The sequence below is a fragment of the Neoarius graeffei genome, chromosome 17 (assembly GCF_027579695.1).
Source record: "Neoarius graeffei isolate fNeoGra1 chromosome 17, fNeoGra1.pri, whole genome shotgun sequence".
NCBI classification, from domain to species: domain Eukaryota; kingdom Metazoa; phylum Chordata; class Actinopteri; order Siluriformes; family Ariidae; genus Neoarius; species Neoarius graeffei.
In genome coordinates this window covers 67,613,678-67,685,766 of record NC_083585.1, presented here as the reverse complement: position 1 = coordinate 67,685,766, position 72,089 = coordinate 67,613,678, and the positions used below count along the sequence as shown (strand labels likewise).

Sequence of the window (72,089 nt, the reverse complement as noted above, 5' to 3'; positions counted from 1 at the left end):
CAACCGAAAATACCTCAGGAGAAAAATACACACAGTACACACACGCGCCGCTTCCAACACACGTTAATTCACAATTCTGACAAACACAAACCACAATATAAAACTCAAAGGTTTTAACTATAAAATAAGGATTTTTTTTTTGGAAAGAAAAAAAAGTTCACCTCAAATAAATAACTGAAAAAACCCGCTTCGTTAGGAAAAAAAACAAAACATTTGTTTAACTCCTTCTTCCTATTCTTACAGGCATATTTAAAGCATTTTCACCTATATTACTGCACAACAAATATTTAACATATTAAATGCTGTATTCACTAAAACATTAACATTACCCAATACAGTATGCATTTCTCTCATTCCGCAACATCATTACTTCATTGCTGGTCAATGAATCTTAACATTTTAATCTTAAATTCTATTTATTCAACTAGGAACTTATTCATTTATATTCTCATGAACAAATTTCAACAGGGTTACATAAGGAATGGGGGGTGAAGCTGAGAAAATAAGAGGAGGGAATGAAAGGAAAAACTCAGGAGATACTTTTCTTGGTGCAAATTTGATCAGATACGACGGTTTAACACACAAACCAAATCCACGTGATGTGAGTGGTAAGATGGCGTCCAGATGGCTTCACTTGTCTCTACAGAGGGGAATGGGTTCGGAGCCCTCCAGATTTTATAGAGAGCCGAGGCCTCGTTCGTCATCGGTCACGTGGTTTCGTATGCCACACCCCCTTCTACTCCATACGCGCTTTGGAGCCTCACGACAGACAGGTGTCTCACACACTTCTTATAAATCCTGTGATTAACATCTAACCTGTGGATATTTTATTCTTTTAGATTCCTGTTATCTGACTCTGGATCCAAACACAGCACATCCTGAACTCATTCTGTCTGAGAAGAACAGAGCGGTGACACGCAGTGGGACACAACAGAGATACTCTGATCATCCAGAGAGATTTGACTGCTGGCCTCAAGTGTTGTGTAAGGAGAGTGTGTGTGGACGCTGTTACTGGGAGGTGGAGTGGAGGGGTGCTGTGTTCATATCAGTCTCATATAAAGAGATCAGCAGGAAAGGACGGGGTTATGAGAGTGTGTTTGGATTGAACAGTCAGTCCTGGGGTCTGGTGTGTTTTTCTTCCTCTGTCTGTTTCCAAAACAACCGCACTCGGACTTATAAAGTTCTATTATCCCCCAGAATAGGAGTGTATGTGGATCACAGTGCAGGAACTCTGTCCTTCTACAGCGTCTCTGACACGATGAGGCTCCTCTACAGATCCCACACCACATTCACTCAGCCTCTATACACTGGGGTCGGGCTTGCTCCTGACTCATCTGTGAGGTTTTGTGATCCGATGAAAAATGAAATGTTGGGAAAACTTGTGTTTAGTACAACTATAACTGTGGTGTCAAATTGAATTCATCCCTGAAATACAAAGACACTTTTGTGTGCAGAAACTGTGGCACTAATGAATTATTTTCAAAGTGCATCTGTTTTATAGATTAATCATGAATAAGTTTGTTACGTTCCCCGCGGCAACTAGGGGATGGATGGGGGGGAGCAACAAAGATAAACCAGAAAAACCCGGGAGGAAAAAGAGAACAAGGAAGCGGACTCAAGGCAAAAATGGAAACCGTTTTTATTCACAAAGTAGCAGAAAAACAGCTAAAAGCACTGGTCTCCAAACAAAGAAAAAACAAACAAGATTTTCCAGGTTTTCTCACCAAAACTACAATAAACAAACCACAACCAAACAGTTCCGGGATTACGCACGCGCCTTTTCCCTTAAAGGAGCAGCGCACACTCGCTAGACGTAGCTCACATCTCTCTCTCTCTCTCTCCCCCCCCCCCCAACTGTCACCGCCACAGCCCACCGGCTCACACACCTCTCGAAAGGCGTCTCCCTCTCACTTTTAAATATGGCCCCTTAATGAGGTGAGTGGAAACAGCTGCGTATAAGAGGAAGGGGCGTCCACCTGAGAGAGAAAAGAAAACACACACACGACCCCTGGCACCAGGGTCGGAACAAAGTTCCATAAATAAATGTCTTAATGCAGAATGTAAGATATTTCTAGAAAAAAATGTTATCAGACTATTTTAAATGTATGCACTATTATGAGATTTATTACACTGATATGAAAGTTTAGAACATAGGTGGCCAACCCGCGGCTCGCGAGCCGCATGCGGCTCTTTGCCTGGTGTCATGCGGCTCTCACCTTCACGTCCAAGTTGGTGTTCGTTTGTGGTTTTATGTGCGTTTTCGCTTCACTGCAGTTAATTACGGTTATTTTATTAAAGGTGCTTCGCTTGGTTTCATTACGGTATTTTCACATCATGACAAATGCGCAGGTGCGTGAGATGATGTGCTAAATTTCAGATCTCAAAATGGCAGGAAAAAATGCACTTCAAAAAGAAAATATGAAGATGAAAACAGGACGTTTTAACAGAGTGGGAGGATTTATATTTTTTCGTTGAACGTTATGGCAAGCTATTCTGCCTTCTATGTCAGTCGTCATTGTCGCATTTCAAGGCTTCAAATCTTCAGCGTCACTTCAGCTCACTACATGCTAAAATCGACCAGGACTTTCCGAAAGCAGGGATGTGATTTTTCCACGAATTCGCGGAATTCCGCTTTTTTCACCTCAAAACTTGAAGAAAAATTTTTTTCCGATTTTTCCCTCATCCACATTCGTATCCTATTCGTTCTGACTTTGTTTGAAAGATGGCAGCCTCGGATTTGCATCTTTACGCCTCGATCACGGAGGCTGCCATCTTTCAACTCTTTGTTTGAAGCGAGCTTACGTACAGCTATCTAACAAGCGCGTTCATTGGTTGTTACAGAGCGATGAGCCAATCACGTACCTCGTTTCATCTCAATGACGTAATTGCGTAAATGACGTAATTACGTCAATAAGATGAAACGAGGTACGTGATTGGCTCATCGCTCTGTAACAACCAATGAACGCACTTGTTAGATAGCTGTACGTAAGCTCGCTTCAAACAAAGAGTTGAAAGATGGCAGCCTCCGTGATCGAGGCGTAAAGATGCAAATCGAGTTAAAGAAATCGACAGAATAGTGAAAAAAAAGTTCCGCTGGGAATGGTTGGAGAAAAACCGCGGCTCGCCTCGGGGCGAATTACGTCACAAGGCGCGGGGCTAGCGGGCCCTGCTCGCGCTGGTTCTTTGGGGTGTGTGAGAGAGAGAGAGAGAGAGAGAGTGTGAGTGAGAGAGAGTGTGTGTGTGTGTGAGAGTGAGCGAGAGTGTGTGTGTCAGAGTTGCATGTTGACCATTAAATTGGCTTGAATTTGTTAATCATGACAAGTTTTTTCTTGTGTGTTTGCTTGCCATTTTAGTACAATTTTTAAGTCAGAAAACCCCAGAACCCAGGAGCTTCGGGGGGCTTCCCCCCTTGTCCCCCCACCAGGCCGCTGCCCTGGACCAGCTGGGGGCCTGCGGCCCCCAGACCCCCGGTTAAAATTTTCAGATAATTTCACCAGCCCCAAATCACATCCCTGCGAAAGGGAGTGAACTTCATAAACACAAGTTAATCACGTTAAAAAGTCATGTAGTGTATATACATTATGTATTTGTTCATTTGTTTTCCAGTTATCAATTTGTATGTGTGCGTGTGTGTTCTTCTTTCAAAAATTTGAGCATTGTATTATATTTTATCTATATTTGCACTTGCACTGATCACTGTTCCCAGTGCCTATGGAGCTTGTACTGTTTGAGGAAATTAAATTAGCACTTTGTAATTTCCATTTTCCGACTGACTATTTATTTGAATACTTATTTATTTGAATGCAGGTCTTGTGCAGGTCATGCAATTGAGAATTCAAGCTGAATCAAAATGGCTTTTGCATTTTCGATGTTAAACAGGTAACTCCAAAATGCACTAGAATACAGGAAATTGCATCTAAGAAATCCAAAATTTTTCAGGGGAGGCCCCCCGGAGCCCCCCCAATGGGGGGAATCCCCACATGTAAACAATGTCTGCCTTTGTGCCCCACCTACAATTTTCTTCACCAGTCGCCACTGTTGAAAATGACTGGCCTGTGGTCTTGGTACTGCAGTAAACGCATCATTATCATGTTGGTGTGGGGCATTGGTTAAGTTGGAGTGTGACATCAATGTGGCTGTGTGTGTGTGTGTCCGCGCGTGCAGAAGGAGGGTAATATTTGTGTGCCCATGTTCATGTGCCGATGTGGCTCTTTGCCGTAACACAGTAAGAATTGTGGCTCTTGGGCTCCGACTGGTTGGCCACCCCTGGTTTAGAATGTCTCAAATTCTGTTTTTTCTTCGGCAAAATCTGTTTCTTCAGAAATAAAACTTCCTCAAACTACTGCGTGTAAGAACATTTTTTTAAATGTTGCATCCTGAACCATTTTCTGTTCAAAAAAATGCACTCAATGTATTCAGACCCCTTCAAAAAATAATATATCTCATCTCATTATCTCTAGCCGCTTTATCCCTCTACAGGGTCGCAGGCAAGCTGGAGCCTATCCCAGCTGACTACGGGTGAAAGGCGGGGTACACCCTGGACAAGTCGCCAGGTCGTCACAGGGCTGACACATAGACACAGACAACCATTCACACTCACATTCACACCTACGCTCAATTTAGAGTCACCAGTTAACCTAACCTGCATGTCTTTGGACTGTGGGGGAAACCGGAGCACCCGGAGGAAACCCACGCGGACACGGGGAGAACATGCAAACTCCACACAGAAAGGCCCTCACCGGCCCTGGGGCTCAAACCCAGGACCTTCTTGCTGTGAGGCGACAGCGCTAACCACTACACCACCGTGCCGCCCAAAATAATATATAAAATATGAAATAAATACAGACTCATTTTGCAGGTTATGGAATCTATCCATATGAAGATTATTTACAAATCATTGTTTTCAGTTTTAATTTCAACATACGATATCAGCTTTTTCTGATTTGGGGCTGTTTTTCCTCTCAGATGCCTGATTTAATGTCAGTGATGGTTTTTTTTTTTCCATGTTTTAAACTCATTTGTCATAGTTCCTTGTACTTTAAAACTAATAGATGATGCAATCAATTAAAACAATAAAATAGTGTTAAGTTTAATTTCCAGGGAATTAAAATTTGAACATTTCTGTGTTGCTACTTTCCTATTCCATTAAAGGCCAAATGACGACTATTAATCAAACTCAGGTTTATAAAAGATGCTTCATAAACTCAAGATCCAAACACTGTGTCGAAACAAAACTGTATTAATCAAAGATCAGTTTAAATCCCAGAGGGAGCGCTCGTGTCTCTCTCCATCACTACACACTGGGAACTGCACACACTTCAGGCCTCACACACCACACACTGGTTTCCTGTGAGGCCTTCACTAATGTGCAGCTCCACACGTGCGCTAGCGTACGGGGAAAAACCACAAACACCACCGATCCAGTATCGTCAGGATTCTCTGTTCAGACACAAATATACAGTACAAAACAACAAAAAGCAAAATAAAACTACAGTTTCAGATGGAACAGCTGGAAAAGGGCTGATGATCAGGAGAAGGACGCCTGGGATCCAGTCCTGTTCTAAAGGAATGCCATAATTAGGTGTAAATCATGATACGATGATGAGACTTAAGATCGGCCCACGCCTAGTCGAAACCTGAAGAGGTGAATTAAACAACAAGGTGGAAAAGGATGAAGTGATTTCATTATGAACTTTGTTTGGATGACTAGAACATTAATTCTTCTTATAAGTCTTCTATAACTGGACACTATAGAGTCAAAAAGTGCTAAGTGTGTTGGAAAGATCTTCAGGAGCACCAGGGCCATTTCTGACTTTAATTTTAGTATAATGTGTTCAGTGGGTGTTAACAAGAAGTCAGGAAATGAGATAAGAGGAGAAATTATGTTTTAATTTTTAACTTTTTGATCAAAAACACCTCCACTGTAGAGGTATTTATAGATTTTATTTTTAGAATATCGTTCACACACACACACACACACACACACTCTTTTCCCCTTCTGCTTTTTCATTTTAGCCTTGGGCATTTTTTGGATCATTTTATTTTTACTGCTTGACCATTTTGTAGCTTATTAGATTATTATGGTTTCAGAATGGGATCAGAAATTTAAACATAATGTAAGTAAACTATGTGCAAACATTATAACAAATTCAGTATAAAAGATGTTTTTTAATTGTCCAGTCATATGTGACAACAAATAAACTAAATGACAAAAGAAAAGTACACATGGGGGAAAAGTGTAAAGGAATAGCAGTGTTTGGTCAGATCAATCCCACAGTCCAAAGACATGCAGGTTAGGTTAACTGGTGGCTCTAAATTGACTGGAGGTGTGAATGTGAGTGTGAACGGTTGTGTGTCTCTGTGTGTCGCCCTGTGATGATCTGGTGACTTGTCCAGGGTGAACCCCGCCTCTCACCCATAGTCAGCTGGGATAGGATCCAGCTTACCCACGACCCTGCACAGGATAAGCAGCTACAGATAATGGATGGATGGATGGATGGATGGATGGTCAGATCAATTCAATCACTTCAGAATCCTGTTCCTAAGAGAGAGAGAGAGATGCATTCATTGCTCACTGAAAGGAATAGAAAATGTAGAGTAAATGCATGCATTGGTTGGTAGCTTGTAATATTGAGAGCCTGTAAGAAACATTTCAGGCATGTTTGACCATTTGTAAGAAAGCTGGGAGCGTTTTTGTATCACTGCTCTAATGCCACCAGGAGGCCGCCATGTTGCCTGTTGGAAGGGCGATGCGTGACGTCATTTGGGCGCAAGGCTGAGTGTCGCTCTTCAGTACTGAAGGAGCAAAGCGAAAGGTCTGCTAAGGTGAGAATGTCGATTTTTTCACTATACATCTGAAATAGTGTATTAATGAGCTGCAACCCTGACTCTTGGACAAACCTGAACTCTTTACCTGTAAAACGAGGCTGAAACTGCATTATACTACTCGTTAGCACGCTTAGCATGCGCTCGACTCATTCATGAAAAACTTCATCAAGACGTCCCCAGGCTAGCCAACTGTAATTACCGTGGTAGGCAATCCAACTCCCGCAGCAACGCAGAAAGAGGGTAAACAAACACTGCTTTACTATACAGGATTCATCTGAACATTACAGCAGGATGCACTTGTACGAGAAAAGGCAGAAATATTGCCAGAAACCCCCGAGCTGCTGGTATGGGATGGATTTATCTGGTAAAATTCATCCATGTAAAGGATACAGTATAAATAGCACCGAGGACAACACAAAGTATAAAATACACTTATTTCCAATGTGGTCCTCTTGATGACAGCAGGAAACAATAAAATATACCAGACAATAATAAATTGACAAAATTCTATAAACAATGATGAAAGTCATAAACAAAAATATGCTAAGTGTAATTATCACAGAGTACAACTAGATTACAGAAATAGCACCAAAATGATTAAAAATTAGTTACACACTAGGGTATTAGACAGAAAAAGAAATTTACCAGTCAAAAATAATATTTTATATAATCCTGATAAGCGCCGCAGGTGCGAAGACGAGCGCCGCAGGCGTGAAGTCCCTCTAGGGGGGTCTGGGGGCATGCCCCCCCAGAAAATTTTTGAAATTTAGACTTCATTTCCTGCATTCTAGGACATTTTCAGGGTGAAATGGCGTGTAATTTTTGATCAGAAATATTGCATATTTTTACTTTGTATTTTTTTCAGTTTCACTCCTGAATGTATCAGATGTATGTATGGTGTTTGATTTGGTAACAAAAGTGAAAAGAAAATAAACAACAATGAATTGTATATAATCTTTTGATCTAGTTACAGTATTTAATAAAAAAAAAAAAAAACAACAGTATTCTATTTTACCATACCCCAATGAAACCCCCTTGTTAATCAATGTATCACACATACCTTTTCTGTCTTTTTGTGGAAAAACGAATCAGTTTTTGTCACATTCAATTTGGGGCGTTTGTTGGGATTCATCTTGATCCAGAAGAGTGAGTCAGCAAAAAAAAATGCGGTTCTCCCGCCAAGAAAGAGGAAACTACAACGCAGGGTGTTTGGCAATTTTCGACCAATCAGAATTCGCGATTTATTCAGTCCGCATGTTACAAGATTCAGTGCGGGCCAATATGGCGGAAACGATGAAATATTCTGATTTTTCATTTCAAGTTTTCAGTATTTTTCGTATTAAACTGTGTTTCTTACGATTTGTAAATGATGGCGGAACCACACACGGACTGGCCATCGGGAGTAGCGGGAGTTTTCCCAGTGGGCCGGTGGTTCAGTGTGGGCCAGCGGAGAAAAAAAAAAAAAAAAAACAGTTGCGCGCTGGCCTTTAATATGATAAGCAATGTTAACAGTTTCTTTAACAAACTGTTAACATTGCTTATCATATTAAAGGCCAGCGCGCAACTGTAATAAGCAATGTTAACAGTTTGTTAAAGAAACTGTTAACATTGCTTATCATATTAAAGGCCAGCGCGCAACTGTTTTTTTTTTTTTTTTCTCCGCCGGCCCACGCTGAACCACCAGCCCACCGGGAAAACTCCTGCTACTCCCAATGGCCAGTCCGTGTGTGGGCGGAACATAACTGGATTTATCGGATGACATGTGGGAGTATTCATGTGCGAAAATTTTCGGCATTATCGTCCGTTTCAGTATCCGTCTGTGTGTATACTTGCCCGTTGAAATCAGCAATCGCCCGTCAAATTTACGGGTGGACGGGTCTCTGCCTAATACCTTATCACACACACACACACACACACACACACAAAACTGGGTTTGGAATTTATTCCATAAAAACTGTTTCACCTGTTTCTTAAAATTATCACGTGTTTGATGTCACTTACAATACACGGCCGTATTCGACAAAATGGACCACAGCACCAGCGACATTTCTTCACTGATTTCCTCGAGTATTTCGGACAATGACACGAATAATGATGAAGATCATGATAAACAAGCATTACCGTATCAATTAGTTACACACAAGTGAACAATATTTATAGAGTTGTTTTAGTCAGTTATTACTGAGGCTTTTCTGAGAACACTGAATCAAAGCAAGACACCCAACAAACATCGAGCTGCTTAGCTGCATCAGCAATTATTACGTTTACGCCCAAAGGAACTCAAAATAACATCACGCTTAATAAAAACTTAGTGAAGCCATAAAAAGTGTTTTCTTACCCTTTGAATTTCTCTTTTGCGGACTACTGACCATGTTGTCTCGTTTGTAAGCTTCACATCTTACTTGCTATGCAGAGCTTCCGTGTCTTGCACCCAAATGATGTCAGAATTGCCGGAAACGATCAGGGGGATTTTTCTGATTGGTTAAAATATTTTCAATGGTGGTATCCATGAAATCATGGCCGTAGCCAGCTATGAGGCCACCGAGGTCTGGACCGCGGTCATTTTTAAGAGCTGAAAATACATTTGTACACTAAATATTCAACTGGATAAAAAAATAAAGAATAACATTAAAACGTCTCTGTAAAAAGTGCATTGTTAATTATGTTAAACGTTGATTCTGTCTTCTGTGTCTGTTTGTTGCATGTGCTCTGAGACCAAGAACACAAAAACGAATGAGTGTGTGACTCGGGGGAGGAACGCAGTGCAGTAGACATGTTTTTTTTTCATGGTAACCATCAGTGCACTTTCATGAAGCTGTTAACCCGACTCTTTTTTCAAACATGGTGGTGTATACTTATTTTTTTCCCAGAATTTTTTTTTTTTTTTTGTGTAGGTGTAATGGATGCCAGATTGTTAATGTATCTTACTTACTGTTAGGTTTATATAAGTATTATTCTTATTATTCTTATAAGTATTATTATTAAAATGGTGACAAAATTAAGAGTTAACTTAAGGTTCAGTTAAAAATGACCTTCTGTCTCGGCTGGACATTGTTTGGGAACATTTTGTTTATGAAATGTGTATTTTGAACAGAGAAGTGTCTGAAGGACCCACCAAGGTCTGTTTTAGTGTCAGATCGACCCACATACACACTTTAATGTTGGATGTAATGGTAGCCTTATTGCTGAACAAAGAGTTAAGACTCTTATATTATATTTTTATAGTATATATTATAGTATATATTACTTATAGTATATTTTAGAGCTTTTTAAGATCCTTTATTATTTTGGACTATTGCATATACTATGGCAGTGATTTTAAACTGTTCCTGTGTAGCCTGACCTTCATCCAGTGGAGAAGAACACTTCTTTGTTAGACCAAACATAGTCTTTGTTTAAAACATTGTCGTAAAAACATCTCACGTGCTTTGACATACGTAAATGAAATTGCTGAATTGCTGAAATATTATTTTGCTTATGATTGAAGGTTTCATTCACACACACATACATATGGAATTAAGATGTGATTTGCCGACCTAGCACATAGACACAGATATCAAAATGATGTCACTCACTCACACCCTCCCATACACACACACACACACACCCCTCTCTGAGGTCACATACAAACACACACACATTTGACAGACACAATAACCGTTTGGAGAGATTATGATTTGTTATAAAAGGTGTTTGTAATCTTTCATCTTTGACGAAGTGACTGTGCGAATAAACTGGCATGTGAACTCTCTGGTTCCCCTGTCTGTTTCTATCGTTCTATTATTCGTCCCGGATCCGAGGGTGGCCCACGAAGGAATCAGGGTCTCTTTCTGGGTGAACCCCAACAATTTGGTGTCAGAAGTGGGATACTGCCAACCAGGTGAGTAAATTATTTTAAATTTAATGTATAATTTGATTGGTTAGACTTCCGCCTGGTTGGTAGTAATTTCAAAAAAGAAAAGAGACCCATTATAATTCAGGTTGGTAAACCTCGTGTAGAGGCACGGGACGTTTTGGGGAACCTCGTAGACTTTTTAGATTTTAGACTTTTTAGACCCTTGTTTACGGGACGAGACGGGGCTGAGCCACGGGATTGGACTGGTAAACCTCGTAATTTGTTTACGGGACGGTGAGCCTCGTGAAGACACTCCACGGGAGAGCTGTCACGAGAAGAGCGCGCTTTTAATCTTTGGTTCCTTCGTGCAGCCACCATGGGGGGGAAAATTTTATTATATTAATTGTATTATATAAATTGTATTATATTAATTGTATTCTTGTATTAAGGTACCCGGACCCCGAGAAAAAACCCACGGGATTGGATGTGGTTTAGCATTCTACACAGATTCTAGACAATTTGGCCGGCTCAGTTTTGATTTATCCTCATCCAGGTATTTGCAATCTCTGGGAGCTGTGTAATATATCTTTAATTGTTTTAGCATTTATATAAGGCATTACTGGATATGCACAAAATAATGAAACAACAAATCAGTACTCTGGACATGAACAGTCAGAACTGTGTTCCTGGTGTGCATAAATGTCAAACCTTTGGTCAGTCAAACCTGTAACTTCCAAAGTCCTTATTTCCTTTATAAAATCCTTATAAGATGCAAATTAAAATGATTTACCTAAAATTTGAATGATAATTAACAATGATATATCCCAGGTACTTTTTATTCAATAAACTTTAAGAATGAATACAAAGCTTCAGTGTTTGACAAAAAACTACAAAGTGTAAATGTTATGTGCTCTTTTATCATTGTGGGAATTGATTATAGCTCTAAATAAATATTGAAGGTTTTTTTTTGAATCAGTATAACTTTATTTGTACGCCCGTATACTATGTTTATTGAATCAAATCCGTATAAAATACGGACATTCTGTATATTGTGCATTTTAATCTCAACGAAAGCTTCACTGAATCTTTAGAACAAACTCGCATGCGTGTGAATCAAGTTACTTGATTCACTCTTGATTCTTCAGAAACTACGGGAACCTTATTTGTATTCCTGTTTTCAAATTTTAAACAATAATCACACTTTCATGCTGCATGAAATTAAAGTATGAACTTTCCTCAACCCATTACGTGTGCATGAACTCAACAAATGCCGTTGATGCGTCTGTATCGATTCGCTCGATCGAGTCATTTATGTTTCGTCCCGAAAAAGATCCGAATCGTTTGTGAATCGCATCACTGTTAGAAATCCAAGAGAAGAGATCCTCTTCCCTTAACATCATCAGAGGAAAAATCTGCTTCTTAATCAATTAGTTTCAGCGTTTGGTGAGTAGATCATCTGCATTTTATTTTATATTCATTGTGTGTTGATAGTCTGAAACTTGTAACTGGAAGGTTATCAGGAAAGTCACGAGTGGTCCGCGAGCACTCTACAAGACTATTAATGTGTTTTAATAATTAATAGTGCAGCTATTAATGCAGTTTCATGTCTAGATCTTATAAATAATGGATACGAAGTTTTCAAAATTATTAATAACATGAGAACTCCAGTTCCCATGATGCTTGTGAACTGGGCATGCGCACTGGATAAAAGAAAAAAGCAGCTCTTTAGGGCAAAACTCTCGTCTCATCAGATTTGGGCAGTAATTCTATGCATTCAGACCTTAAATAATGAAATAACTGTACAAGCAAATACAACACAAAAACCATTTTAAAACATTCACTTAAATTAAACAGACATGGTAAGAACAGAAGAAATATATTTAAGGCTTAGAGTTTGATTAATTCAGCCAGAAGAAGGAGTGCATGGTCGGTCTTAACCCAATGGCTGCATGTCATGTATTTTGTATCCGCAGGTGCCTCAATCGCGCCAGACTAAATGCTTGATTTATTCGATTGGTGCCTTTTATAATAAATTTCAGCCCATTGCTGGTTTGTATGCGATGTGAGTGAGTGACGTGACTTTTTTTTGAACTTCTGGACACATGCTGTAGCTGTTGCCACGGCAGTAAGTAGGCTAGTAAAAATATCGAATTCCGAATGCAGCTCGGCTCAAATGAACATGAATCGAACATGAACAAAGGGGTTTGTGTATCATAATTTCCAATATTTTGGCTTCACGCCTGATAGTCCATGTTAAACCTATGCAAGGTTTATGTTGAGTTCCAGCAGCAGGGTAGTGCTGTCTACGACGATGCATTCGGAAGGAGAAGGCGAATTTGTTCCTCTTTAGCCATTTCGGCATATTTATTGGAGACAAAATAATCCGCGGCTTTTCGCCATAACAGTTGGGCTGTACTGACAAACACGAATGAAAATTGCACACATAAAAATGTCTGGAAAAAAGTGTCTTCTTGTGCCCTCTTGTGTTGTTAAAAGAACGTAACATTTATACAAATCATTCAGACCAAACATGGGCGACCAAACAAAGGCTACCGATTCTGACATGATATCAAATCGATGACGTCACGAATCGCGTACCCCCACTTTAAAAATCTCCACTACACCACTGACAACATGTAAGGCTGAGCAGCTGGCTAGACTCCAAACTAACATTCATTATGATAGCTGTGTTGTTATCCGCCGCCCACAAATTAGGCTCCATATCGGGAACTTTACAGCATGATAGCGGGCTCACAGAAAGCGGGACTGATATTCGTAACTCTTGACTTGCCTCCTGAAATGTTTTTTCTTGCGATCTTAAAGCCGAACTTGCTTAGGTCTTGCTGTCCGCTCCGCTTGGCCATGATGCTGCAGTCCGCTGCTGTCACTGACGCCGAATGAAATCAAAAATAACGGAACCCCAACTGAATGTCACCTCCTCAAACGCTTGGCTTGCGCGCGCCCTCTCTCGCGGGAGCTTACTGTATGCTCAGTTTGAGCAGAGCTGCGTGGAATGGCATTTCTAATTCCAATGTTAAATAGAAGTAATGTCCACATTTATTGATAAAATTGCTCAAGGGAAGGGAGGGGGGGATGCCTGTTTTAGAGGGGGGATGATTTTGACCATTTTTTATTCCGGGAGGATGGCATCCCCCCCCCCCCATCCCCCCTCAACTCGAGTACAGATTACTATTATATTGAGATAATAATAATAATTAAGAGATCATCAGCTTAATTGATTTATAACAATTAACAATTAACAGCTTAATATATTAAATGAATAGGATGTATGAATAAATTACTTGATATATACATGCACATGCAATTTTTCTGTTTCATAGACGCAGAGATGGGCGGCACGGTGGTGTAGTGGTTAGCGCTGTCGCCTCACAGCAATAAGGTCCTGGGTTCGAACCCCGGGTCCGGCGAGGGCCTTTCTGTGTGGAGTTTGCATGTTCTCCCCGTGTCCGCGTGGGTTTCCTCCGGGTGCTCCGGTTTCCCCCACAGTCCAAAGACATGCAGGTTAGGTTAACTGGTGACTCTAAATTGACTGTAGGTGTGAATGTGAGTGTGAATGGTTGTCTGTGTCTATGTGTCAGCCCTGTGATGACCTGGCGACTTGTCCAGGGTGTACCCCGCCTTTCGCCCGTAGTCAGCTGGGATAGGCTCCTGTAGAAGGATAAAGCGGCTAGAGATAATGAGATGAGATGAGATGAGACGCAGAGATGATGATGGACTGTCGCTGAGGATCATGAGAAGTCTAATGTAGCGTGGGGAATAGAGAAAATCAATAATCGTAAATTAGAGTTATTATTTCGTTTTGGTTTCCCTGTTTATTATTTGTTCTGTTTTGAGTTGGAAAAAGGAAAACAAACACCAATCCCTCATTTTTTGGTCATACAGAAAAACAGGAAAACGAAATATTGAGTGGTTTTTTTTTGTTTTTCGTTTTCCAGATTGAATGGAATACTTGAATGATCGGATGATACACGGACCAATATAGCCTAGGCGGCTTCATTAAATGATAAACAACCCTACGCATTTACTGTTGTGTTCTAAGCTGCACAATATTGCATGTTCAGATAAGAAATGAAAGGAGACTTTCAGTGTGACCCACCATGCCGTTCCTCGCACTGTCTCCCACTGCCAACCGCCTGCAGGCGCTTCCTGCACGGAGGCTCACTGAATGCATGACGTCACGGATTGATGCCCGCATTTACATAGAAAAACGTTATTTTATAAATCTATAATTTCATATATTATTGTCAAATTGTAGAGAATATTGACGTTGGAGCTAACTTATCTTTTACAAATATTAAAAACAACAACAACAACAACAACAAAACAGTCCCTATGAAAAGGGCACTTTGGACAGCAAACAGAAAAGGGGCAGGGGCTAGAGCACCTGTAGCACCGGTTCATTGCACGTGGGTGCACGTGAATCATGCTTTATTGCTTTTATTATTTTCGTAGCAATGTGGTTCATGTCGAGTGGAAAGTATGTATAATCACAATGAATTATTACATAGTAAATGATGATGTATATCATGCAGGAAAACAGGAATACCGTAACGCGACGACGAGGCCCCTGATTGGACGAGGCTCAGGGCAATTGCCCGACTTTGCCAATGGAAAGACCGCCTATGCCTCTGTAGATCAGACAGTGAGTGTTACCTGGAGGAAGTAAATTGACCTAGGTATCAAGTCTTTTGGCCGAACTTGTTTTTGCCTGGTAAATTCAGATATCAATAGACAATATCTCTTCTCTCCACTAGATGGCAACACTGAACAAGTTAAAGGTGGCAAACTAAGGAAGATTCATTGTGAAGACTTCAAAGCAAAACATTTGGTATCACAAGCAATTAATATTACATTACTCATTTATTTTCTCATATTATTCCAGTATTCTATAATAAGTAGACACATAAATTCTTAATTATAAACATATTCTAATTTCTTCATTCTAAATAATGCAATTAAAGTGGCAGGATATAAATCCAAAACAAGTGTTTATTTAAGTTTTGAAAAAGATGAAGAAAAGCATAACCATCAAACAAACATGTGCAGCTTAATTATGTGGGGGGGGGGGGTTATATGGAATTGCACCATTTTAACAACAAATAATAAATAATTCTAAATAAATTCTGCATTTTTTCCCCCAAGAATTCCTCCAGAAAGCCATGCCTTAAAAGGAAATTTAAAGTATTACAAGCATGTCAATGAACACAAAAGGCTTTAGTTATTTAGCTCTATACACACAAGGTTACACAAGGTTTTGAAGACGCTTGCAGTTTTCAGGTGTTCATCAAACACTTTGTCCAGTTGTGCCACAAAATCGACAAGACCGCGAAAAATACCAGGATTGGTGGAGCCCTCTGTTTCGTCTGTGCCTCGCAAGGCTAACTCGAAAACCCCGCAAAACTTCACACACTGAATGAGCCGATTGAGTATGTGTCGGATCTTGCTCACCTCATCATTGTGACGACGAACTGCTAGCCGATACCCCTCATCCAGCTGTGTGGCAATGTTTACTCTCCCAAAGGCTGAAAATTTCAGACAGCTGTCCATGTGAATCTTTGAATTCTTGTGCTTCTTCACTTTCTCGGAGAGATGATGCATATCTGTAACTCCGTTTATGGTCCACGCTGTACCGTCTGCTGTGCTACTTCCAGGGTGGAAGAGAACGCAAGGGTAGCAAAAAAGAGCATTGACTACATCACAGCCAGCTAGCCAAGTTTTCCGGAGGTACCAGTTCTTGTTAAAACCTCTTGAGTAGGTCTTCTCCCCCTTCGTAGACACTTGCTTGATGTTTAAATTCGGTCTAGGAGGTCCTAGCTGTTTGATTGCCGTTTTTTCCTCATTGGGATGACGACTACCATCTTCTTCATAGAATGTTCACACATTTCCTGCGCAACAGGCGTATGACGAAAGCACGCTGCTTGTGCTAGCACATAAAACCTAATAGAAAATGCATTGGGAGCATGATTTTTCGAAAAAAATGTACATACCATTACTGTCAATGGGAGATTTGGGGGCAAATCTGAACCTGACAGAAATCGCACCAAAAGGGCGTGGCTACACCAGGCGCAACCTTAGCCTGATTGGACGATTACATTACTGTTGCCGTGGTAGTAGGCGTAGATAAAAAAAAATAAAAAATCTCCCTGTTTGGGAGTGCGTCGCCCAAATTGCCCCTATTAACGAGCCACCAGTGTTATATATCCAGGACATATAGGAGACTCGAAATGTAATTTCTCTCTCACCTTACTTGTAAAAAACAGATAAAGATTACACATATACACACACACACATAAAAGAAAAAAAATATATATAGTTATTACTGTAGATAAAATTTTAAGAAAAACAATATATATATATATATATATATATATATATATATATATATATATATAGAGAGAGAGAGAGAGAGAGATAGATACAGTGGTGCTTGAAAGTTTGTGAACCCTTTAGAATTTTCTATATTTCTGCATAAATATGACCAAAAACATCATCAGATTTCCACACAAGTCCTAAAAGTAGATGAAGAGAACCCACTTAAACAAATGAGACAAAAATATTATACTTGGTCATTTACTTATTGAGGAAAATGATCCAATATTACATATCTGTGAGTGGCAAAAGTATGCGAACCTCTAGGATTAGCAGTTAATTTGAAGGTGAAATTAGAGTCAGGTGTTTTTCAATCAGTGGGATGACAATCAGGTGTGAGTGGGCACCCTGTTTTATTTAAAGAACAGGGATCTATCAACATCTGATCTTCACAACACATGTTTGTGGAAGTGTATCATGCCACGAACAAAGGAGATTTCTGAGGAGCTCAGAAAAAACGTTGTTGATGCTCATCAGGCTGGAAAAGGTTACAAAACCATCTCTAAAGAGTTTGGACTCCACCCATCCACAGACAGACACATTGTAAACAAATGGAGGAAATTCAAGACCATTGTTACCCTCCCCAGGAGTGGTCGACCAACAAAGATCACTCCAAGAGCAAGGCGTGTAATAGTCGGCGAGGTTACAAAGGACCCCAGGGTAACTTCTAAGCAACTGAAGGTCTCTCTCACATTGGCTAATGTTAATGTTCATGAGTCCACCATCAGGAGAACACTGAACAACAATGGTGTGCATGGCAGGGTTGCAAGGAGAAAGTCACTGCTCTCCAAAAAGAACATTGCTGCTCGTCTGTAGTTTGCTAAAGATCACGTGGACAAGCCAGAAGGCTATTGAAAATGTTTTGTGGACAGAGGAGACCAAAATAGAACTTTTTGGTTTAAATGAGAAGCGTTATGTTTGGAGAAAGGAAAAATACTGCATTCCAGCATAAGAACCTTATCCCATCTGTGAAACATGGTGGTGGTAGTATCATGGTTTGGGCCTGTTTTGCTGCATTTGGGCCAGGATGGCTTGCCATCATTGATGGAACAATGAATTCTGAATTATAGCAGCGAATTCTAAAGGAAAATGTCAGGACATCTGTCCATCTCAAGAGAAGGTGGGTCATGCAGCAAGACAACGACCCTAAGCACACAAGTCGTTCTACCAAAGAATGGTTAAAGAAGAATAAAGTTAATGTTTTGGAATGGCCAAGTCAAAGTCCTGACCTTAATCCAATCAAAATATTGTGGAAGGACCTGAAGCGAGCAGTTCATGTGAGGAAACCCACCAACATCCCAGAGTTGAAGCTGTTCTGTACAGAGGAATGGGCTAAAATTCCTCCAAGCCGGTGTGCAGGACTGATCAACAGTTACCTCAAACATTTAGTTGCAGTTATTGCTGCACAAGGGGGTCACACCAGATACTGAAAGCAAAGGTTCACATACTTTTGCCACTCACAGATATGTAATATTGGATCATTTTCCTCAATAAATAAATGACCAAGTATAATATTTTTGCCTCATTTGTTTGACTGGGTTCTCTTTATCTACTTTTAGGACTTGTGTGAAAATCTGATGATGTTTTCGATCATATTTATGCAGAAATATAGAAAATTCTAAAGGGTTCACAAACTTTCAAGCACCACTGTAGATATATAGATAATATAGATAAAAATACACTTTAAAATCAATGTACAAAATAGCAGTAGTGCAATACAGTACAATAATGGTGTAACAGTTCCTGATGTGGGTGGAGCACAGAAGCACGGCAGGCGAGAGTTGATGTTGAAACAAACCACTTTATTTAGCTTTTCAGCTTGTTTGCTTGCAGAGCTCAAGTCATCTCCAGAGCTCGAGCCCAGCCCTGAGTCCAGGCCTGATCCAGAGCTCAAGCCTGAGTCATCTCCTGAACTGGAGCTTGAGTCCAGCCCAGAGCTCAAATCATCACCAGAGCTCAAGTCATCTCCAGAGCTTCAGCCCAGCCCTGAGTCATCTCCTGAGTGGGAGCCAGGGTCCATCTCAGAGCTCAAGTTGTCACCAGAGCTCAAGTTGTCTCCAGAGCTCGAGCCCAGAGCTCAAATCATCACCAGAGTTCAAGTCATCTCCAGAGCTTGAGCTCAGCTCTGAGTCATCTCCTGAGCAGGAACCAGGGTCCAGCTCAGAGCTCAAGTCATCTCCAGAGCTCAAGCCCAGTTCTGAGTCCAAGCCAGATCCAGAGCTCAAGCCTGAGTCATCTCCTGAGCTGGAGCCAGGGTCCAGCCCAGAGCTTAAGTTGTCGCCAGAACTCAAGTCATCTCCAGAGCTCGAGCCCAGACCTGAGTCCAAGCCAGATCCAGAGCTCAAGCCTGAGTCATCTCCTGAGTAGGAGCCAGGGTCCAGCCCAAAGCTGAAGTCATCTCCAGAGCTCGAATCCAGCCCAGAGCTTGAGTCAACTTTCAATCCTGGATCCGAGCCAAGTCCAGGACCCAAGTCAAGTCTGGAGTCTGAGCATGATTCAGGCCCAGAGCCCAAGTCAAGTCCCAAGCTCAAACCCACTCCTAGTCCAGAGTCCAAGTCTTGTCCTGAGCTTAAGCACGAACCCCCACCGGAGCCAAGTATGATGGATTTTTGCTCCTGGAGGGAGGTCTTTGGGAGGGGGTTCTGCCAGTCCTGCTCACTGTGGCATGTGCAACTGAAGGCGTGCCTTGGTCTGCGTGTGTATTGAGCAGACTCCAGCACATGCGCCATTAACGATGTGCACCTGAACTCAATTAAGAAACTATCTGTGCACTTATTTAAGAACTGTGCTTATGCACAATCAGTGTGAAGTATTATGATACATCAATACGCATTACCGAGCCTTTCTACCAATGTTCTTTATTTCCTGATTCCTGTGCCTGTTTCTCGTTTCAGTTTTCAATTTGCCTCCGATATCCTGTTTGCCCCTCGCCCGACCCTTTTGTCTGTTCTATAATTTGGATTTAGCCTGCCCTCTTGGACTGTTTGCCTTTGTGTGTGTTTGTGCACTTTGTAAATAAACTGCACTGTTATTATTAAACTGATTACTTCTGCACTTGTCTGCCTGCCTCGCATATCTGACACTTAATAACTTTTCTATTTTTCAAGATATTTACAGGGAAATTGGCAGGCACCTAGATGATTATATACTGAATACAAAATGTGAATAATTAGTGAAAACATTCTAAAATAATTATTCATTTACATGAATTAGTTTGATTTGAAAAAAATAAGTAGGTAAAGCTATGAAAACTCACTTCAAATCCTCCCGTGAATCTTAACATCAAAACTAGCAGAGGGAAAATTTTACTGGATCCTTCATCAGAAACAGTGAGAGCGAGAGAACATCCCTATAAAAGTGATCTGATTGATATTCATGAGTAATCCAGTGGGAAACCAATCAGAAGAGAGAGAGAGAGCTTGACCACATTCCCGTGACTCAAAAAGCACCGGCAGTTTCCCGACATCACGTAAGCAGAGTTTTTACTCTGTTGTACTGACTTCAACTTGCGGTTACTCCCAAAGTACTGAACAGATCTTAACCAGATACATTTCTTTGGAAAGCAGAGATTATAAGCTTTTTAATTATAGTATCCACAATAGAAAATATTCCAGAATTAAACAATGACAGTTTTGGAAACTCAGATGAGCGTCTCCATGGACAATTTTCACAGCACGGCCAGCGAGTGTCTGATATGCTGACTTTTTATATGTGGCTGAGTTAAAGATCTGGGGTTCGGGACACTACAAGATAGACAGGGGTAGATGGATCTAAGTGCAGGAAGTGTGTTTATTAGCAGACAAGATATTTACAAAAACATAACACAAACGAAAGCAGAATCATGAAGCAGAGTATTTAAACAGCATTAAAAACATGGCTAGAAACAAATGTAACACTGATGGTGAAAATACTTCGCAAAGCCTCTGTGAAAACAGCTTCCGTATCTGCGAGTGCTGATTGCGCTCAAATCAGTATCGGGTGTTTCCCATAATGACTGGGTCCCAAGAGTGCACACAACACTCGAGCTGCACCAGAATCAAATGTGCAAAGATGCGACAGTCAAGTGTTCACCTGCTGTGTGATCACAAGTTTTAGCTCGTGTGTATATCACCATGCATCACCACCAAAATGCCTCCTTTTCATTGATAACCCATTGCAAAGCAGTGTGACTGTAGCTTAATGAGGCAGATGTAACGTTGGATGCATCAGAGCAATTGTACCCTCCTATGAGTAAAAATTAGTGTCAACTTGGAAAAAAAATTTGCAGTCAGTAAATGTCACTTCGCGGCCCACTGGTTTGGAAACACTGCCCTAAAGATCCAGAACGGTAAAAGATAGAGAATGACTCTTGGTGAGGAAAAGTTGCAGCCTGCTGCACTGAACAAAACTTAAAAAATCAAACAAAAATAAAAAAGATTGAAAAAATGTTGAAAATTAACAGAAATTTAAGTGATAGAAAAAAATCCCGCTTTTCATGAATCATTCCGGTTCAGTGATCCAGATCAGTACCAAAAGTCATAGGAACTTACTGTAGCCCAGAGGGATTCTTCATATGAAATTTGGTGATGATTGGTTGAAAACTGAGGGAGAAATAGCGTACTAAAAAAACATTAGGATAATAATAATAATAATAATAATAATAATAGGAAGAAGAAGAAGGTAGAAAGATCCTGAGGGAGAGTAACAATTTGCACCAGCACTGCCAGCAAAAATTCATAAATAATAATAATAATAAAACATCATAATGCATCAGGATTGAAGTTAATAATAAAAATTGAATTGTTCAGAAAAGAAACAAATGTTAGACAACTACAACCACCAGACTTGATAAAACATTCAAGAGGAAATAATTATGTAAGTAATGGAGCTGGTTAAATGAATTGTCATGCAAAATTTCTCTCTCTCTCTCTCTCTCGCACACACACACACACAAACACACACACACACACACACACACACACACACACACACACACACACACACACACACACACACACACTGATGTCAAACAGCATCTGATTTATTATAATATCTATATTTTATTTATTACTTTCAGAGTGTAGTGTATATTAACTGGACTCTTGAGCAGAAAATGGTTAAAGATGATTAAAATAAAGATAAAATAAAAATGTTTTTACACGCAGTAGGATGTGTTTCCACCATCAGCAGCACAGAAAGACACAGCAGTTTGATGAAGTTTTATTACTTCTGAAGAAACAGTCTTTACCAAAGCCAAAAACAGAATTTGAGACATTGTACATTTTTCATATCAGTTAAATAAATCTCCTAATCGTGCATATGGGTAAATAAACTATTTGAGAACATTTCTTTATCTCTAGAAAAATCCTACATTCTTTATTCATGAGTGTTACAGTTTCTGCACACAAAATTATCATTGTAGTTCAGGGAGAAATTAAATCTGACACCTCACTTAGAATTTTACAAAATACTTTTACCAGCATTTCATTTCAGATCACAAAACCTCACAGATGAGTCAGAACCAATCGCGACCCCAGCGTGAATGTGGTGTGGACTCTGTGGAGGAGCCGCATCGTGTCAGAGACGCTGTACAAGGACAGAGTTCCTGCACTGTGATCCACATACACTCCTATTCTGGAGGGTGATGGACCTCGGAGATCAGTCACAATGCTGTAGTGCCCAAAAAAGACAGAGGAAGAAGAACACCACCACAGATTCCAGGACTGACTGTTGAATCCAAACACACACTCATCACCTCGTCCTTTCCTGCTGATCTCTTTATATGATACTGATATGAACACATGAACACACTCTTTCAAAGTTAAGAGACATGCTTGAGGAAAAATGCTCAAACAAAAGTCCTCAGGACCTCAGACTGGAGTCAGTTTTCATTTTCCAACATTTGGACAATGACCCAAAACACAACCGATACAACGTGTTGATGAAAGTCTGAATGTTCTTGAGAAGCCCAGCAGGATCCTGGATATGAATCTAAATTAACATCTCTGGTGAGACGTGAAAACAGCAGCACAGCGACGCTCCCAAACCCACAGGACAGATGTGAAAAGGCACTGCAGACAGCAAACGGAGAAGATCCTTGAATCCAGGTGTGCTGATCTTGGAGCATCACACTTACAGAGATATAATGTACTGAGTAAAGTGTCTGAATGCTGTAAATTTATATTTCAGTGATTATAAAAACCACATTCAAATCCATGGCAAAGAACAAAGCAGATTTCATGATTGTTTAAATCAGAAAGAATCTTCTGTTGTGAGGCAAAAAGCCAACAATCTCTCTTTAAAGCCACGCCCACTCTCTCTGTCACACGATAACAGAGGGGCACACGCGCTCGCACACACACACACACACACACACACAGAAGCAGGAAATTCATTTCAGAGAAAATGAAACTCATCAGAAAGTTCACTCTCTCTCCATCTCTCTCTCTCTCTCTCTCACTCGGGTGCATTCTCCTGCTTTGTACCCGGTTATCATGAGAGGCTGCAGATCCACCTCAGACCTGATCAGGACAGTAACTGACAGCCTGACACAAAACTCAAAATCTTTCCCTTAACACTGACAAAAACAAAGACATGATTGTTACCTTTAGGAGGAACTACATGAACCATCATTCTCCAATGAGCACTGATCGTTCTCTCATGAAGAGGATGAAGATCATCAAGTTCCTGGGGCTGTTTCTGACAGACCATCTAACTTCTCACTACTTTTTATAGAGGTCCCATTGAAGGCATACTGACCCACTGTATCACTTCATGGTTTGGGAAGAGCAGAAGGGAAGAACAACAGCTGAAAAGATTATTGGTGCCCCTCTTCCATCTTTACTGAGATTTCCACTAATGCTGCATTCACAGAGCCCTCAACATTACGAATGATCCCTCCCACCCTTTCCGTCTGTTTTCCCTCATGCAGTCTGGAATAAAGGTACAGGAGCAGCATAGGTAAATGTAATATTTGTAATTCTTGTAATGCACAGTGGCTAGACTCTGTTGCATGCTGGTCTAGAATGGAGACGTAAAGTGCAGCGGCTCCTCTCCAAGGGACTCTGTTTTGTGCTATTTAGTGTCTGCATCTCAGGCACAGCCTTACATTTTATGAAAAGAGTAATTTAAGAGTTACAGACAATGCTACTGCATTTGAGGTAACCGATACCCCACGATATATGGCAGTGTTGGAAAATATGCCAAGTCCATATGATGTGACCACATCCAGGGTAACCAATGGCAATACAGAAAAACAGCAAAAGGGGGAAAAGGGAAAGACAACTTCTAAAGCTGGCAGCCTGGAACATTTGAATGACTAATGATAGTGACACCAGCATCTGACCAGGCCGTGCTACTGCAATCATTTGCAAAGAGCTTACAAAGGCTGACATAGACATCTGTGCTTTGAGTGAAGTTAGATGTCCAGGCTCTGGCAACATCAAGTACAGAAGACATACCATCTTTCGGTAAAGGTCACAGAATAATTGTACATTGCCATACATTCACCACCCATTTCCAGACCTTCACTGTGTACAAAAATGGGAGTTTAACATACTTCATACCAGTCGGTGCAAGGTATGTAAAGAAAAAAATGAAGTGTATCATATTCCGTACCAGTCTCTGCTCATTAGGTATTTTCTATGAAATGTGTGCTTTTGTGTTTTGTAAATCACAACAGTGTATAGTACCAAATAATTTCACCTTGTGCTTTTTTCACTTAGATAAATTTTTAAGTTCTTGAGGCACCACTGTGTATTCAAGTGTTCTTCATGCTCAAAATTCTTCATGTGATAGTGATCATACAGTGGAAACACCATCATTCCTACAAAATGCCACCAAACGTGCTTGGGAAGTTGAAAAGGAAGCGTGAAGACTGGTTTGACAATCAAGATGAGGGCATTCAGAGATTTGTTAAAGATAAGAAATTCAGTAGAGACAAGAAAGCGATCAGAGAAGGAATCAGAAAGCTTAACGACAAATGTTTTCTGCAAAAAGCAGACAAAGCAGAAAGGTATTCAAGAGAGACAATTCACAGAGAGTGCTTGACAAGAAATACCTGAAAAATTCTGTTCAGAAAAAAAATTAATTGCCTGCATTTTGTGGGTTTCTTGTGATTTTTAGATTATTAGTCACAGGCTCGATTCAAAACCAAACCAAACCAAATTGCTGGGGACAGAATTAGTTTCCAAAGAATCTCTGCTACAGCTCTGGATTCCATTTTTTTTTTTTTTTGTGTGTGTGTGTGTGTGTGTGTGTGTGTGTGTGTGTGTGTGTGTGTGAGAGAGAGAGTGAGAGAGACAACCTCCAGCTTCTTGTTTATGTTTATGGGTTACCCTTTTATTCTTTTCTTTCTTAAAGGTAACTAGAAGAGGAACAAGATTATTATTCATGATCTGAGAGTCTCAATGCCTTCAAAAGTCTGATATGAACTTTGTTTAGTTTTGTTGATTTCTTCCATCAACTGTAGAAAACATGCACAGCGTATTGTCTCTAAAAACTGAAGTGACGATAGGTCTAGTGCCCCTGCTGGCTGGCTGCAGGACAATTTTTAGCAACAGCCATCCCCATGTGTGTCAGTGTCTAAATAGTCTATTCTCCATGTCACTTTTCTCACCTAAACTGGAAGGGACCAGCTGCAGCACCTGCATCGTACTCTGTCTGTTCATTATATCTCCCTACGTATTTGAACTTTTCTGGATAAATGCATGAATACAAACTGTTAACCATTTCTATTAAAAGCATTTGAAACATCAAGAGGTTTCAGAGGAAAAGGCTGAGTCCTGAGTCCCCTATTGTTCACTCTGCTAACTCATGACTGCGGTGCCAGATTCAACAACAACCACACCACAGTGGTGGGTCTCATCAGTAATGGTGATGAATCAGCATACAGACTCTCAGGTGGAGCAACTGACAACCTGGCGCAAAACTCAATCTTTCCCTTAACACTGACAAAATCAAAGACATGATTGTTAACTTTAGGAGGAACTACATGAACCATCATTCTCCAATGAGCATTGATCGTTCTCTCATGAAGAGGATGAAGATCATCAAGTTCCTGGGGCTGTTCCTGACAGACCATCTAACTTCTAACTACTTTTTATAGAGGTCCCATTGAAGGCATACTGACCAACTGTATCACTTCATGGTTTGGGAAGAGCAGAAGGGAAGAACAACAGCTGAAAAGATTATTGGTGCCCCTCTTCCATGTTTACTGAGATTTCCACTAATGCTGCATTCACAGAGCCCTCAACATTACGAATGATCCCTCCCACCCTTTCCGTCTGTTTTCCCTCATGCAGTCTGGAATAAAGGTACAGGAGCATCATAGGTAAATGTAATATTTGTAATTCTTGTAATGCACAGTGGCTAGACTCTGTTGCATGCTGGTCTAGAATGGAGACGTAAGGTGCAGCGGGTCCTCTCCAAGGGACTCTGTTTTGTGCTATTTAGTGTCTGCATCTCAGGCACAGCCTTACATTTTATGAAAAGAGTAATTTTAGAGTTACAGACAATGCTACTGCATTTGAGGTAACCGATACCCCACGATATATGGCAGTGTTGGAAAATATGCCAAGTCCATATGATGTGACCACATCCAGGGTAACCAATGGCAATACAGAAAAACAGCAAAAGGGGGAAAAGGGAAAGACAACTTCTAAAGCTGGCAGCCTGGAACATTTGAATGACTAATGATAGTGACACCAGCATCTGACCAGGCCGTGCTACTGCAATCATTTGCAAAGAGCTTACAAAGGCTGACATAGACATCTGTGCTTTGAGTGAAGTTAGATGTCCAGGCTCTGGCAACATCAAGTACAGAAGACATACCATCTTTCGGTAATGGTCACAGAATAATTGTACATTGCCATACATTCACCACCCATTTCCAGACCTTCACTGTGTACAAAAATGGGAGTTTAACATACTTCATACCAGTCAGTGCAAGGTATGTAAAGAAAAAAAATGAAGTGTATCATATTCCGTACCAGTCTCTGCTCATTAGGTATTTTCTATGAAATGTGTGCTTTTGTGTTTTGTAAATCACAACAGTGTATAGTACCATATAATTTCACCTCGTGCTTTTTTCACTTAGATAAATTTTTAAGTTCTTGAGGCACCACTGTGTATTCAAGTGTTCTTCATGCTCAAAATTCTTCATGTGATAGTGATCATACAGTGGAAACACCATCATTCCTACAAAATGCCACCAAACGTGCTTGGGAAGTTGAAAAGGAAGTGTGAAGACTGGTTTGACAATCAAGATGAGGGCATTCAGAGATTTGTTAAAGATAAGAAAGTCAGTAGAGACAAGAAAGCGATCAGAGAAGGAATCAGAAAGCTTAACGACAAATGTTTTCTGCAAAAAGCAGACAAAGCAGAAAGGTATTCAAGAGAGACAATTCACAGAGAGTGCTTGACAAGAAATACCTGAAAAATTCTGTTCAGAAAAAAAATTAATTGTCTGCATTTTGTGGGTTTCTTGTGATTTTTAGATTATCAGTCACAGGCTCGATTCAAAACCAAACCAAACCAAATTGCTGGGGACAGAATTAGTTTCCAAAGAATCTCTGCTACAGCTCTGGATTCCATTTTTTTTTTTTTTTGTGTGTGTGTGTGTGTGTGTGTGTGAGAGAGAGAGAGAGACTGAGAGAGACAACCTCCAGCTTCTTGTTTATGGGTTACCCTTTTATTCTTTTCTTTCTTAAAGGTAACTAGAAGAGGAACAAGATTATTATTCATGATCTGAGAGTCTCAATGCCTTCAAAAGTCTGATATGAACTTTGTTTAGTTTTGTTGATTTCTTCCATCAACTGTAGAAAACATGCACAGCATATTGTCTCTAAAAACTGAAGTGACGATAGGTCTAGTGCCCCTGCTGGCTGACTGCAGGACAATTTTTAGCAACAGCCATCCCCATGTGTGTCAGTGTCTAAATAGTCTATTCTCCATGTCACTTTTCTCACCTAAACTGGAAGGGACCAGCTGCAGCACCTGCATCGTACTCTGTCTGTTCATTATATCTCCCTACGTATTTGAACTTTTCTGGATAAATGCATGAATACAAACTGTTAGCCATTTCTATTAAAAGCATTTGAAACATCAAGAGGTTTCAGAGGAAAAGGCTGAGTCCTGAGTCCCCTATTGTTCACTCTGCTAACTCATGACTGCTGTGCCAGATTCAACAACAACCACACCACAGTGGTGGGTCTCATCAGTAATGGTGATGAATCAGCATACAGACTCTCAGGTGGAGCAACTGACAACCTGGTGCAAAACTCAATCTTGCCCTCAACACTGACAAAATCAAAGACATGACTGTTACCTTTAGCAGGAACTACATGAACCATCATTCATCATATAATTTCACATTGTGCTTTTTTCAGATATATTTTCAGTGCATGAGGCAACACTGTGCTCATGTTCAAGTGTTCTTCATGGTCATAATTCTTCATGTGATAGTGATCATACAGTTGAAACACCATCATTCCGAGAAAAATAATACCAAACTTGTTGAAGAAGAAGAATGTCTTGACAATCAGTATGAGATTCAAAGACTTCTTAAAGATAAGAAATTCAATGGAGACAAGAAAGCACTCAGATCAAGAATCAGAAAGCTTAAAAACAAATGTTTTCAGCAAAAAGCAGACAAAGCAGACACTACGCAACACTTACAACTGTGTATGGTCCCAATTGCAAAACGCTCCATCCTGTAAGAACATAAAGTGGCGAGCTTTTCCCATCTTCAGATGATATCAGGGCCAGAGCCAGGACTCCCTGGTGGAAAAGATATTGTATTTTACTGGGACCTTCCTGGAAAAATAAAGGCTAAATAAATAAATATCAGAGAAAGGTGGGTCAAGCACTTTGGTGAACTGCTCACCCAACCCACAGATGTTGATTGGGACATACATGATGAAGTCAACATGCATCCAACTATTTAAGCGTTTGATGAGCTCATCACTATAGAAGAGTTGAATACAGCTATCAAGAACACCAAACTCTGAAAGAGCCCAGCACCAGATGGCATAATGCCCGAGGTTCTCACCTTTGGTGGCAATTCTCTGATATCTTTTCTGTTCACCATCTTTAGCCTGTTCTGGAGAACAGAAAAACTACAATCAGACTTGATCAATGCTATTATCTGCATATTCAGATCAGACACAGTCTCAGCATTTAAGTCTAGGCTGAAAACATCTGTTTAGTCAAGCCTTTTGTTAACGGTGCTTATGAGGTAAAGGTGTAGATCTGGAGGGTCCTCAGACATAGAGTGTTTTGGTAAACTGGGATGTATGGATCAGGGCTTTGAACCGGTTCAAGGAACGAAAACGAAAACCGGGAACTTTTTCTATTTCACATGGAACAGAAACGAAACCAGAAACTTTATTATTTTTTATGTTCCGGAACAGAAACGCTTATTAAAAATAATGGTAACCGGTTAATACCGGTTTTTATTTCGTTCCTCAAAGTTTCTGTAGCCTACAAATAGTCATTCTTCTCCTGCGCAAGTTTCTATGACCCGCTGGGGTTCACTTCCTGTGTGACGTTCGCTGACTGAATGGAGAGAGCGGGAAGGTGGACTACTAGTGAGTAAGTGCATTACTGAGTGTCTGAGCAAAGAAGAGCCTGAACGATGCAACCTCCCTATTGGCTGTTTGTAAAAATGTATCAATTGTTGCCCTTCCCACGGGAATCATCGTGGGCTCGAGAGACGAGACCTGACGAGTTAGTTCATTGGTAGCAGAACAAAATGTCTGGACACAAATCGGGTTTTCAGAAAAGGAATGAAAATAAACGGAAGGTCGAAAATACAAAAAAGGAGGCAGAAAATGCAAAACGAGTTTTAAGGTAGGACAAATGGTTACTTTTCTGAGGCAGCCCGCCGTGGCTGCCTGCAGGCTTATTTATTATAGCCCATTTAGTTAAAATAGTTGATATAAAATGTTTATAGTTATAGTTATGTGATGGTTGTCCTGATTTAGACTGGTTTTTTTTTGGGGGGGGGGTTGCGCGATGTTTGCACCCGGGTCCAGATTAGGGCAGAACCGGCCCTGGCTACATTTCAGCTGTAGTTTATGAATGTATGTACTTGCATAGATGTGTACTTCCAATATGGCGCCTAACAAAATCTCGCGGCGCGGTGACGTCATGCGGTAGCCCTCTATAGGGCCTGACTAGCCTTTGGTAACACACTAAACGAATTATCTTTCATTTTTGGCACTTTTTCTGTTTGTGTAGATGGGAAGACATACTGAGAATCCAAATCGCCAACATTTGAAATAATAATTGTTTTGAATTATTTCTTGTCTTATTTAATGAAGGTTGTAATAGAATTAGCCTACATTTGGCTTAAGCTGGATGAGACAGAGACATAATTTTATAGCCATTTGTTAAACAGCTGAGAGGGAACGTAATTAACCGTTCCGGGAACGAAATTTTTTTGTTCTAACCGGTTCGGGAACGTCTATTTAATGGTGGAACCCAAAACCGGAAACGTTAAAATTCCGTTTCTGTTCGGAACGAACCAATAGGAAAAAAATTCCGGTTCAAAGCCCTGGTATGGATGCTGTCAGTCTCCCACTCGCTTGCTCACTTGAGTTTGTTGATGGTGTAGTGGCTGCTGCTTTATGTTCCGGGGCTCCCTCGTGCCTGTGTTACCTTCTGGCTCTCCCCTTTTAGTTATGCTGTCATAGTTAGTTTTGCTGGAGTCCCTGCTTGTACTCAGTGCAATATGTATACTGTTCCTACTTATTCAGGTGACATTGGGCATACCTAACGACCTGTGTTTTCTCTCCCCCCCCCCATCTGTCCCTCTGACTTACATGTCAATCCTGAGATCGAGATGCTGAACCTCTTCTGCTCCTCGGACCTGCCTGATCCACCCTGGTGCCCTATGTCTGGTTGGAGTCTCATCACATAGCTCCTGTGGAGGATGGCCCCATATGGACAGTTGAAAGTCACACTTGGAAGACACTCTGGACACTTACAGTAATGCTTTTGTGACTGAGGACTACAGTTGGCTTGCTAACTTTAGGACTGCGGTTGTCATGAACAGTTTTGCACTCAAGTTTCCATTAATGAAAAGATATAACATCAACAAAACTGACTTCATGTTAAAACTGTTAATGTTATAGTCATGTTATCTGTTGTTGTCCAGGTGAGGATTGGTTCCCTTTTGAGTCTGGTTCCTCTCAAGGTTTCTTCCTTGTGTCGTCTGAGGGAGTTTTTCATTGCCACTGTCGCCACGGGCTTGCTCATTGGGGATGGATTAGGGATAAAATTAGCTCATGTATTGGATCACTCAGATTCTGTAAAGCTGCTTTGGGACAATGTCTATTGTTAAAACGCTATATAAACAAACAAACTTGGCTTTACTTGACTTGACATATTGTTCAAGAAAGGTGCTTGAAATCACTGTGGTAACTACCATGGCATATCTCTGCTTCGTCTGGTAGGAAAGATCTTTTGATGACATTTTACTGCAGCACTTTCAGCGTCTAGCACAGATAGTTTGCCGTGAATTTCCATCAGGCTACAGAGGCAGCAGAAGTACAATTAAAGGGATGTTTATCTTGTGTCAAATAATGGAAAAATGCAGAAAACAGTGGCAGAATCCTGCTCATCACTTTTATAGACTTCACCAAAGCCTTTGACTGTGTAAATTGAGAGCTTCTTTTCAAGACCTTGGGCAAGCTTGGATGTCCCACTAAATTTTTCTGCATCATCAGGAAACTATATTCTGACGTGCATGTTAGATTGTATATCAACTGAGAACTTTCTAAGCCAGTAGATTACACAAGTGGCTGAACAAGGCTGCAAACGTGCTCCCACACTTTTTTGAACATATGCTGCTGTCATGTTCTACCTCACTTTCAACACCATCAGTTCATTGGACAGCATCAGTTTTAGATATGATGTTGACTTGTTTGACCTTCTGCATCTTAAATCAAAGACCAAGGTGCCCATTACATACATAAGAGAAGCCCAGTATGCTGATGACATTGCCATATTTTGTCATGATGCTAGAGCGCCTTTTATCTGCATTCAGCACTCTGTCAAAGAAGATGGGTCATCAGATAAACATCAAGAAAACAGAAACCATGAGTGTTTGTGAACAAGCTTATTTCTACAGAGATGGGAATAAGTTAGAGTAGATCGCTTCAAATATCTTGGCAGTTATATCACCAAAGGCTGCAAATTATATTACGAGATCTTGTTCTTTCAGCTGCTTCCATTAGGATATTTGATTTAGCATATTTTTTTTTGTTTGTTTGTTTCATTGCTTAAACACACCAGAAGCACTTCCTGATGCAACCCTCCTCAGTCTATCCAGGATCAGAACCAGCACTAAGTATGCTCTGGCTTTTACCTAATCTGCATGTCTTTGAACTGTGGGAGGAAACATACACAGATAGAACATGCAAACTCCACACAGAAAGGTCCCCATCAGCTGTGAGATTCGAACCCAGGACCTTCTTGCTGGGAGGTGACAGTGTTAACCACTGCCCCATCTGTAAATTAGATGAAGAGATAACAGCATGAATTCAAGCTGGTTTGTGTGCTCTGGGAAGGCTTAGAGACAGAGACTTTGATTGTTGAGAATTGACAACAGAAACCAAGCTTAAAGTGTACAATCAGTGTGTCATTCCTCTAATGATGTATGAGAGCAAGAACTGGACCCGAAACCACCATCACATCAAGCTTCTGAGAATCATCCAGTAATGACACCTTAGATCCATTCTTACGATCAAATGGGATCACTATGTCACAAATGAAGTGTTGGATCATGCTAAAGCCACAGACATCCAGATCATCCTTATCAGAAACAGATTGCGCTGGATGGGTGATGTTACTTGCATGCCAGATGAACGTCCAGTTAAAGCACTTCTATACGGTGAGCTGGCAGAAGGCTCCAGGAAAGCTGGCCATCCTTTTCTTCGATTCAAGGACACATTGAAAGATATCCTACAGCATGGACGTGTTCTTTACTCATGGCAAGATATAAGAATGGAAAGACTGATATGGTGAGATTGATAGTGACAGGAGGAGAGATAACAGGAGAAGAGAGCCAAGCATCACCAGAAACTCATTTCATAATTTTGTACTTTTGCCCATGTCGGGCCATAAGGCGTAGTAGTCGTAATATTGAACTCTTACCATTAATGCACTATAGATTTTTAAAATATGTGATGTTTCCATTTTATCAGTCTGATCCATTTTTTTTACCCATTTATTAACCTTTAAATTAATTAAGTGCTTACTGAGATATTATTTATTGAGTTGTTATATCTGACTTTTTTGTAGATATGTTCTTGGTTTGAAGAAAAACAGTATTTAATTTGTATGAAAAGCCACACCCACTCTTTAAAGCCACACCCTCTCTTTCTGTCATATTAAATGAGCACAGAACCAGGAAGTTCATTTCAGAGAGAACAAAACCCAGTCTGTCTCTCTCTCTCACACACACACACACACACACACACACACAGAGTGTGAGTGCAGGAAAATGGAAAAAGCCAAAATTTCTGTAAATCGCTTCAGCTGTCCAGTGTGTCTGGATCTCCTGAAGGATCCTGTAACGATTCCCTGTGGTCGCAGTTTCTGTAAGGTGTGTATTAATGACCGCTGGGATCAGGAGGATGCGAACGGCGTCTACAGCTGCCCCCAGTGTAAAGAGATTTTCTCCTCAAGGCTTGTTCTACGCACGAACGAGCATTTGGCGAACGCAGTGGAGAAACTGAAGAAGATTGAACTCCAAGCTGCTTCTTCTGCTCACTGTTACACTGGACCTGGAGATGTGGAGTGTGATTCCTGCACTGGGAGAAAATACAAAGCCGTCAAGTCCTGTCTGGTGTGTCAGGCCTCTTATTGTGAAGAACATCTTAAACCTCATTATCAGTCTCCTGCCTTTAAGAAGCACCAGTTAGTTGAAGCCTGTGCAGAGCTCCAAAAGAAGATCTGCTCTCAGCACAATAAACTGATCGAGATCTTCTGTCATACTGACCAAAACTTCATCTGTTACTTGTGTGCAATTGAGCAGCACAGAGGCCATGATACTGTTGCAGCTGAAAAAGAAAGAAATGAAAAACAGGTGAAAACTGGACATAATTATTTTCAATTTCTGTTTATACAAATAATATTTCTGATCTAATTTCTGTTCAGTTGATTTGATTGGTTGTTTTACTGTCGCTCGTAGTGAAGTGAATTTTTTCCCCCAGCCAAAGTGTCTTTTTCTAAAGAAGTGTTAAACAGGTTCGAGCAGTCCGATTACTTTAAACACCCAACAACCTTCTTACAGCATTTTCCAGCTAAAGAGCTCACAGGACTGTGTTCAAGCTCTTCATTGTTGTGATTAGTGTTGGCATTTAAATTATTTGGGGTTTTTTTCTATTTGAAAGGAAACCAGAGAACCGGAAGAAAACCCACCCAGCCATGTAGCATGTAAATCTTCCCACAGACACGAATCCGAGTTCAGGACTGAGCCTTGAGCTGTGTTTACTGACAACAGATAGTGTTCAGGCCTGGTCTTTATCACAACCTTTAGTTATTTCAGAACCCCATTTAATGGTGGAGAGGTAATAAAGTAAGAACTTGATCTTTCTGAATGTCCGTGGATTCATGGTGTATTTCAGGACAGAGAATATTGCTGAATGATGTGAATGTTTGTGTAACACAAATAACATTGTTATTGCTGCCATTTTCACACAAAACCAGAACTCATCATTTAATAAGTGCCGAATCAATACGAACATAGAAGCGACTTTATTTTGGGTCTCTTTTTTATTTTAGTTAGTTCTAGAGGCAATGTTTCTGATTTTCATTGGATTACATTTATAATTTTATTATTTTTAGTTTTATTACTATAATTCTGTAGAAGATGATTAAATGTATTCAAATATATTTTTATTTGTTCTCAGAATGAGCTAAAGAAGGAGCAGATGAAATCCCAGCAGAGGATCCAGGAGAAGCAGAAGGAGGTGCAGGAGCTGAAACAGACTGTGGACACTATTAAGGTGAGGAGTGAAAACACACACAAAGGGTTTATCTCACTCTAGACATCCAACACGTGTGTGTGTGTGTGTGTGTGTGTGTGTGTGTGTGTGTGTGTGTGTGTGTGTGTGTGTGTGTGTGTTCTAACAGATGCATTATCAGGCAGCAGTAGGTGACAGTGAGAGGATCTTTACTGAGATGATCAGCTCCATGGAGAAAAAGCGTTCGGAGCTGATGGAGCTGATCAGAGCTCAGGAGAAAGCTGAACTGAGTCGAGCTGAACGACTCCTGAAGCAACTGGAGCAGGAGATTGCTGATCTTCAGAGGAGAGTCACTGAGCTGGAGCAGCTTTCACACACACACGATCACATCCACTTCCTCCAGGTAACACTCACTGTCTGATCTACAGAGGGCGCTGTTCCTCACAAAGTTTCCTCCTAAAAGCTCATTACAGCAACAATAAATGTTCCTGTCTGAGAACCCAAGTGTGTCTTTGGTCTGATTCAGTCTGAGATTCATTCGTTCCTCTCCTACACTTTTCTCCTTCTCTATTCTGTGTTTCCTCTCTGTAGAGTTTCCCGTCTCTCTGTGTTTCTCCTGGATGTGACGACTCACCCAGCTTCACTGTCAATCAACATCTCTCATTTGATGGAGTGAGGAAATCTCTCTCAGATCTGAAAAAACGAGTCGAGGAAATCTGTGAGGAGGAATTCAATGTAATCCGTCCACAAGGTAAACAAACAAACATTTGTTCTGTATCACAGTAAAGAGAGCCATAAAATTCACATCACAGAAATAAGAAGGAAGCAGGAACAAAACTGCATCAAATCACAAAGCATTAGTATTAGCCTCAGAAATGACGTGCAAATTACAAATACATTTCCCAGATAAACAGGACCTTAATCACAAATCCACAAACTAATCTTATTGAACTTTACACATAACAAATATGATGAACATTAGATCAGAACCGAGGCCTTAATTCCTCCATAAAATCCATCAGAAAGTAAAAACACACACATTGTCAGAGCTTCAGCTGGGAAAAGTTTTTTGCTTCTTCTCATGATTCTTACATTCAAATGCTGCACAGCGTGATGACATTTTGGCCGATCTCTAAATCGTGTCTGACTGAGAGCAGTGAGGAATCTAATTTTTTATTTTCATGCTTTAAACTGTTTTCGTGTCATTTTTCAGTCTCCATTTTGTCTCTGTGTCTCCACAGCTGCAGCAGTTCACATGATTTTACCCTCAAAACCAAAGAGCAGAGAAGATTTCCTGCAGTGTAGGTGTAAAACACACACACACACACACACACACACACACACACACACACACACACACACACACACTCTTCAACTCCGAGGAGGACCGCCCGCATGATGGCCTTTCTTTCTTTCGACCTACACATTCTCTGTGTTGTATCAATAATAGTTTATTTATATCACACACAGAAATTGAGTTACACACATAGAAATCTAATCCATACGAAGGACAAAATGCTGCCTAGAAATAACTAGTAATCTAATCTCACGAGGCAGAAAAAATAATGGATTATTGTTATAAAGAAGAAAGCTAGTCGCACAGAAGCATAATGATAAAATACAATATTTCAACAAAAACAAAAAACAATAAAAAAGAGGGAAAAATGAAATGACAGTGTGAGGAAAAGAGAAAGGAATGCTAATCTGAAGTGATAATAGTACTTTTAATAGAATGCTTGAAATTGCTGAAGCTAAGACTCTTGAAAGATTCATCAATACTGTTCCAGAGAGCAGCAGCTTTGAAGCGAATATTAAACTTGCCATCGTTAGTTCTGGCTGAAGGAACACAAAATGAAGATCTCGAAGCCAGTCAAGTTTTATACTTGTGCCTTGATGCTAAAAGTGTCAAAAAGTTATCAAAGGCAGGCAGCAAATAAACTAGAATGAAATTTAAACGTAAAAATACTGTTTGAGTAATCTATAAAATGAGAGAATGTCATCATCTCCAGCTTTTTAAAAATAGGAGGTGTGTTCATTAAAAGAAGCTAAATTAATAATTCTGACAGCTTTCTTCTGGAGTCCAGTTATTGGTCAAAGGGTAGTCTCATAAGTATTACCCCAAACTGTAACACCATGTATTAAAAAAGAATAAATAAGAGAGTAGTACAGCTGAGATAGAATACTTTGAGAAACATAGTGATGAAGCTCAGCAATAATTCCAAAGCCTCTGGAGATTTTCTTGCTCTACTGGTGGATGTGTTTCCTCCTGATGAGGTGAGAGTCGAAAACTACTCCAAGATACCTGATGTGGTTCTTCTGTTTAATCGGCTTATAATTAATTTTCAGGAAATGGTTCTGCTCAATTTCTTTTGGGGTGGATTAAAAAAGAACAAAATTTGTTTTGTCGACATTCAGAGAGAGTTTATTTGCCCAAAGCCATGCGATGATATTGACTAATTCAGAATTTACCCTGGCTTCCAGAGAATCTAAAGATGAATCTGCCAGGAATAAATTTGAGTCACCTGCAAAAAGATGAAAATCAAATATATTGGAGCAGTTCATAAAATCATTTATGTATAAGAGAAATAGAAGGGGGGCCATGAAGCAAACCCTGTGGTACTCCATATGAAATTGGTAAAGAGCTGGATGAAATATTACCTGTTGAAACAAAGTGATGTGTATTTGATAGATATGAGGCAAACCAATCATGGAAAATCCCACGGATGCCTTAAGAATATAACTTTGCTTACAAAATATCATGATCATCATGATCATCAAAGGCTTTACTCAGACAAAGAACGATACCACAAGAAAATTTGCCGTCTTCAATTGCTCTTTAGATTTTATCAGTGATTAGTAAAAGTGCATGTTCTATAGAACGGTTGGCACGGAAACCAAACTGACCAGAATATATTAAATCAAACTTCTCTAGATATGTATTCAGTCTATTTTACATGAGTTTTTCTAATATTTGATAAAAACTGACACACAGGTCTAACACAAGCAAGTTTAAAAGAATCAGGAACAGTACCAGAAGTAAAGGAGAAGTGATGTTGGATCTCCACAGGCTTTGAGATTATTGAGTTTAATATCTTGAACAGTGTTACAGAAATACTAAAGGGGCCACAAGACTTTCCAGACTTTAGCCCGAGAAAAATGTCTTGAATTTCTTGTGTCCATCGAGGACTAAGAAGAAAGTTGTTGCTTGTCGGAGAAGCAAGAAAATCTGAAAATGCTTTGTTGACCTTTGGTATTGCTTGGCTGATACTTTTACCACTGTTTGCAAAATAAACATTGAAGTCATTTGCTAGATCCTTTGTATCTGATGGAACCTTGTTGGATGAAGTAACAGTTTTGGATATGGTTGAGTGGGCCTGAGGTTTCAGTTACAATTTGCTTGAACCCATTCCAAGCATTTTTATATTAGACTTGATGATTATAAAATAATTTTCATAATATTTCTTTTTTACTTATGCTAGGCAAATGGTTTAGCTTATTTCTCTACACTTTGTACTTAGCATACAGGCACTGATTTCTCATCTTGATAGATTTTCTAGATAATCTGATTTTGTAATTGATTGATGTTCTAAGACTGAAGGGAAATCCAAGGTTCAGATTTGAGTTTGATTTCCTTCCTTGACATGGTTTTTCAGAGGAACATGAGCGTTAATAATTTCATTAGAGTTTTCAAGAAAGCTGGAGAATGTCATAAATATCAGGCTCACCATCGGACTGGCTAGAGCAGTCAATTTGTTGAAAATCATAAATGAATGCATCTTCATTGAACCATATGAAATCCATCCATTATCCATAAATGCTTATCCTGTGCAGGGTTGCAGGCAAGCTGGAGCCTATCCCAGCTGACTATGGGTGAGAGGCGGGGTAAACCCTGGACAAGTCACCAGGTCATTGCAGGGCTGACAGAGACAAACAACCATTCACACTCACACCTACGGTCAATTTAGAGCCCCCAATTAGCCTAACCTGCATGTCTTTGGACTGTGAAGGAAACCCACACAGACACAGGGAGAACATGCAAACTCCACACAGAAAGGCCCCCATTAGCCACTGGGCTTGAACGCAGAACCTTCTTGCTGTGAGGTGACAGTGCTAACCACTACACCACTGTGCCGCCTGCCATAGTGTTGCGACCAGGAAATATTTCATACCTTTAAGTGTATAGATTTTTTTAAGTATGTACAATAGTATATTTTAACTTCATTATTCATTTTAATTTATTCACACACTTTATAATTTCGCTTTGATTTATAGTTCACTTAAGTTATCACTCTGCGCACAGCCATGTTGCAGGTCAAGGTTGAACCTGTGAGGTTTGTTTGTTGTTATTGACATGGGCATGTACACGATACTGTGCGAGTCCATGCTGCTCCAAGAAAAAGAAAAACTCTAAAAAAATAATAATAATAAATAAATAAATAAGAAATAAAAAAAAATAAAAACACAGCACCGGGGATGCAGAATTTGCCAAATCGAAGACGGATTCCTGTCCATTTCATGGGTGCAACATAAATTTGGTGTTCCCGCCTGGTTTAAGAGCCCCTTTTTATCATGGAGCAAGGACTCTAATGCTAGTATGCTAACGCTGTAAGACCACAGTGCAGTGCGCCACACAGAAGTGACAGTGAAGGTAAAAAAAAAAAGAAAAAAGGGGGGGTTCTGTCATGGCCAGTACAAGACAAATGTCACCTACTTGGGAGAGTGTACTGGAGGAGATAGAAGAAAAGCTACTAATGCTGTCAGCATGGGAGTTAAATGATGTTTGTGCGGCATTCAGTGTGACTGTGACAGGGAGTGACAGAGACTTACCCCGCAAGCTGAGGAGGATTATCCTTCAGTGGTTAGAGAGTGAGGAGGTTACTTCACTAGAGGATGAAGGAATGTCCTTATTATTGAAGATCTTGGACAAAATTGATGATTTAAAAGCGAGGAATGACAGTAATGATGGACTGGAAGATGAACAAACAGGGCACCAGGACCACCTGCTGGGGGAAGGCGATACTGCACCCAGTAACCCTGATGAAGAAATTGAGCACATTTCTGCCCCAAAGTGCACAGAATCAGTCACTGTCCCTGTAATAAACCCCACATTTGTCCACCCACTCTACCAAAGAGAGTTTAAGATAGTGAGACAAATAGGAGAACCTAATCAGAAGGGCAAATTGGGATATGCCAGCTTGGAAAGACACATCCAAAGGGCGCTGAGGAAAGCATATGATGAGGGGGAAGTTGTGGAAGAGGTCATCCAAGCCATAGTCCCAGGAACAAAGCTGAAAAGTTACCTTGAGAGTAGGGCTGATTTGACACTACAAGGTCTGAGACAGATTTTAAGGACTCATTATATTGAGAAAGATGCTACAGAGCTGCATCACTCCCTCACTCGCACAGTTCAGGAATCTAGGGAAATGCGAATCCAGTTTCTGATGTGAGCCATGGACCTGAGACAGCAAATCATCTTTGCTTCAGAAAGAGTTAAGTTTGGATTAAAGTACAGCTCAGAGCTGATCCAAAATCAGTTCCTCCAAACAGTAATCAGTGTTCTCCATGATGACCCCATTTGAACAGACTTAAAGCCATACTTACAGGACCCAACAATAAAAAAGAATGAAAGCACAGCTTTTTCATCACACATATGTGAAATTTCCTCTCTGCAGTTAACCCATCTGAAGCAGTAAACACATACACATACCCAGAGCAGTGGGCAGCCATGCTAACAGCACCCGGGGAGCAGTTGGGAGTTAGGTGCCTCGCTCAAGGGCACCTCAGCCCAAGGCCATCCCATATTAACCTAACCACATGTCTTTGGAGTGTGGGGGAAACTGGAGCACCCAGAGGAAACCCACACAGATACAGGGAGAACATGCAAACTCCACACAGAAAGGCCCTCAATGGCCGCTGGGTTCGAACCCAGAACCTTCTTGCTGTGAGGCGACCGTGCTAACCACTACACCACTGTGCCATCCGATGAAGTCCTTCTGGAGAAAATGACAGCTGCATATGCCCTGGAAGTGGAGAGGAAGAACAAGTTGCCAACCACATCAAAGACAAGAATGATAAAAGTGGCAGCAGTGAATGAGGGAAATGAGGACACTGAAAAGGAATGTTATACACACAACCAAAAAAGCAAGAATAAAGAGAACGAAACATGCAAACATGACACGCTGATGGAAAAAGTGGACCAAGGTAACAAAGCCATATCATTAGACTAATAGCATAATTGCCTAAGTCATATTTGAATGTTTTCGGAAAACAAGCGTCAAAAATGCCTAAGTCAAAGAGATGACTAAGGCAGATAATGATTTTGGACTCTAAAATGTTTTCTGATAGGCTGAGGACATAGGCAATAAGGCAGGGTGATGCAGCAGTGGTAGGAGAGTAAAGTTAGGCAGATATCACAATTTGGCCAAAAAATGACTTGGGCAATTATGCTATTAGGCTCAGTGTTGTGCCAGTTCACACCTTTTCTGAACTAGTTCAAGTTCAGTTCATACATGCTCAAAGTGAACAGTTCACTTTCAAAGTTCACAATTTTAATTCTGAACTAGTTCAAAGTTCAGTTCATTTTACTTTTTGGTGAAATCTCATCTCATCTCATTATCTCTAGCCGCTTTATCCTTCTACAGGGTCGCAGGCGAGCTGGAGCCTATCCCAGCTGACTACGGGCGAAAGGCGGGGTACACCCTGGACAAGTCGCCAGGTCATCACAGGGCTGACACATAGACACAGACAACCATTCACACTCACATTCACACCTACGGTCAATTTAGAGTCACCAGTTAACCTAACCTGCATGTCTTTGGACTGTGGGGGAAACCGGAGCACCCTTTGGTGAAATATGAAAATAAAAACATTTTTCAGACCACGAGCTAGAAAATCACTATACGTTCTCTGAAACTGTTCACTGTAGACATTTGCTCATGACACTGCAATTGTGGGTTTCTTACCAGGTGATGAAACATGCAACAGTACAGACAAGGTAGACCAGTTCTATACTTAGTGCAATGAAATATACCAGCATTTAATTAAAGAAGTAAATAATATATAGTTTAATATATACATATATATTAATTATTTGATATATATTATATAATATGTGTGAGTATGAAATGAGCAAAACTCTTGAATGAAGGCAAAACTGTTACAAGATGCTCAAAGGCACAAAAAACTTTATTTTTAAGGAAACTGCATATCTTTATGGTTGATAGAGTGATTTTAAGATGTAACTGTAAGATAACTTAATGCAACTTTAGGTAACTAGGTTAACTTTAGGTAACTTTCAAACAGTATTTGGTGACCATTTCTATTCAGTGTTGGGGACGTGGTCTATCTGTTCAAAACAGGAACATGGTTACACTGGTACAAACTGAAAACTGACACACACACACACACACACACACACACACACACACACACACACACACACACACACACACACAGCATGCGTACAGTATCCATGAACTAAAATGACCCCCTATAATGTATACTACCTACTGTACTACTGTATAATAACCACCATGTCCCTAGTTATAGCTTAGAACTGCATTTATATATTAGCTCAAATTTCTCACTCTCGTCATTGGTCTCTCACACACTCCTTCTCTCGCTCCAGCCCATTCTCCTCCTCGCTCTCATCGTTGCCTGCTACGCCTACCCCGCCCTGCTGCAATTCATCATGGGTAACGTAATGCGGAAGCCAGTATGTTATTCAACTATTCTTGACCGGACACTACGTTCCCCGCAATGCATTGCGCACACAATGTCAAAGCCATTTCTGTCTGGTGTGACACATGATTTGAGCGGCACCGGCTGCGAGAATACAGGAGGGGGAGACTTTCTCTCGCTGCGTTTCAAAAGAGAAAACAAATGCCACTCGAGTTATCAAGGGAAAACAAATTCCAACGTTCATTTACAGTGATGTCTGCTGTTCATGACACATAATGTGAACAAATCCACATTCAAGTTCTTTATTAAAACATGTGTTGCGTTCAGTTCAAAATTCATGAAAAAATGAGCGTGTTCAGTGAACACGTTCTTTTGAACTCGTTCATGCACATCACTGATTAGGCTAATGATATACGAAGCTATCCAGAACCTCACTGCTCAGATTGCAAGCCTCAGTCAGACTCCAAGACCTAAGACAATGACAGTTGGTGAGCAACCAAGTCAGAACCATTGTCCCCAGTCAGGGGCAGCGGATACCAAACGATGTCAGCAGTGTCAGGTGTCCAATCCTGAGGGAAGATGTAGTCACTGTTATAAATGTGGCAGCACTGAACATTGGGTGGCAGGCTGTCGGGCTAAAAAGATCTCAGCCACTTTGAGTAGGATTGAAATCCGGGTACATCCTGTAGAAACGACAAACAAAGTGGACCAATTCAACCTGAAAGCACCTCTCACTGGTAAGCAACAACAAACTGCTAAGCTGGTAGAGAAGAGATGTCTGGTTCGAGCCTCCCTTGGTGATGTTGAGACTGCAGTGCTGTGGGACACCGGTTCACAAATGTCAATTGTGGGAGCAGAGTGGAAAAGAAAATGTCTGCCAGATGTTGAGGTGAGACCAGTGAAGGAGCTGCTTGAGGAGGGAGAGCTGGACCTTTCAGCAGCCAATGGAACAGATATTCCTTATGAAGGATGGATGGGAATTTAAGTTACCCTGTCCAAAAATGCAGTGTCTGGGATGAGTGACAAACCAGTGCTGGTCCCAATTCTGGTTGCCCGTGATGACCTTGAATGCCCCATCATCGGATTTAATATGATCCAAGAGCTGACACTGGTAAACAGTGAATCAAGAGACTGCACCCCTCCTGGTTACATGGTACAAAGACTCTGTTTGGCACTAGGGGTAGGGTGCAAAACTGCAAGAGCTGTCTTATCTGTTTTAAAGGAACAAAAGTCTGAAAGCAGTCCCCATATAGCCAAACTGGGCAGACGGTCCATTACCATACCAAAACACAAAGTCATAGAAGTGGAATGTAGCCAGCTGAGTAAGAGGGTGACAAGTGGCTCACATGCTATGTTGGAGCCAAATCAGGAGGCGCCATGGCCCACAGGACTAACTATTAGAGAGCAGTTAATTCACCTTCTGCAAGAAAATGACAGAAAAATTACAGTGACTGTTGAAAACCTAACTGACAAGGATATCACACTCTGTGGCTGCACTACGCTTGGCTGGTTGCATGTTGTTGAAGCAATCTACCCCCTGGAAACAAAGCCTTTGGAGGGACAGGGACCTCACTCATCAAGCAGCAGCACTGCACCTCCAGTGAAGCAACTCGGTGAACCCGCACAAAGTGAGTCCTGGGATCCACCTGTGGACCTGAGTCATCTGTCAGAGGACCAACAGCAACAGGTACAGCAGATGCTCAGAGAGGAGTGTGATGTTTTTGCAAAAGATTATTGGGACACAGGGTGCATCAAAGATTTAGAGATGGACATACAGCTACAAGACAACATCCCTGTCCTGAAAACATACAATGCAATTCCTTGACATCTCTACCAAGAAGTGAAAACACACATACAGGACTTACTCAATCGTGGCTGGATACAGAAATCTTGCTCTTCATACGCTTCGCCTGTAGTGTGTGTCCGAAAGAGAGATGGAAATCTTCGCTTGTACATAGACTACAGAGTGCTGAATGGAAAAACACTGTCTGACCATCATCTTATTCCCAGAATATAGGAGATCCTGGAAATCCTGGGGGGCAACTCCTGGTTCGCGGTCCTAGACCAGGGAAAGGCCTATCACCAGGGCTTCATGAGTGAGAAAAGCAGACCCTGTACCACGTTTATAACACCGTGGGGACTTTATGAATGGCTCAAAATCCCATTTGGGCTCACGAACGCGCCAGCAGCTTTTCTGCGCTACATGGAAGGATGCTTGGGAGACCTTAGGGATGAGGTTTGTGTCCCATATCTAGAGGATGTACTGGTGTTCAGCCACAGCTTTGACCAACACATCCAAAATGTGAGGCGGGTACTGCAGCAACAGTGTGGAATCAAGTTAAGACCATAAAAATGTGACTTTTTTCAAACGTGAAGTCTGTTATGTGGGTCGAGTCATCTCCGCAGAGGGGTATAAAATGAATCCCAAGGAGGTGGAAGCTGTGTAGGCCCTCAGACATGAGACACCAGCCACAGTCCGTGAGGTGAGAAAACTGATGGGTTTCCTCAGCTATTACAGTTCCTATATACCAGACTTCTCCAGGACAGCAAAACCTTTGTACGAGCTTTTAGCAAAGCCCAAATCTGAGCAAAAGAAAAACGTCAAAAGAAACAAAGAACTGGCTGCCGATCTACTCAACTTCCACCATCTCACCCAGTCCAGTGGACAGAAATCCACAGGGAAGTTCTTGAAAAGATAGTGGATCAACTGACAAACCCACCTGTGTTGGCGTATCCAAACATGGAGAAACCATTCATCTTGCACGTCAATGCCTCAGAAGAGGGCTTGGGTGCAGTCTTATATCAGTGACAAGAGGGAGCACTCAGAGTAATTGTCAAGTGTATGTGAGCATCAGGGTTTCCCACACTTGAAAGGGAAGGACTTGGACACAGGATTCCACTCTTCTTGTATTTTATTGGTTTTCAGTGGAACTGACGTTAGAATCAGAAGTAGAATCAGAGGTAGAATCAGAAGTAGAAGCTAGAAGCTTGGAGCTTGAAGCCGAAGTTAGAAGTTGAAAAACCTTTAAACATACAAACATAAAATAAATGTATGAATAAATGCCTGTTTTTCTACAACAAAGCATGTATGAATAAATGCTTGTTTTTCTATAACAAAACCCAAGTTAATTAGGCAACAATATATAAATATTTATGTATAAGGTAAATTAGGTATATTTTAACCATTTTTAATAATTCAGGTAATATGTTGCTGAACAAATATAAATGAACAGAAAAACAGTTTTAAACTAAGAACCATTTTAACCATTAGCCCTTTCACAGGCAGTTTGTTCACTTTAACTGAAGATCTTTTACTACACGCCACTGATAAAGAAAGTTTAAATCATTAAACCAATCACAGGTAAGGAACAAACATTTCTCATGCCCACGGATTACTGCGAGCGCAGCGTTTGCATATAAATAAGTTCAGTGGGTTTACCGGTAGCCTTTTTTGTCCTTTTTTCCCCTGATGTGCTGTAAAGTTTGTGTTAGTAGCGAATTCTCTTTGCAGCTGCTGCGCTGCTGCTTCGTTACAAACTGAATGTTAATTCTGCCTAGCGTTCTAGAACGACCACTGCCCTGCTAACTAGCGTTGTGATTGGCTGCCCTGCTAACTAGCGTTGTGATTGGCTGCCTGTTCAGCGCAGCGTTTCAGCGTAGCAGGAAGTGGCGGAGGCAGCTGTCAATCATGTGAGCCTGCGTTCAGGCACTCCTTGTGGCAGATTGCCGCAACACCTCCCACTCGATCTTGGTGTGGCACGACACGGGAAGATCGCGCCCATCAGGCGAGCTGGTCTCTGCTGACTTGTTCCTCCACTGGGAGGAGGACGATGAGGCGTCGCACGTCCCGATGCAGTGTGGTACCCTGTGGGTCCCAGGACTTTTGGTTGGCTTTGGAGTCTTCACTTGAGCACGTCCACCTAGGGGAACTTTCACATGGACATCCCGGACAATGCCTTTGGAGTCTGCATTCACGCTGACCACTCTTGCAAGCTTGAATTGCCCCCTCAGTGCGTTTTGGTCGCAGAGCCACACTATGTCTCCAACGGCAACATTCCTTTTTGCAGTGTGCCACTTGCTGCGGATGAACAGGTTCGGACCTGCAAGTTGGCTCCAGGACCTCCAGAAGTGGCTAACTTGTGTTTGCATTTCTCGCAGTCTCTTGAAGGGGTAGGTGGTGTAGTCTACTGTTTTGAAGTCTCCAGTTTGTGTGGCTCGGCCAAGCAACAGTGTGTTTGGGGTTACGTAGTTGATGCGGTCCTCACGGCTCTGAACTCTGGCATCGATTGGCCTTTCGTTGGCAAGGTTAGCAGCTAGCTTAAGCACTGTCAGGAACTCACTGAAGGTAAGGCCTCCTCCGCCACCGAGGCTTTGCAGAGCTCTTTTGGTGACCTTGACAGCAGCTTCGGCCGCACCGTTCCGGTGGGGTGAGTCAGCTGGAAGGATTTTCCACGTCCAGCTGGTACCGTTTTTGGCAGCATACTCTTCAAGTGATTCTTTGTTCAGTTGTCTCAGGTAAGTATACATTTCTTCCAGGACAGGTTTCGCTCCAATGAAGTTTGTTCCAGGATCGGACCAGATCTTCTGCGGATGACCACGGATTGAGGTGAACCTCTGGTAAGCAAGGAGGAAGCTCTCTGTTGTTAGAGTGTTTGCCAGTTCGACATGGATGGCTCGGCTTGACATGCAGCAGAATAGTACGCCCCATACTTTCATGCTTGCTCTCCTTCTGACGTCATCCTTCACTTGATATGGTCCGAACAGGTCGATGGATGTGAACTGGAATGGCGTAGCTGGATTGACACGCTCTTCAGGTAAGTCACCCATGATTTGCTGACAGGTTCTTGCTCTTTCCTTCTTGCAGATGATGCAGTTGTCGACAACTTTTTGGGCCAGAATTCTTCCTCTGATCACCCAGGCTCTCTTTCGCATCCGCAGCAGGGTTCCTGCCACTCCGTCATGTCCCTCACTGTGTGCTTCACGGGCCAGGAGAGTGGAGACCCAGGCTTGGTATGGTAGCAGGGGAACAGCATTATGGTCCTCTTTGAAGGCCTGTATCCACCCTCCACACATCAGGATCCCAGTTACTTGGTCTTTGTATACAACAAGCCTGTCAGTAGTTGTATTTGGGAAGTTCACACCTTCTTGCGCTGCCAGACATAGTTTCAGGAACACGTTTTTCCTTTCGCTGACAGTGATGACGCCAGATGAAGGTATTGCCTCCCACTTTGCTTCATCTCCCCTCTTGGCACGCAAGAACTTCTTAGCCGCCCTCCAAATCCATGCAACCGTCCCGACCAGCCGTCTTAGACTGCTGAAGCGCCTTTCGTCCAATAGATTTTGGACTGCTGCTACTGTTGGTGGCAGGTTTCTGGACTTGGATTGTGCTTTGTCCTGGACTGCAATTGGGCTTTGTGTCTTCAGCTGACTTCGGGTGAGTACAGCAGTGAATGTTTTCTTCTGCATTTTTGTGACGTTGTCTCTTGCCTGTGCAGCAACATCTTTCGCTGACTTTTTTGGCCACTCACTCTCAGGAAGCTAAAGGAACTGCGGACCTGACTGCCACTTGGATTTCTCGATTAGGTCATCAGGACTGGCCTCTCGGGTGATAATATCCGCAATGTTCTCGGCACCTGGAATCCACCACCAATCTCGGATGTCAGTGCTGCTCTGGATCTCACCAACTCTGTTTGCGTAGAAGGTTTGGTATCCATAACTTTCACGCTGTATGGCACCCAAGATGGTCTGGCTGTCGACTAGATGATACCACCTCTTGACCTCGATTCGGCAGTGCTTTTGGAAGTAATTCTTCAGCCGTGCTGCAAAGACTGCTCCGCACATTTCTGCTTTCACAGGGTCACCTTTATGGTCAAGGGGGGTTTGTTCTCTCACTTGTTCTTTCAACAAGTCCTGGCCGAGGCACATTTTCTTCCTCTTCTTGGAGAAGTTCACTGCAACCATGACATGCAACTTGTCATTGTCGACGGTGTAGCCGAGGCCCAGGGCTTTGTTATCCTCTTCGGTGAGTTGGTTTGGCAGGATCATGGTGTTTGACTCGATCTTCTCACCTCTCGACTCGCTCCTCCCACTTTGATCCGAGTAGATCCAGGGGTTCATGAAGAACCCTCCTGCTTGAAGGATCTGCTCAATGTTGGATGTGAGGCATTTCAGGTGGTCGAGGTTGTTGTGGGAAGTCAATATGTCATCGACATAGGCATCCTCTTCGAGGACACGTCTCTCCTCTTTGAAGTGGTTGAATGAAGGCAGGCTGGCTGTCTCTCGCATGGCAACTTGGGCTATGCAACCAGCAGGTTTGTCTCCAATGACAGCTGCAGTGCGCATGGATCTTGCGAAGTGAGTCTTGGAGGTGTGGGCCGTTAAGGTGACTTCCTCAAAGAGGTCCGGGTGTGTGCCTCCAATGGTCTTGCCAAGCGGGCCATCCCAGAGCACCAAGTCACCAACGGAACGAACCTTCTGGGGTACCAGCTGCCCTTCTTTGTGGCTGATGAGGAGTTGGATCTCCTTTGGTCTTGCTAGATCTTCCAGGGAGATGTCTGAGAAGATTTTCTGCAGTTTTTTCGCCGGGACATGTCTGTGGACTTCTGCTATTTTGTCAAGTCCATAGCAGATGAGTTGGTGTGCTTTGAGTGTCCCTCTTGGGGTGCTGACACGTATCTTAAGCAGGTAGCGCTTGGTTGCAACAGACACCTTCATCCCTCCAACGCCATGAACCACCAGTGTAACGTCTTCACTTCTCAGGTTCAACTTGCTTGCAGCTTTGTGCGTTATGTAGTTTGTGTCTGATGCCAGGTCGATGAGGGTCCCGACACTCTGTCCGTCATTAGCAGTGACATTGAGGAGCATTAGGATGACTGGGTACTCAGTGAGGCAGTGTTCATCTAGAAGACCTCTCTCAGCAGCACTGGAGTTGAATGCCCTGGACGCTATGTTGCAGAAGGCATCTCAACACTGTTGTGCCAGCTCTGGTGTGAGTTTGGAGAGGAACTGCTCCTGGGTTTCAGTGAGTCTTCTGCCCTCAGCCCTCACTGGACTGAACTTGGGTGTTCTTTGGGACTGGGGTCTGGTAACTGGACAGAGGAGGAAGTGGTGTTGATCTTTGCATTCTGGATTCCCGCACAGGTAAGTGGTTTTCTTGCAGCTTTCACCAGTGTGGACTTCGAGGCATCTTTTGCAGGCACCGAGTTGTTGTGCTGCATCCCTCTTCTCCGATGGCTTTAGGTTGGTTCTAAACTTTCTGCAGAAGTACAGTTTTCTTCTGTGCTTTGGGTCACCACAGACGATGCAGCCTGCTGCGTCACCGTTGGATGACACTGCCGGACTGTTGGTTGCTTTTGTTCTGGCTTGCTTCAGGAACTTGGTCTTGTCCTTGGCAGGTTCAACGCCATCTTTCAGTTGGTCAAGTTGCTCATATATGGCTTCCTGTGACTTTAGGTAAGCCAGCAGCTTGTCAAAGCGGTTGTGATGGTCCACAGCGTTACTCACATCAGCAGCATAGGTGAGCCAGTCTTTCTTTAAAGTTTCTGGAAGCTTGCCCTCAATGGATTTGGTCACAATGGGGTTCTTTATGGCCTCGGCATTGTCCAGTTCATTTAAGTCGTAGAGAGCTTTTTCCACTGTTTGGATGAGCTCGATGACTCTTCTCGGCTGGCCGGCTTTGACTGCAGGAGTTGCTTGTAGATCTTCAATGATCTCGAGAGCAATGTTGGCTTGGTTCCCAAACCGATTATCCAGGACTCTGAAGATTTCGTTTGAGGAGCTGTAGGTCGACAGGTGTAGGTTTTTGGCCACCTTTTCATCGATGCTGTCGAGCAGCTGGAATTTCTTGACCTCTCTAGACCCTGTCGGTTCACCCTGCTTCTGTAGAGCTTCCCACTCCTTCTTCCACCTGTAGTAACTTCGCTGGTTGCCAGCAAACTTTGGAAGGGCTGTGGCTTTCAGCTTTATTGCTGGCACTGGAGTTGTACGGTGGACAGTGGGCTCTTCAGATTCTGTCTTGATTTTTGCAGCTTTGATGAAGGCGGCCTTGCGCGACACCAGCTGGGGAAGTTGCACTTCGAGCTCTGCCATGCGGTGATCAAAGTCTCTTTGCTCTGCAGCGGGAGCCCAGCGGTTCCAGTCACGGTGCGCTTCTTTGGCCTTCAGCACCAACATCTCAAAGTGCTTCAGCATGAATTCATATGCCTCCAGAGTCACGTCGAGCTGGGCAGAGGAGACGCTCTTGCAGTCAGCTTCAGCGATGTATAGGGCAAGGGGCAGCTCTTTCTCCCCATACGATTCCCAGAGTGTTTGTTGAATTAGGAGCTTTGCTTCTTTAGTCCTCTGCTTACAGTATGCCTCTATCTTCTCCAGGTCAGCTTTCTTCTCGGCGCCCAGGTCCTCTACAGCGGCTGCGGCTGCTTCTACCATGTAGGCGGCCTCAATCTCTTCGTTCGCCTCCATGAGTCTCGAGCTTTCTGCTGTAAGCTTGTTGAAGTTTTGCTTTAGCTCCTCCACAGTCATCTCTGAGTGTGTTCTTGCAATGCAGTTAGCAAGACGGGAGAAAAGTCTTTTGGCTGTGGTTCGCTCTGTTTTCAGTTCTTCTAATGACTTCGCCATTTCGTTTCTTTTTTCCAGATGACTTTAAGCTTTATCCTCCAGGCCCCCAGGTGAAGTGTCTTCCCTCTCTGTTGGGTTGTGGCACGAATGGAGTCTTGCTTCTTGGTCACTGGTTTCGGTTTGATGCACTGGTGCAGCGGTGATTCACTGGCAGTCGTCTGGCAGTCGTCAGTTTCCACTGGTGCAACGGTTTTTCACTGTCAAGTGTATGTGAGCATCAGGGTTTCCCACACTTGAAAGGGAAGGACTTGGACACAGGATTCCACTCTTCTTGTATTTTATTGGTTTTCAGTGGAACTGACGTTAGAATCAGAAGTAGAATCAGAGGTAGAATCAGAAGTAGAAGCTAGAAGCTTGGAGCTTGAAGCCGAAGTTAGAAGGTGAAAAACCTTTAAACATACAAACATAAAATAAATGTATGAATAAATGCCTGTTTTTCTACAACAAAGCATGTATGAATAAATGCTTGTTTTTCTATAACAAAACCCAAGTTAATTAGGCAACAATATATAAATATTTATGTATAAGGTAAATTAGGTATATTTTAACCATTTTTAATAATTCAGGTAATATGTTGCTGAACAAATATAAATGAACAGAAAAACAGTTTTAAACTAAGAACCATTTTAACCATTAGCCCTTTCACAGGCAGTTTGTTCACTTTAACTGAAGATCTTTTACTACACGCCACTGATAAAGAAAGTTTAAATCATTAAACCAATCACAGGTAAGGAACAAACATTTCTCATGCCCACGGATTACTGCGAGCGCAGCGTTTGCATATAAATAAGTTCAGTGGGTTTACCGGTAGCCTTTTTTGTCCTTTTTTCCCCTGATGTGCTGTAAAGTTTGTGTTAGTAGCGAATTCTCTTTGCAGCTGCTGCGCTGCTGCTTCGTTACAAACCGAATGTTAATTCTGCCTAGCGTTCTAGAACGACCGCTGCCCTGCTAACTAGCGTTGTGATTGGCTGCCCTGCTAACTAGCGTTGTGATTGGCTGCCTGTTCAGCGCAGCGTTTCAGCGTAGCAGGAAGTGGCGGAGGCAGCTGTCAATCATGTGAGCCTGCGTTCAGGCACTCCTTGTGGCAGATCGCCGCAACAGTAATAGCATATGGATCCAGAACACTATCAGTGGCAGAGAGAAACTACAAGTTACACTCAGGTAAATTGGAGTTCATGGCACTAAAATGGGCAGTAACAGAACACTTTCGTGATTATCTGTTTCATGCACCTCATTTCACTGTCTATAGTGACAACAACCACCTGACATATGTCACCAAGTCAGCAAAACTCAATGCAACGGGACATCGCTGGGTGGCAGAACTGTCCGATTACAGGTTTACTCTTAAATACAGGCCTGGATCAGTAAATAGAGATGCAGATTTCTTATCACGAAGACCAAAGCAGATAGAAGAAATCAGGCAGGAATGCACACAGGAGTGCACACAAGAAGTAACTGACTTAATTGGAGAAGCCGTGGAGAGAGAAAAGACTGGGGAAGTTAACTGGATCTCTGATGTTACCTGTAATGCAGATGCGCTACCAGAAGGGACCTGTGTCTCTGAGCCAATTCAGCCTCTTGCAGTGGAAGACATCAGGGTGGCCCAAAATGCAGACCCAGTCATAAACAGAGTCTTGGTCCTGAAAAAGACACCCCTACCTGAAACAAACACAAGCTAGCAGAGAGTGAAGCTGTCAGAGTGTTCCTCAGAGAGTGGCCCCTTCTACAGGTTGATGGAGATAGGATCCTCAGGAGAGAGACAGTAAACAGGATGTAGCTAGTCATTCCTGATTCCCTGAAGCCTGTTATTTACAAGCACCTCCATGAGGAGATGGGACACTTAGGTGCAGATCATCTGGTTTCTCTTGCCAGGGAACGCTTTTTCTGGCCCAAGATGAGACAGGAAATGGAGCACTATGTTACTCAGGTGTGTTGCTGCTTAAAAAGAAAGAAACCAAACAGAGTAACTAGGACACCAATACAGACCATTGAGACTAATGCACCATTCGAGATGATATCCATAGACTATGTACACTTAGAGAAATGTAAGGGAGGTGAGGAATACATCCTCGTGGTGGTGGATCATTTCACTAAGTATGCACAGGCGTATGCAACCAAGGATAAGTCAGAGAAGACTGCAGCCAAAAAACTGTTTGATGACTTCATCATGTGCTTCGGTTTCCCCTTTAAGATACACCATGACCAAGGAAAAGAGTTTGAAAACAATCTCTTTCACAAGCTCCAAAGTTACTGTGCTATTCGCCATTCCCGCACCTCCCTGTACCATCCCCAAGCCAATCCAGCCGAATGCTTCAACAGGACGCTACTGGGTATGTTGCGCACACTGGAAGGGACTCAGAAGTCAAGGTGGAAAGAGCACTTAAATAAGGTGGTCCATGCCTATAATTCCACGGTACATGAATCGACAGGTTTCTCCCAATTTTTCCTTCTCTTTGGCTGTGAGCCTACTCTGCCAGTTGATTTAATGTTCCCAAAAAGGAGAGAAAAGGAAAGCCAATCACACACAGGCTATGCAGAGAAGTGGAGAGAAGCTATGCGAGAAGCCTACATGATTGCGATGGAAAATATGAGGAAGTGTGGAAGAAGAGGACAGAGAAACTACAATCGGCAAGCATGTAGCTCCACCCTTGAGCCAGGTGATCATGTCCTGCTAAGAAATCTAACACCCGGGGGCGTCGTGGCTCAGGTGGTTAAGGCGCCATACCATGAATGCGGGCGACCCGGGTTCGATTCCGGCCCGAGGTCATTTCCCGATCCCTTCCCGTCTCTCTCTCTCCCGCTCATTTCCTGTCTCTACACTGTCCTATCCAATAAAGGTGCAAAAAGCCCAAAAAAATATCTAAAAAAAAAAAAAAAAAGAAATCTAACACCCGGGGGGGTCCAGGGAAGCTGCATAGTTACTGGGAGGACATGATTTATGTCGTCAGAGAAAGGAAAGGCCCTGACAGCCCAGTTTATATGGTTGAACCATCGCAAGTTGCAGGAAAGAAACGAGTGTTACATCGTAACCTACTTTTTCCATGTCCTTACCTGGTTGAAAAGCCAGACGTCAGTGGTCCCAATCTGAGAGAGAGAGAAAATGGAAAAAAAGCTAAGTTTACAGCAAGAAGAAAGAAGAAAGCTGAAAGTGATGCTCACCTGACAGCCACAGACAATTCCAGTGATGAGGAGTATTATTTTTGGACAGCAGAAAGACAAGCCAACCCTAACCTCAATCCAGAAGCAGAGGAGTTCTGCCCGGGGGTGGAAAGATTGGGAGAAAGACGTGAGGAGATGATCATACCGAAGGAGAATCCTGAAGAGGAGCAACTGGAGGAGGGATGCTGTGTGGAGAGAGAGACTGGTTCATCTGCTGCTGAGTCTGAGGAGGAGCAGAGGGAAGCTGACACAGAGAAAGAGAGAGACCAGTGAGAGCCAGACAGCCCAGCTAGGGCAGCTGAGCCTTGAGCTGCTGAAGTCCTGCCCTGTCAGTGTGAAGGGGGTCCCAGAAGTCAGCCGAGATCCCTAAACCAGATCATCATTCATGTATCCTTTTCATTGTAGTGGTTAAAGTTACAGAAAAATAAGTTAGCTTAAGTTCATAGTGATGCATTCATTTCAGTATTAAAATACACACACTACTGTTAAGATAGAAACAGGAAATCTGAACATTTATTCGAGCAATAATAAACAGAGCCGGGTTACTGTCTGACCAGATAACAGAAGAGAATAGTGTGGCATACATTGTAGCAATAAATGTTATTGTGCATGTATTCGGGTAAATTAGCGGAGTGTATGGCATTGAAATGTGTAGAAGCATAATGTTGGGTATATGTGGTAATTTCCTTGTCCCTTTGTGAAGATTGGGGGGCCCACCAATAGTTTTATGGACTACTAACCCTTCAATACTAAAGGGCTATGAACACTTAGTCTTGTATTATTGCCATGGACATTGATGAAAAGATGGAGAAACAGAGACACTGAATAGTGAAGGCAGACCCTAATCCTGTGATGTGTAGTTTGTTGAATGCTGACCTGTTTACTGACATTTCACCACGTGTTCTGTTGTTGATGCATGTTGTTAGTTATAGTTGGATAGAAGAGAATAGGAAAATGTTAGGCAACATTTTTTTTAGTGGGGGAGGGTGTTGTAACCAGGAAATATTTCATACCTTTAAGTGTATAGATTTATTTTTTTGAAGTATGTACAATAGTATATTTTAATTTCATTATTCATTTTAATTTATTCACACACTTTATAATTTCACTTTGATTTATGGTTTGCTTACGTCATCACTCTGCGCACAGCCGTGTTGCAGGTCAAGGTTCAACCAGTGAGTTTTTTTTTTTTTTTTTTTATTGACATGTGCGTGTACACGATACTGCGCGAGTCCGTGCTGCTCCAAGAAAAAGAAAAACTCTTTAAAAAAAATAAATAACTCAGCACCGGGGACGAATAAAGTTGCCAAATTGAAGACGGATTCCTGTCCATTTCATGGGTGCAACAATAGGAACTCTCTTCTCTAAACTTGCTTATTCAATGGGGAGGGTGAATTGAGTCAATGGACAAAAAGTTGGGAAAATGGTTTGTATCAGCCTTTCTTAATTTCCAAAATCCAAACTAAAGGCCGTGGATGGCATGGTTTCGGTTCAAGTTTACGCACAACACAAGTTTTCCAAAAAAGAGGTTCCAAGTTTATTCCAACGCAAAATAGTCCAGGTTTTCTTTAACTAATAATTCCAACAAAAATTTTCCATATTCTTCATCCAATACTTTAGTTCATTTAGTGTGTGTGTGTGTGTGTGGTAAAAATCTTTTATCTCCCCAAAACCATGTCACGCCGCCCAACATTGCTTCCAAACTAAATTAAAGAGGCGGGCGTGACCTAAATACTTACACCTGCGCCTAGGTAGGTGTTTCCAAATCACAGGTCATAGTGAACTTAACAAAAAACAGAAATGGCCATGACATTCCGGCCCCTAATTCTTGTACAACAAGTAATTACAAGTCTATATACAACATTTACAAGAGAATGGCCATTACAACTACAATAATAACGTAAGCTTACATACAATACAACAATACTATTTACATATTTACAATTCAGGTATCATAATTTAAAAATTTTTTTCTGCATTTTTTTTCCAAGTGGTATTTAAGTTCATAGTCAAGTGCATCAAAAAAAAAGGTTTTCAGTCCAAAAAATCATCTTCTTGAATGGAAAAAGGCTCCAAGTGTATGCAATGGTCTGTGCGCTTGTGTTAATGTGCAATGGACTGTATGCATGTGTTCAGAAAAAAGGTTATGACGCCTAATGCAGCATCACATAGATCAGTGAGTGAGCATCTGTAATATGTAGAGTCAGAGGTTCCAGAACATGACTCAGTTGGAGGCAAACATTCACTGTTGCCCCTTAAACTACCCCCACCAGGAGGCAGATCTTGTTGATGGGTTTTTCCAACTCATTGGCCTGTGTCTTGACACGGACACGTCGAACGCACCCTTTGGAGTCTGCCATGGTGTCAGTGATGCGTCCAATGGGCCACGAACTTCTAGGTGCAGACACTTCCACCACGAACACGACATCGCCAACTGTGAAGTTTCTGTGAGCCTTGCTCCACTTCTGTCTCTCTTGCAGTTGAGGTAGGTACTCATTCATCCACCTCTTCCAAAAGAGGTCAGCAATGTATTGCACTTGTCTCCAGCGTCTCCAAGCATACAGGTCTTCCTTCTTGAATAAACCTGGTGGCAAGATGGGTTTATCTTTCAGCTGGAGCAGGTGGTTAGGAGTCAAGACCTCGAGGTCATTGGGATCGTCAGAGGAGGTGGTGATTGGACGGTCATTCAGTATGGCCTCCACTTCACAGAAGACTGTCTGCAAGGCTTCATCATCTAGGACTAGTTGGTTAGTTACAGAGCACAACAATCTTTTCACAACCTGCACCAAGCGTTCCCATACGCCACCATGGTGGGCCCCGTATGGGGGGTTAAATGTCGATTTAATTCCATCCTGTATCAAACTGTTCTGAATTTTACTTTGATTCAATTCTGCAATGGCTTGTTTCAACTCACGGTTTGTGCTGACAAAGTTGGTTCTATTATCCGACCGGATTTCTTTGACTTGGCCTCTGCGGCAGATGAACCTCCTGATGGCGTTTATACAGGAATCTGTATTGAGAGAATGCGCCACCTCCAGGTGTACTGCTTGGCAGGTTAGGCAAGTAAAAAGGGCTCCATATCTTTTAACTAGGCTTCTGCCATTCTTTACTTCTATTGGCCCAAAATAGTCTAGGCCAACATATGTGAATGGTGGGGAATCAGCAGACACTCTGTCAACAGGAAGATCAGACATTTTCTGCTCATCTAGTCTTTGGCGCTGTTTTTGGCACACCACACAATCACTGATGATCTTTCTGGCTGCTGCATTTGCATGGGGAATCCAGTATTGACGTCGTAGGGTGGAGAGCATATGATTTCTTCCCCTGTGACCAACTTTATTGTGCACATGTTGAAGAATGAGCTTTGAGACATGGCTTTCTTTTGGCAGTATTGCAGGGTGTTTTGTTTCCTCCGGTAAAGCGGACCTGCTCAGCCTACCACCCACTCTCAGCACATCATCAGTGACAATGGGGTCAAGTTTGTATAGGTGACTGGACTTCTTCACACCACCAGATCTCAGTGCAGCCAGTTCACTGGAGTAATGTTGCTTTTGCACAAAGCTCACTATCGCCTTCTCTGCTAAGAGCAGATCATCAGCTGTGAGTGGTGAGTAGTTTGTTTTCTTTTCCTGTTTAGCACAAGTTTGATCTCCACATTGTATATTCTGTTTTATCTTTAGTCTTAGCTTTTCTTTCAGTTTCATAATCCATGCCACGGCTCTCTTGAGCCTTGTCCAGCTAGAGAAATACATCAGCAGCTTAGTGGTGGGACATACCTCTTCAGCTTGTGCTGCAAAGGAAAGGACCTCCTCTCTCACCTCTGTGTCAGCATCCAGATGCAGCGATGCTTCGTCCACGCTTGCAGGCCACTCACACTCAGCTTTTCTGAGAAAGTCATGACCAGTGATCCAGGTTGAGGACTTCAGGAAAGCATCAACTTTAATGCCTCGCGACGCTGCATCTGCAGGATTCAACTTAGAGCCAACATGTCTCCACTGATGGACATTAGACAGTGAGCTTATGATGGAAACTCTATTGGCCACATGTTTTAAAGCAAGTGGTGGTATTGGCAATGTATTTTAGGACAGTCATGCTGTCGGACCAAAAGACTGACTCACTGAGGTAGAGCTCCAGCTGTTTTGACAGCATCTTGTCCAGGTGCACAGCAATGACGGCTGCAGCCAGTTCCAAGCGAGGTATGGTGACTTGTTTGAGTGGCGCCACCTTTGCTTTGCCTATAACAAAAGCAACACACACTTCCTCTTCGCTGTTAGTTAGCCATAAGTATGATACAGCACCAAATCCAACTTCGCTGGCATCACAAAAGTGATGCAGCTGTGCCATTTTTATCATTCCGAAACCACTAGGTGTGAAACATCTTCTGACACTGAATGAGTGTAACAGAACTAAATCATCCACCCACCTTTGCCATGCTTGTGCCATCTCTGGTGGTATTACCTCATCCCACGCCAACTTCATCTTGCACAGATGCTGCAGAATCTGCTTTGCAGGGAGGATCACTGGGCTTAAGAACCCCAGTGGATCATAAATGGAGCTCACACTTGACAGAATTCCACGCCTTGTCAGTGGCTTGTGCTTGTTTAGGATGCTGAAGGTGAAGGCGTCTTGTTCAACATCCCACTGGACCCCAAGGGCCCTTTCCATAGGCAGCTGGTCTCGGCTTAGGTCAAGTATCTTCACTCCACTGGCTTGATCTGCTTCAGGGATCTGAGAGATAACAGAGCGGTCGTTGCATATCCACTTATTGAGTTTGAACCCTCCTTTTTGCACATACCTCAGTAAGTTGCTGATAGAGAGAGGTGGCTTGTCCAACTGAATGAACTGACTTGAGGGCATCATCGACATAAAAATTATTTCTGATGGTGTTAATGACCTCCTCTGGATATAGATGTTCATTATCCTCAGCAGTTTTTAGCAGGGCATATGTAGCACAGCTGGGGGAGGACACCGCTCCGAAGATGTGGACCAACATCCTGTGCTCAGCAAGGTCTTTGGTAAGGTCACCGTCAGGCCACCATAGAAAGCGCAAGTAATTCACATGCTCTTTAGCTACTCTGACTTGATGAAACATCCCTTTAACGTCAGTCATTAGGGCTATTGGACCCTGACAAAAGCGTATGAGCACACCTAACAGGGTGTTTGTTAAGTCGGGCCCTTGGAGCAGCTGTTTGTTCAATGAGGTTCCAGCAAAAGTTGAGGCACAATCGAACACCATGCGTAATGTCTTCTTGTGGGGGTGGTAGACACCATGATGTGGCAAAAACCACGCCCCCCCTTCTTCATGGCTTAGCTGATCTTGTGGTATGATCTCTGAGTATCCTTCCAAATTCACATCATTCATGAAGCTTTTGTACTCCTCAAAAAATTAATGGTCCCTCTTGAACTTTTTCAGCAGGTGTTGTGCCCTCTGCTGGGCAACTTGTTTGTTGTTGGGCATCACTACATTGGAGTCATGGAATGGCAGCTTCAGGTAGTAATGACCATTGGTAAGTGTTGCTGAGCTTGACATTATTTCCATAAACTGTTTGTCCTCCACAGACATTTCAGCATGTTCATCGCATTGCTGTTCCACAAAATCTTGATTATACTGCCTAATTAACATTTCTTCCAGCTTTCCTAAAGAGATGCGATTCACCTGCACAGAAGTTGTGTCATGAACATCGCCATCTTCTTCATGTCCAAGTGGGCCGTTGATGACCCATCCAAGGCACGTCTGGACAGCGTAGGGCCCATTACCCTCACTGTTGACGATTTTCCAAGGTTCTAGCGCTTTAGGCACATTTGCACCAATCAACAGCCCAATACTTGCATCAATTGGTGTGAGTTCCACTTCTTGCAAGTACAGTAAGGCCATTTTCTGAGGTCCTCTGTCTTGGGTATGTTGTCTCTGGTGACAGGGATTGACTTTTGAGTGTACACATCTGGTAGTCTCAAAATGTTGTTGTCTTTTAAAGCAGCTGCTTCCAAGCCAGAGATCTTATAGCTACTCACAGACTTCTCTTGCCCCATCGTCTTCAGCAGTATGTCCATTCTTTGTCCCGGTGCGTTCAGCTGGGCCATTAGAGACTCGGTACAAAATGTTGCTGAGCTGCCTGGGTCCAAAAAAGTGTATGTCTCAATTACTTTTGTTCTTTTGTTTACTTTTACTTTGACTGGCAGAACAGACAGTGAGCATTCTTTAGAACCGGCCCCAGTATAGCTTTCAGAGTCCAAGGACACAAGTGCGTTTGTGACTGTTTGTGTTTCATGGTCAGCTGGGGTGGTCTGAGGTTTTGGTTCTATGTGCAGTATTGTTGGGTGGTTTTTACTACAGGTGAGGCAGGTTAGGCATTCCTCACAGTTCTTGCTCATGTGCCCTTTTGTCAAGCATCCAAAGCACACGCCTTTGTTCTTTTAAAAATTCAATTTTTTCTTTGTTTGGTTTCTTTCTGAATGCAGTGCACTTGTCAAGTATGTGGCTTTTGCTGCAAAACAAGCACTGATTTCCAGCATCCTGACTGGATTGGTTGGGCATGTCACTCTGGTGTGACACCTGAGCAACAGAGGTGGCGAAACTGCTGCCTTTGGCTTTTCCAGTTGATTTGGGTGGTGGTGGTGTTGTGACTTTTACTTTTGAGTTTTGATTTTCACAGAAGACAGGATCCATTACAGCTCTCACATGTTTTTCCAGGAAGTCAAGTAGGTCTTTAAATTTGACTCTGCATTTTTTTTTCCTCTCTGATGCGCCACACTTTCATCCTCCAGGCCTCACGCAGTCTGAATGGCAGCTTGGAGACAAACACCTTCATGTGAGAGGAGTTTTCCAATTCGTCCAGAAATCCTGCTTCCTCCATTGTGTTATAGCTGGTTCTTAAGAAGAATGTGTATGATCTTAATGCCACAGTGTCATCTGCTTTCTGGACTGGCCAATCCAATGCCTTATTCAAAAATGAAGCTGTAATTTTTACTCTGCTTCCAAAGTTCCACTCTAATTGTCTTTTAGCCTCTCCAAAAGCTGTTTGTGGGCTCATGTGCATGCAGCTCTGCACCAGTTTTCTGGGCTGCCCAGAAGTAAATTGCTCTAAATAATAAAGCTTATCCTGCATGTCATCTGTCTTGCTCTCAATGCCTTGCTCGAATGCTTTAATAAAGGATCTGAATTGCAGGGGGTCACCATCAAAAACTGGAATTTGTATGGGTGGTAAAAGAGACTGTCTCTGCTGCTTAATCGACATTGCAGTGATCTCATTTTGCCTGCGCATTGCTTCAGCCAAATCATGTTGGTCATTATCACTACCTGCACTTTGCTGGAGATGACGTGTTTTTGCTTTGCTTTTTGCATGTGTGGGTTGAGCAGCTGCCGTAATTGGTCCAATAGTTGACAGCGGAACAGGAGCGGGTGAAACTTTTGTCGGTTTTGTAGATGGACCAGCCGGTATGAATTGTGTAGATGATGAGGATTTAGAGCACACTACACTTTGTTCTTTAAACACCTGCGCTTTTGCATTTGCGATGGCCAAACTTGTTTTAACAGACAGCTCTTCCCTTTTTGCTTTTAATTTAGCCTCTTCTAGTTCAAGCGCGTGCTTTTCTTGCAATGCGTCAGCCTGCGCTTGCAGAGTTGCGCGTTCCAGCTTGACCTTGGTTTCCATGTTGGAACAGACTTTGCTTTTTTTACTGGCAGAGGATGGACTAGAGGACTCGCTGCCTGCTGCTTTGCTGCTGGGGCGAACCTTTTGCGCAGCCTGTGAGACGCTATCGTTGGGCTCTATGTCATCACTTTGGGGATGTGCAGCATGCGAGACATTTTCCACCTGGTCTAAATTATTAGCGGCGCCTTGCGAGTCACCTCCTCTTAGCCATGCTTCAATGTCATCAATAAACTCTCTGCAGCTTATCAGTTTGGGTTCATACCAGTCACTATGGTCAGATTCTCTTTCATCTGCATTCAATAAACTTTGCACGGACACTTGTAGCTCCATAAACTCCTCCAGAAAACGAGTATAAACTTTCATGTGCTCTTCAACAACAGTGGTGGTTTCTCCGCTATCAATTAAAGCATGAATTTCATTCCGCTTTCTTGTGAGAGCGCCTAGTTTTCCTCTTCGCGTCTTAATCAAACTTAAAAGTTTTCTTTCCATTTCCAAATCTTCCTCCTCCTCTGCGTCTGACATAATGATTAAATTCAAAATTCGATTTGACAAAATCCGAAGAATGTTTTCAAACTCAAAAGTCTTTGCATTGTCTTCTTTTAACGTCTTAAAAAATACAGTTCAAATGAGTCCACCCCGACGTTGCGGGTCATCAAAAAAAGCACCTGTTACTCACAACTCGGCTCGTCTTCTCAATTCGGCTTCCAAAGTCCAATAATCCAACAGAAAAGTAGCCCAACAAATAATCCACTTCAATTCGGTGTCCAATCTTCCAAGTTCAAAAGTCCAAAACGAAAAAAGATTTTTACTTAATGTGTCGGCCTTTCTTAATTTCCAAAATCCAAACTAAAGGCCGTGGGTGGCGTGGTTTCGGTTCAAGTTTATGCACAACACAAGTTTTCCAAAAAAGAGGTTCCAAGTTTATTCCAACGCAAAATAGTCCAGGTTTTCTTTAACTAATAATTCGAACAAAAATTTTCCATATTCTTCATCCAATACTTTAGTTCATTTAGTGTGTGTGTGTGTGTGTGTGTGTGTGTGTGTGTGTGTGTGTGTAGTAAAAATCTTTTATCTCCCCAAAACCATGTCATGCCGCCCGACATTGTTTCCAAACTAAATTAAAGAGGCGGGCGTGACCTAAATACTTACACCTGTGCCTAGGTAGGCGTTTCCAAATCACAGGTCATAGTGAACTTAACAAAAAACAGAAATGGCCATGACATGGTCAGTTAGGTCATTATAAAATATTCCCGCTATATGTAGCATATTTAAGTCATCCAACCATCCATTATCCTTAACCGCTTATCCTGTGCAGGGTCAGCTGGGATAGGCTCCAGCTTGCCGGCGACCCTGCACAGAATATTTAAGTGAATTAAAATATATATTGTCAATAAACATGGTTGAAAAAGAATAGGAAGATAAAGTATTGATAAATTCACCTGTAGGTATCCGGGTGTCTGAATTCATCAGATTTAAGTTTAGGTTGCCCACAAAAATACAAAGCTTTGACTCCTCATGGATTTTATCAATTATTATTGAAAGCTTATCCAGAAATGGCTGAAAAGAACTGTTTCGGTGTCTGTATCTCACACCACAAACTATGTTCTTACTGCCTTCATTATGGAGCTCAACACAGACTGATTCATCTTGATCAGAAGAAGTATTAAGGCCATCTCTTAGATTATAACTTCAGGAATTTGTTATGAAGAGTCCAATTTAGAGTGTTCCCATCTTATCTAATCTCATCTCATTTTCTTCCACTTATCCGGGGCCGGGTTGCTGAGGCAGCAGTCTGAGCATGGAAGCCCAAACTTCCCACTCCCCAGACACCTCAGCCAGCTCCTCGGGAAGAACACTGAGGCCTTCCCAGGACAGCCGAGAGACATAGACTGTGCTTCTCTCCCTATCTCTAAGGGAGTGCCCAGCCACCCTGCGAAGGAAACTCATTTCAGCCACTTGTATCCACGATCTTGTTCTTTCGGTCATTACCCAAAGCTCATGACCATAGGTGAGAGTCGGAACATAGATTGACCGGTAAATCGAGAGCTTCGCCTTTTGGCTCAGCTCCTTCTTCACCACGACAGACCGGTAAAGCGACCGCATCACTGCGGAGGCTGCACTGATTCGCCTGTCGATCTCACGCTCCATCCTTCCCTCACTCGTGAACAAGATCCCGAGATACTTAAACTCCTCCACTTGAGGCAGGACTTCTCCACCAACCTGAAGAGGGCAAGCAACCCTTTTCCGGTCGAGAACCATGGCCTCGGACTTGGAGCTGCTGATTCTCATCCCAGCCACTTCACACTCGACTGCAAACCACCTCAGTGCATGCTGAAGGTCCTGGTTTGAAGAAGCCAACAGGACAACAACATCCGCAAAAAGCAGAGATGAAATCCTGTGGTTCCCAAACAGAATTATGAACAGAACCAGTGACAAAGGGCAGCCCTGCCGGAGCCCAACATACACTGGGAACAGGTCTGACTTACTGCCGGCAATGTGAACCAGACTCCTGCTCCATTCGTACAGGGACCGGACAGCCCTTAGCAAAGAGCCCTGAACCCCATACTCCCGAAGCACCCCCCACAGGATACCACAAGGGACACGGTCGAATGCCTTCTCCAGATCCACAAAGCACTTGTGGACTGGTTGGGCAAACTCCCATGAACCCTCGAGCACCCTATGAAGGATATAGAGCTGGTCCAGTGTTCCATGACCAGGACAAAAACCGCATTGTTCCTCCTGGATCCGAGGCTCGACAATTGGCCGAATTCTCCTCTCCAGTACCCTGGAGTAAACCTTTCCGGGGAGGCTGAGAAGTGTGATTCCCCTATAATTGGAGCACAATCTCCAGTCCCCTTTCTGAAATAGAGGGACCACCACCCCGGTCTGCCACTCCAGAGGCACTGTCCCCAACCACCACGTGATGTTGCAGAGGCATGTCAGCCAAGACAGCCCCACAACATCCAGAGGCTTGAGATACTCAGTGCGGATCTCATCCACCCCCGGTGCCTTGCCACCGAGGAATTGCAAACCACCTCAGTGACTTCAGCTTGTGTAATGGACAAGTCCACCTCTGAGTCATCAGCCTCCGCTTCCTCAATGGAAGACGTGATGGTGGGATTGAGGAGATCCTCAAAGTATTCCTTCCACCGCCTGACAATGTTGGCCTCTGGGACTCCTGAGGCAGCTGACAGGTATCGGCAGGCCAGGCGTGCCGCAGCTTGGGCAGTTGCGGAGGCAAAAACTCGGAACTGGAAGGAGTTTGGTGAGGCCATAGAGGAGGACTATCGGTCGGCATCGAGGAAATTCTGGCAAACCGTCCGGCGCCTCAGGAAGGGGAAGCAGTACTCTGCCAACACTGTTTACAGTGTGGATGGGGAGCTGTTGACCCCAACTGGGGATATTTAGAGTGTTGGGAGATGTAATTAAAGCCAGGTAAGTAAAAGTTGACAAAATTATATGAGTTGAATGCCAGGTTTCTGAAAGGCAATGAATCTTCAGTAGATGATCTAAAATACTATGTCTTGAAATTCATCAAATTTAGCTGAGACGCTCCATAGTGAAGGAAAGAGAGCAACTTGTCAGATAAACAAGAAGACAGAGTCATCTATATCCCCCGCCCTATATACCAACTATATACCAAGTTTCAAGATATTATTTGTCATGTTTTTCAAGTTCTGCTGCAGGAAACCAACCTGACCTCTTTACACTGACCTCAGCAGTAGAGGTCTGCGCAGGTCTGATTTTTCAGTCCCGCTCCCGCCCGCGCCCGCATTGTGCAGTCCCACTCCCGCCTGCGCCCGCAAAGAATTATGATTTTCAGTCCCGCTCCCGCCTGCCATATTTTGTCCTGCTCCCGCCCGCAAATCCCGCATGATGCAGACGATGATTTTCAGTCCCGCTCCTGCCTGCCATATTTTGTCCTGCTCCCTCCCGCAAATCCCGCATGATGCGAACTTTCGCGTTATTTCTCAGGAAAATCCCGCATGATGCGAACGTTCGCGTTATTTCTCAGGAAAATCCCGCATGATGCAGACGTTCGTGTTATTTCTCAGGAAAGTTCTTGTCTTGACACAGCGTGATGGTGCCCCGCTCCCTACTTTGACTGGATTTTAGCATAAATATCTATTGCTCACGTTGTTATTATTTACCTTGTTTTGGAATTCAGCATGTATTATCTCTAATAATAATAATTAATGCTGTCAAACGATTAAAATATTTAATCGAGAATCACACATTTTTATCATATGAGAAACTATTGTAATTCTCTGATCAGCATAAAAAAAGTGAATGGGCTTGCTTTGTACCAATGGGGGGGAAGTTATTCCAAAGCAGAGCTAGTAAAAGAAGTGAATTGAATTACTGCTTGTGTTAGTCTACAACTTTAGTCAGAGAGACATGTTACACAGTGACGGTAGGCTTGACTCAATGCTATCCCAGAAATCCTTCCTGTAATATGCAAATTTGGCCGCCTCTGATTGGACAGCCAAATTTGCATATTACAGGAAGGATTTCTGGGATAGCATTGAGTCAAGCCTACTGTGTAACCTGTCTCTCTGACTAAAGTTGTAGACTAACGCAAGCAGTAAATCACTTTACTCATGGTTCTCTTGCTAGCTGGGTGTGAACTGCGAGTCATTAGAGTGATCAAAGGGTTTCCCGTTAGGGTGATCGATGGCAAATTTAAGATGCCATTTCTCTGGCAATCTAACTCTCTCTGCGAATTTAGGCATCTTAAAATGTTTTTATTAATACCAAATAAAATATTTAGCACAAATTATATATGATAGACATAAATTAATAATTTATACATTTTATTTCAAACACATTTTTAGTTAGCGGGACTGCAGCCTATCACCGCTCCCGCCCGCGCCACATATGTGCACTCCCGCTCCTGCCCGCGCGCGCATATGTGCACTTTCGGTCCCACCCGCGCCCGCAATGAGCTTTCAAAATTTGTCCCGCGCCGCACTGCTTTAAGGCGGGTCCCGCGAGTCCCACGGGACTCCCGCGGGAGTGCAGGGCACTACTCAGCAGCCCATGACATAAATCCACTGGACCTTTGGTCCAGGTGAGCTAAAAATTAAATTTTCTCACATTTCTTAGTATCAAAAGGCACATATCCATTACTTAATCAACACATCTACCAACTTTCAAGACCATACCACTCGTAGTTTTCAAGTTCTGTCCTGAAAACCAAACCTACCCCTTAGACTAACCTGAGAGACTAAGTCTGAAATTGTTTCCATGGAAACATGAAAAATTAAAATTTCTCAAATTTCTTAATATGAAAAGGCACATCTACATCACCTTGTTAACACGTATACCAAGTTTCAAATCTGTATCATGAATAGTTTTGGATATATGCTCTGGAAACTAACATTGCTCTTAGAAACTAAGTCAAAACCTATTTTTATGAAAAATTTGAAAAATACTTTTTTCCAAAAATCAAAAATAGCAAAAGGCACCAGTTTACATGTTGCTCGATATGTATACAAAGTTTCATGAATATACCTTCAGTAGTTTTAAAGATATGGCCCGGAAACAAAAACGTGACCAGATGGACGGATGGATGCAGAGAACCTGTTTCTATATCCTTCGCCAACCTTCGTTTGGGTGTGGGATAATTACGAAGTTCTTGAGAAGAATGAAATTCGTGTGGGGAATAGTACCTAGAATTAATGTGACAAGGAGTATTAACGTCAGGATTGAAATAATTTAGGTTCGGTGATAATTCTAATAATCATAATTAATCTAATAATAATTCTAAGCAGTAACAACGTCAGCTTGAGTCACGCAAAATTATACTGACAAAGTTAAGGTCAAAAAAGAAAAAGACGCCACGATACAACACTAAAGATTGAAGTAGTTTGTGTGTACAGAATGCTGAGGGAAAAGGGAGGAAAAGAAAAAAATGGCTGAATGTGAAAGCTGTTTGGAGTGGTTCCATCAGGAATGTGAAGCGACCCCAGGGCCTGTTTTTCACGATGGGGGGCAGCAACTGCAGAATCTAAAGGGGATGAGGTGCAGTGGGTGAAGACGGACCACCAAAAGCAAGATTTTATTCATTTACTTGGTTATTAATGCATAAACATTTGATTTTTTTTCTTTCTTTTGCCTCGACTTTCGTGACATGTGGATTAAATGTACATTATCCTCGATCAATAAAGGTTCTCTGAAATGTTACGGTACTATGGCTACAGCAGGACTCAGAGTCCAACACACACACACGTTATCCTCTTCATATTTATCTAAACCTTTTTGCTGTGCAGACACAATTATACTGGGCATAAATTCATACAAAGAGACTCTGTGTGTGTGTGTGTGTGTGTGTGTGTGTGTGTGTGTGTGTGTGTGTGTGTGTGTGTGTGAGAGAAATAAGAGTACACACTGAATAACAAAAAGGTATGTAAAAAAACTTATGACGTTATTTTAAAATGGAAAATTGTGTAAATAATAATGTAAAGTGTCACAGTGGTGTAGTGGTTAGCACAGTCGCCTCACAGCAAGAAGGTTCTGGGTTCGAACCCAGCAGCCGGCGAGGGCCTTTCTGTGTGGAGTTTGCATGTTCTCTCCGTGTCTGCGTGGGTTTCCTCCGGGTGCTCCGGTTTCCCCCACAGTCCAAAGACATGCAGGTTAGGTTAATATGGGATGGCCTTGGGCTGAGGTGCCCTTGAGCGAGGCACCGAACTCCCAACTGCTCCCTGGGCGCTGTTAGCATGGCTGCCCACTGCTCTGGGTGTGTGCGCATGATTGTGTGTGTGTGTGTTCATTGCTTCAGATGGGTTAAATGCAGAGAGGAAATTTCACAAGTGTGTGATGAATAAAAGTTGTGCTTTCTTTCTTTCTTGTGCTTTTCCTTTCAGAACACTGTTGTGATGTTGGAATTAAAACATGCTGTACATTTCTCTGAACAGTAGGTGTCGCTAGTGAACTCTGTTGAATGAGACTCCGAGTCATGAATCTTTTCGTGAAACGAGTGAAGCCATCTGGACGCCATCTTACCACTCACATCGCGTGGATTTGGTTTGTGTGTTAAACCGTCGTATCTGATCAAATTTGCCCCAAGAAAAGTATCTCCTGAGTTTTTCCTTTCATTCCCTCCTCTTATTTTCTCAACTTCACCCCCCATTCCTTACATATCTTTATAGCGCTTCCCTTCATTCTTATTTTTTCTCTTTTCCAGTCCAGTCTCTGGTTGTTTTTTTTTTGAACGGCTCTTTTCCTACTATAATTATTTTCATTCATTCATTCATTCATTCATTCATTATCTCTAGCCGCTTTATCCTTCTACAGGGTCGCAGGCAAGCTGGAGCCTATCCCAGCTGACTACGGGTGAAAGGCGGGGTTCACCCTGGACAAGTCGCCAGGTCATCACAGGGCTGACACATAGACACAGACAACCATTCACACTCACATTCACACCTACGCTCAATTTAGAGTCACCAGTTAACCTAACCTGCATGTCTTTGGACTGTGGGGGAAACCGGAGCACCCGGAGGAAACCCACGCGGACACGGGGAGAACATGCAAACTCCGCACAGAAAGGCCCTCGCCGGCCCCGGGGCTCGAACCCAGGACCTTCTTGCTGTGAGGCGACAGCGCTAACCACTACACCACCGTGCCGCCAACTAAGAACTTATTCATTTATATTCTCATGAACAAATTTCAGCAGGGTTACATAAGGAATGGGGGGTGAAGCTGAGAAAATAAGAGGAGGGAATGAAAGGAAAAACTCAGGAGATACTTTTCTTGGGGCAAATTTGATCAGATACGACGGTTTAACACACAAACCAAATCCACGCGATGGGAGTGGTAAGATGGCGTCCAGATGGCTTCACGTCTCTACAGAGGGGAATGGGTTCGGAGCCCTCCAGATTTCATAGAGAGCCGAGGCCTCGTTTGTCATCAGTCACGTGGTTTTGTATGCCACACCCCCTTCTACTTCATACGCACTTCGGAGCCTCACGACAGACAGGTGTCTCACACACTTCTTATAAATCCTGTGATTAACATCTAACCTGTGGATATTTTATTGTTTTAGATTTCTGTTATCTGACTCTGGATCCAAACACAGTAAATCCTGAACTCATTCTGTCTGAGAAGAACAGAGCGGTGAGACACAGTAAGAAAAAACAGACATATTCTGATCATCCAGAGAGATTTGACTCCTGGTGTCATGTGTTGTGTAAGGAGAGTGTGTGTGGACGCTGTTACTGGGAGGTGGAGTGGAGGGGTGGTGTGTCCATATCAGTCTCATATAAAGAGATCAGCAGGAAAGGACGGGGTTTTGAGTGTGGGTTTGGATTCAACAGTCAGTCCTGGGGTCTGTGGTGTTTTTCTTCCTCTGTCTGTTTCCGACACAACAGTATTGTGACTGTTCTCCGAGGTCCAGCGTCCTCCAGAATAGGAGTGTATGTGGATCACAGTGCAGGAACTCTGTCCTTCTACAGCGTCTCTGACACGATGAGGCTTCTCCACAGAGTCCACACCACATTCACTCGGCCTCTATACGCTGGGGTCGGGACTGGTTCTGACGCATCTGTGAAGTTTTGTGATCCGATGAAAAAATGAAATGTTGGTAAAAGTTGAAATGTTTAATAAAATTATAACTGAGGTGTCAAATTGAATTTATCCCTGAAATACAAAGACACTTTTGTGTGCAGAAACTGTGGCACTAATGAATTATTTTCAAAGTGCATCTGTTTTATAGATTAATCATGAATAAGTTCCATAAATAAATGTCTTAATGCAGAATGTAAGATATTTCTAGAAAAAAATAAATGTTATCAGACTATTTTAAATGTATGCACTATTATGAGATTTATTACACTGATATGAAAGTTTAGAATGTCTCAAATTCTGTTTTTTCTTTGGCAAAATCTGTTTCTTCAGAAATAAAACTTCCTCAAACTACTGCGTGTAAGAACATTTTTTTAAATGTTGCATCCTGAACCATTTTCTGTTCAAAAAAATGCACTCAATGTATTCAGACCCCTTCAAAAATAAAATATGAAATAAATACAGACTCATTTTGCAGGTTATGGAATCTATCCATATGAAGATTATTTACAAATCATTGTTTTCAGTTTTAATTTTAACATACGATATCAGCTTTTTCTGATTTGGGGCTGTTTTTCCTCTCAGATGCCTGATTTAATGTCAGTGATGTGTTTTTTTCCATGTTTTAAACTCATTTGTCATAGTTCCTTGTACTTTAAAACTAATAGATGATGCAATCAATTAAAACAATAAAATAGTGTTAAGTTTAATTACCAGGGCATTAAAATTTGAACATTTCTGTGTTGCTACTTTTCTATTTCCATTAAAGGCCAAATGACGACTATTAATCAAACTCAGGTTTATAAAAGATGCTTCATAAACTCAAGATCCAAACGCTGTGTCGAAACAAAACTGTATTAAACAGAGATCAGTTTAAATCCCAGAGGGAGCGCTCGTGTCTCTCCATCACTACACACTGGGAACTGCACACACTTCAGGCCTCACACACCACACACTGGTTTCCTGTGAGGCCTTCACTAATGTGCAGCTCCACACGTGCGCTAGCGTACGGGGAAAAACCACAAACACCACCGATCCAGTATCGTCAGGATTCTCTGTTCAGACACAAATATACAGTACAAAACAACAAAAAGCAAAATAAAACTACAGTTTCAGATGGAACAGCTGGAAAAGGGCTGATGATCAGGAGAAGGACGCCTGGGATCCAGTCCTGTTCTAAAGGAATGCCATAATTAGGTGTAAATCATGATACGATGATGAGACTTAAGATCGGCCCACGCCTAGTCGAAACCTGAAGAGGTGAATTAAACAACAAGGTGGAAAAGGATGAAGTGATTTCATTATGAACTTTGTTTGGATGACTAGAGCATTAATTCTTCTTATAAGTCTTCTATAACTGGACACTATAGAGTCAAAAAGTGCTGTGTTGGAAAGATCTTCAGGAGCATCAGGGCC

General features: G+C 42.3%; 3 protein-coding genes across 3 annotated transcripts in view; all 3 read left to right on the top strand.

The window, feature by feature from the left end:
- LOC132864475 (NLR family CARD domain-containing protein 3-like) overlaps positions 1-2,792 on the top strand; it is a 1,256,659-nt gene extending 1,253,867 nt beyond the window's left edge. The window contains exon 15 of the mRNA XM_060897892.1: positions 840-2,792. Within this exon, the coding sequence (XP_060753875.1) occupies positions 840-1,417 (578 nt within the window). The 3' untranslated portion in view covers positions 1,418-2,792. The remainder of the gene's footprint in view (positions 1-839) is intronic.
- A 30,672-nt stretch (positions 2,793-33,464) lies between these two features.
- On the top strand, positions 33,465-70,948 carry LOC132864472 (tripartite motif-containing protein 16-like). Its single transcript, XM_060897890.1, has 6 exons — positions 33,465-34,124; positions 34,951-35,046; positions 35,174-35,407; positions 35,596-35,755; positions 36,246-36,305; positions 70,156-70,948. Exons 1-6 carry the CDS (start codon positions 33,540-33,542, stop codon positions 70,683-70,685), a joined length of 1,665 nt encoding a protein of 554 aa, XP_060753873.1. The 5' UTR covers positions 33,465-33,539; the 3' UTR covers positions 70,686-70,948.
- LOC132864473 (uncharacterized protein K02A2.6-like) lies at positions 41,768-59,942 on the top strand. The gene is made up of 2 exons (XM_060897891.1): positions 41,768-58,066; positions 59,873-59,942. Exon 1 carries the CDS (start codon positions 53,132-53,134, stop codon positions 54,233-54,235), a length of 1,104 nt encoding a protein of 367 aa, XP_060753874.1. The 5' UTR covers positions 41,768-53,131; the 3' UTR covers positions 54,236-58,066; positions 59,873-59,942.
- Positions 70,949-72,089: the final 1,141 nt, after the last annotated feature.

Coding starts and splice junctions, on each gene's coding strand:
- LOC132864473 (XM_060897891.1), top strand. CDS start 53,132: ATGGGACACTTAGGTGCAGATCATCTGGTTTCTCTTGCCAGGGAACGC.
- LOC132864472 (XM_060897890.1), top strand. CDS start 33,540: ATGGAAAAAGCCAAAATTTCTGTAAATCGCTTCAGCTGTCCAGTGTGT. Junction 35,047..35,173: donor AGACTGTGGACACTATTAAG/GTGAGGAGTGAA, acceptor GTGTTCTAACAG/ATGCATTATCAGGCAGCAGT. Junction 35,756..36,245: donor CAATGTAATCCGTCCACAAG/GTAAACAAACAA, acceptor GTGTCTCCACAG/CTGCAGCAGTTCACATGATT.